At 34.5% G+C, this 72,089-nt stretch overlaps 4 protein-coding genes and 1 pseudogene across 14 annotated transcripts; 3 read left to right on the top strand and 2 right to left on the bottom strand.

Annotated features, from left to right (window-relative positions):
* Positions 1–8,952: 8,952 nt before the first annotated feature.
* On the top strand, positions 8,953–17,368 carry LOC110664927 (serine/threonine-protein kinase Nek2). 11 transcript variants are annotated; one of them, XM_058140569.1, is made up of 16 exons: positions 9,107–9,124; positions 9,698–9,999; positions 10,452–10,601; positions 10,819–10,885; positions 11,148–11,213; positions 11,477–11,523; positions 11,650–11,695; positions 11,815–11,895; positions 12,158–12,200; positions 12,340–12,389; positions 12,494–12,575; positions 12,676–12,725; positions 14,269–14,342; positions 15,225–15,276; positions 15,648–16,112; positions 16,583–17,368. In XM_058140569.1, exons 3-16 carry the CDS (start codon positions 10,516–10,518, stop codon positions 17,210–17,212), a joined length of 1,839 nt encoding a protein of 612 aa, XP_057996552.1. In that variant the 5' UTR covers positions 9,107–9,124; positions 9,698–9,999; positions 10,452–10,515; the 3' UTR covers positions 17,213–17,368. The 11 variants fall into 11 exon arrangements, with proteins under 11 accessions (XP_021680522.1, XP_057996552.1, XP_057996550.1 ...); XM_058140567.1 differs by lacking the exon at positions 9,107–9,124 and adding an exon at positions 9,173–9,387; XM_058140564.1 differs by lacking the exon at positions 9,107–9,124 and adding an exon at positions 9,173–9,387 and having other exon boundaries at positions 9,687–9,999.
* A 17,008-nt stretch (positions 17,369–34,376) lies between these two features.
* Positions 34,377–36,565, top strand: LOC110632595 (uncharacterized; annotated as a pseudogene).
* A 5,475-nt stretch (positions 36,566–42,040) lies between these two features.
* LOC110632584 (VAN3-binding protein) lies at positions 42,041–45,441 on the top strand. The gene is made up of 7 exons (XM_021780856.2): positions 42,041–42,514; positions 42,707–42,820; positions 43,883–44,315; positions 44,427–44,654; positions 44,746–44,795; positions 44,889–44,946; positions 45,055–45,441. The coding sequence occupies exons 1-7, from the start codon at positions 42,203–42,205 to the stop codon at positions 45,288–45,290; spliced, it is 1,431 nt and encodes a 476-aa protein (XP_021636548.1). The 5' UTR covers positions 42,041–42,202; the 3' UTR covers positions 45,291–45,441.
* Positions 45,384–47,473, bottom strand: LOC110632585 (protein LIFEGUARD 2-like). Its single transcript, XM_021780859.2, has 5 exons — positions 46,871–47,473; positions 46,669–46,782; positions 46,403–46,560; positions 45,653–45,870; positions 45,384–45,509 (listed from the first exon to the last, which is right to left on the bottom strand). The coding sequence occupies exons 1-4, from the start codon at positions 47,109–47,111 to the stop codon at positions 45,664–45,666; spliced, it is 720 nt and encodes a 239-aa protein (XP_021636551.1). The 5' UTR covers positions 47,112–47,473; the 3' UTR covers positions 45,384–45,509; positions 45,653–45,663.
* Positions 47,474–48,347: 874 nt separating this feature from the next.
* Positions 48,348–51,096, bottom strand: LOC110632602 (protein LIFEGUARD 2). The gene is made up of 4 exons (XM_021780879.2): positions 50,515–51,096; positions 50,301–50,414; positions 48,910–49,067; positions 48,348–48,780 (listed from the first exon to the last, which is right to left on the bottom strand). Exons 1-4 carry the CDS (start codon positions 50,762–50,764, stop codon positions 48,574–48,576), a joined length of 729 nt encoding a protein of 242 aa, XP_021636571.2. The 5' UTR covers positions 50,765–51,096; the 3' UTR covers positions 48,348–48,573.
* Positions 51,097–72,089: the final 20,993 nt, after the last annotated feature.

The raw sequence follows: 72,089 nt of genomic DNA, 5'->3' as shown, positions 1-72,089 counted from the left end.
AAGTATAGCACCAATTAATTAATGTATTGTATAATAAATCATGGAATTTGAAGTGCGAATATAATAATGTGAGATATATGGGTTAGCATATTTAATCAAAATTATCATAATTTTGATTATGAGTGTATCATGTCTCTGTCTCACGCATGTGTTAATCAGTTCCTATCAAAAAGAGACAAAGTCTAAGGAGTTACAGTGTGTGAATTGAATTTTATGATGTACTGTAGTGGTCTTAACACATCCCGCATCGCCTGATTAGTGTGTATGTGATATATGAGTTAATATATTTAATTAAAATTATCATAATTTTGATAAAGAATATGTTATATTCCTATTTTACGTATGTGTGATACATGAGTTAACATATTTAATCAAAATTGTCATGATTTTGATCAAGAATACGTCCTATTTCTGTTTTAGGTATGTGTTAATCAGTTTTTATAAAATAATAATAAGAAGAAGAAGAAGAAGAAGAAACGGAATTTTGTGGTAATGGCAGTATCACGGGGATAAGTTTGTTTCCCACAAGACAAAATAAGACAACCAATACCAAAAGCTCATAGCTCATACTCATGGTGTCTAATGGAATCCTCTTAGGGATATATTTGTCATTTTAGGTAAGCTACATCATCCTAGCTAATCGTGAATGAATAGGCTATCATTCTAAACAACCCTTTCAATTAAATTTGTCAAGAAATAAAATTTTTAAATTAGGTTTTATATTTGAAAATTATTTTCTATGAATTTAACACGTGTTTTAATGAATATTCATATATTTTTATGTGTTAAATATGGTTTAATTATTTCTTAATATCATATTTTATAAAACATAATTAAGTTGAATTAAAATATAAAATCGAAATTAATTTTAAAAAATAAAATTAGAGGGCTGATTTAGACATTTGTACTTTTGAATAATTGAAGCTTGGGATAATCCCAACCAGTAAACAAAAATGGTTTCAGATGTCCTTGTACATAATAAAGTATATATATATATAAATTCTCAATTTTGTATTTTCTTAGTTTTTTTAATTATTATGATATAGTCAACTGGTAATATTTAATAATTTGGCTAGAGGGTATCTTGATCCATCTGTGTCAAGAATTAGTATAATCCTATCTGGTCCTTGTAATTTTGTTTAATAAGCCAATAATTAATATTAGTAAAATTAAACAGAATGTCACTAATAAATATAATTTTGCAACTTGTGTTCTTGGGTTACCAAAAGAATATGTGTCAGTGAGGATTTTGGAAGCTCATTGTAATAGAGTACCCACAAATAAATAAATAGAAAATTAGGTAGTAAATAATTAATTTTTATTATATTATTATTATTATTATTTGTTAGTGACTCAATAATTTGAAGTTGAAGAAATCCGTGATCAATCTCATTTAGTTTGCTTTTTAACTTTAGGTTTGGACACCGGAATTGCCCCAATTAATTAAGATTAAAATAAATAAATAAATAAAATAAAATAAAAATTATTAGCTTATACCTTACACTGATTATAAAAAAAAAAAAAAAGATTGTGTCCAATATTAATTTACTGTATTCACATTTCATTATATTTAAGTTATATAAAATTTAAAATTTTTTTTACCCCTTTTATCTCATAATGTAATTCCATTCATGAGTTGTCTCATTTTTTTATAAAAATGCTTTTTATTAGGAAATTATATTTTATTAATTAAAACCACAATATAAATTATCATATTATTATAATGTTATATAAATAAAATCAACATAAATCACTTAAAATAAATAACATGATATATATCATTATTAATCATTTGATTCACATTTTTTAGTACAATAATTGATAGATATTTAAATAAGTAAATTAAAATATTTAGTTTACTTTTAAAAATAATTGATATCAACCATAGTAATCTACTGGCTATCAACTTTATTTTAAACTTATTTTTCTTTCATTGATAATTATTTTTATTTTATTTTTATTTACATTATATATTTTTTTTTAAATTATTACTTATAAAATTTATATTTTTAAAGGAAAAAAAATATAAAAAAATACTCTTAATATAAATAATAAAATTATACATGGACATTAGTGATATTGCCTATCCTAAAAATTGTGTGGGCTTCATTTGGTGCTTATCCTCAATCGTTTTCTTTTTTTTTTTTTTAAAGATAAAAATATATAGACAATTAGTAGTTAAGGGTCAAATTTATTTTTTATTTTTATTTTTTAAAAATTAAGATTTTCATAAGAAAATTTAGACTTTTTAATAACTGATTTTGACATCTTAAATCTTTTATTTGTTAACATTTTTTTTCATTTTAAGCTGATTTTAAATTTATAATTGTAATGAAGTCATGATTTTATGAGAATTTATATATAAAATAATAAATTAATATTATTTTGACATATAATTAACAAAAATTTAATAAATTTTAATAAAATTAATTTTTTTTATTTCTATGATTTAACAACTCTTTTTATTTTTCAATTAAATAATTTTATTTATTTATTATATTTTTTATAATAAATATAACTATAGTAGAAGTCCGAAATATGTCCAAGTGGAATGCTTTGACACGTCTCCTTTACACAACACCATACGGATCATGAGCAACACATGTTTATTTATATATTCTTTATTATTTATTTATTTTGAAATCATTTTTTATATCATAGTATACAATATATATAGAGGGTAGACTAATTGCAAATAAATATATATTATAGGAAATATTAATAATTAAAAAAAATTAAATTATATATTTGAGCTACGGAGGTTATATATACATAAACGTGACTTAATATTGATATTAATAATGAAATGGGTAGGGGAGGGATTTTAATTAATTAATTAATTAATTAATTAATTAATTAATTAATTAATTAATCATGACGAATGAAAAATTAAAATATGGTTAAAACTTAACAAAGATGAGCTGAGTGGTTGACTGTAAATCTTATTTTTTCAAGTGTTTCATTTCTTTAGCCTTCAATAATTTTGAACTGAGATTCTTGTTCTTTTATTTTCTATTTAAATTTTAATTTGGTCACGCTCAATAGTCTATTGCTAGCCATCGGATAATCATATAATAAAACTTAGCTAGCTTTGGTCTTATTTCTTGATCAAATTAATGGGGTAGGCTGCAAATTATCTTTTCTCCTGACATCCTAAACTTAGTCAAATTCTACAGCTTGATTCGAAAGGCAGATAACTCTTAACAAACTGAGGTTTGAATCTCACTTTCTTAATTTCGTAAAAAAAAAAAAGAGTATGCGAGAAAACGTCAGTGCTTAGCAAGCTTAATAAGTGAATGACAACGTAATTAAAGACTCCATAATGACATGTTTATAAAATTTAAAAAGTGTTGTATGTGGGTAATGATGCATGCATGGAAATTTGGCATGGCCTTCTTTGACTCTAATTGAGGAGACAGTCCTAAATGGTCGGTTTGAATTTGAATCAAATTAAACTAATAAAATTAAAAATTAAGAATTTTAAAAATTAAAATAAATCAATTATTAAAGATAATTAAATCGAACCAAATTGATAAATATTCGTTTGATTCGATTTTAAATTGATCTAACAAAATTTTATAAGATTTCATATTTTCAACATTAAATCTCAATAATAAAAATATAAAAAAATATAAAAATCAGAACTCAAAAATTTTAAGGTTTCCTTGATATAATTTATGTTCAGTTTGGTTTTTTTTATTTTTTATGAAAATAATCGAACCAAACCGATTAAGTGAATTATGAAAATTTACAAATCAAACCAAATTAATTAAACTGAATTGATCCGATTTAGTTTTATTTTTCAATTTATATCGAAATCTGCTCACCCCTACTAATGGGTCTCTCTTTCATTTCTCTCTATTTCAAAAAGTGTGGATTACACATTAAATTAATTATTTTTCATAGTTAATATGTGTAATTATCAATTTAAAAATTTTTATTTAAATTCAATTTATCATAAATATAAAATATAAATATTTAAAATTTATATATTTAATAAATAAATTTTATTATCTATTTTGTATCTTAAATTTATGATAAATCAGATTTATATGAGAAAAATCTCATTAACTACTCTCTCCCCGTGGCAAGAAGACGTTAATGACACCCTTTTTGAGAGGCAAAACATAACTAAAGAAAAAAAAGATAATTGATTTTTTTTTTTAATAATATAAATAAATAATTTATTGCTGTGCATAATTTCTACCCTCACTTTGGGAAAAAGTCTCCCACTTACGTACTGTAGGAAATGCAAGTTAAAAGAATTTTGTGGTATGTATAAATAAAAACAAAATGAGTCCAAGTTCGATGGACGCTCTTGAAAAAGTATTATAAAGTTGTATAAAAGCGAAACAATTATTGAAAAAAAAAAAAGAGCTTCCACAAAATGAAACCCACTATCTTTTTTAAAAAAATATCTTCTGCTATGATGGGTGAATAATTTCAATGCAAATTGCTATTAATTACCACATTTAAAAAAAGAAAAATCATTCTATTTTTCTGTTCGCGTGGGATTTGTTCGCAAATGTCAGTGATTTCGTCACTTTTCACTTGTTAAATATCTCTATTATGTGAGTTTTGTACAATTAATCTGATTTTTGGGTAGAATACTTTTAGTTATTATTATCCTAAAGTAGATCTTTGACTTAATTTCTTCACGTTCCACTTCCATTACATTTATAAACGAATTTTAAAATAGTGTCTATAAATTTGACATTTTTTTAGAATTTATTATTTAATTTTTAAATTTTGATTGATATTATAATTTTATCTCTATATTTTAAAAATTAAACGATTTAATTTTTTATTTATATTTTCATAAAAATTATATACAATTTCGTCTAATATTACTATTAATTTAAGTGAAAAGATAAATCTATCATTTATTTAATTAAGAAAAATTTATTATTTAGTCTCTAAATTTTGATAAATATTTTAATTTAGTCTCTATATTTTAAAAATTGAATGATTTAATCTCTGTATTTGTATTTAATAATTATTGAAATTTTTAGAAATTTTTTTTTCTTATTAACTTTGTTCTTATCAAATTTTTTTTCTTGAATTCTTTTTATAGAATAGAAAAAATTAATTTATTTGATACCAACTAATTTTAATTGAAGAAAACATAAATGAGTGACTAAATCGTTCAATTTTCAAATAAATAAATATCAAATCATAATATTAGTCAAACTTCAAATGCCAAATAGTAAATTTTTCTTAATTGAATTAAGTGTATATTTATCTTTTTATTTAAACTAACAGTAATATTGAATGGAATTACTTATAATTTTAACAAAAGTATAAGTGAGGGACTAAAATCATTTAATTTCTAAAATATAAGGATCAAATTATAATATTGATCAAAATTCAAAGGCAAAATAGTAAATTTTCTTTTCTATTTAAGAAGTGAATTATATCATAATAATATGTATTATAATAAATTTTCTATAAATTTATTTATTATAAAAACACATTTAAAAATAAATGAGTTTTACATTTATTTAATTACAAATATTAACAAAAATAAATAACAAAATTATTATTAAAATTGGATGAAAAAATAATCACAAGGATTAACTATCTATAATTTTGATTTTAATTTTCGTATAATAAATATTTAGTGTAGCCCAATATTTCCTAATATAAAGAGTATAAAAGCAATCATATCACTAGCTTAAAAATTAATGTAGATGTCAATTTCATGAGATGTATATCTTTCTCAATGTGTATAGTCTAATGCACAAAGGAGATTTAAAAATCTTATGTGTTTGGATACTAACATTTGAAATAAAAATGGATTTGAATTTAATTTTAGTATAAGTTATTACTAAACTTTAAATTTTAAATATAATATAATTTTACTTGTTAAGAATTTTTTTAAAGTTCATTTTTTTAAATAGACGCAGCTGAGGCTCATCGAGGAAAGAAAAGGGCAAGAGAAGAGAGGTCCACAAAAGGTTCATATGGTCACTAAGCTATTAAATGAAATCACAGACTCGGCAAAAAGAAAGGAAGAGGACATGAAATTGAAATATCAGATGGGATCGTTGAGGGAGAGTCACAAAGAGTTGAAGTACATGTATATATATATAAATAAAAGAAGAATGAATGGTGATAAACTCAACAAATGCAATAATTTCAGAAATTGAGGAAGCAGAAGAACTGTATATGGTGCGAATGGCCGAATGCTATTCTTCATTATGGAATAGACGTCTCATCAAGGTCAAAACCTCAATGGAATTCGTACTACGGTCCCATATACATGTGGTCGGTCGGCTTCGGCTGGTGTCGCACTTGTCGTCGGGTAAGAAATATCCGGGTCGGCCCACTAACGCTCCCAATGGGTATTTCGCTTGACTTTGTGTCAAAGAATAGGGTGTCGGATCATCTATACTAAACACCCATTAGTATACAATGGGAGTTTTATTTTTATGTCATAAGTAATGAAGAAATATAATTGTCAACAAATTTTATAAAAAAAATAAATTAAATTTAATTCAATTCTAAAAATTAATTTAAAAAAAAAAATTATTTAAATTCTTATATTTAACCTCATTTTCTGAGAATTAATCGGTATAGTATAACAAATTTCAAGTCACTCTTATCTACTAATATATGCTAGAATTTTTCTAAATTTTAACCAATCTCATTCTAAATATGGTCTCTTGAATTGATGTATTGAATTTTCCTAATCACATGCAATGTAAGCATCCCCCTTCCCCTTCTCTTAGCTACTAGAAAGATGCCTAATCTGCGGAAAACTTTTCCAAATCCTGCTTTAAGCTTCAGGCCATTATATCTTTAGCTCTTTCTTTGTGGTCTCAACCTCTCATGTGTCGGATTCCGGCTGACCCACAGTATGTGATAAGTGATCATCAATGGAGGGAAAGCTAATAAAGATGGCAATGTGGGTTGCGTAAATATACACATTAATTGGTGGTCCAAGGATGAAAACTACGCTAGTGGATCTTCTATAAAGAGAGTATCTATTTATTCCACTCTCCCAACTCCATCTTCTTTAGCAGCAACATTTACCTATTCAATCTTTTAGACCCTACCCCAATTTCGATATCTTCACTTCTCATATGCCATTGTTGGCAGGCGCATGCCAATGGTCCCAATTCGATCCGTATCTATTTCAAGGTGTATATAATTTATCACTTGTATGCTAATTATTTAGTTCTTTTTTCTATGATGTGTCTATTATGTGCTATCTTTTTTCTTCTTTTTATTTTTAAAAAGTTAGTTAGAATTAAAATATTGAGAATTAAATCCAACAAAATCAAAGTATTAAAGAATTAAATTGAAATCATTCCAAAATTTTAATTTTTAAATAGATGTTGCGTCAAAATCGCAACCTCTATTTACAATCGATGAAACTTAACGCGCAAATGTGGGATTCCATGAACACAAATTAAGAGCTTAGGAAAGTTAGGTAGGCGGACGTTGAAGGAAAAAGAAGAGCTGATTGAGTGCTTATTTGGCACTGCATTTAGAGGGTCAAAAATATTTTTCTAAATAAAAATATTATTTTAGATATTATTGAAAAAAACAGTTTAAAAAAAATATTTTATTATTTTTGTATTATTATGACTAAAATTTATTAAATTTAATTTTAAATTAATTTTTAACATTTTCTAAAGGGTACATATAAAAAAACAATTTTCTCGATAGCAGTTATAACAGCAATGTCAAATAAGTTCTAAGGGTTTGCTTAGATGAGAGTGAGATATGGGTAAATAAAGGTAATGGGGGATAAATAATTATTTTACTATCGTTTGGGAATATGTGAGTTAATTGAGGGTAAAAGTAAGTAAGAGTAAGCATTACCTTTATTTACCCCTCAAATTTCAATTTTTTTTACACCCTAAGGTTCTGTTTGGATAGGGTGAGAGAATAATAATTAACGGAAGGGTAAGGAAGGGGAAGGGTGATGAGGGTTACAATAAAAAAAATATCATGTTAAAAAAAAGGTGAATTAATGAAAAAGTAAGGAGAGGTAATGTGTATTCTTTGTGTTTGGAAAGAGGTGAAAGAAGGATAAATAATTATTAGAAGTACAAAAATAACATTTTCTATTAGATAATTTATTAAATGGTAAATTCATTATGATAAATCTTAAATTTACAAATAATAATGGTCCACTATAAATAAATCACAAAATTAATAAATTAAAACAATAATGTACGAATCTAATAAAGATTAAATAAAGAATGGATTATTTAAAAAAAATGATAATTGAAGCATAATAATTGAAGCAATTATTGAAATAATAAATAAAAAAATAATAATTAAAGTATAATAATTACAGCAAACTATTTAAAAAATAAATGATTGAGAGCGGATAAAATACATATAACCACTTAAGAGAGAAGACATTTATTTATAGTGGTACACTAGATTTATTTTTAATGGGTATAATTACATTTTTAATAAAAAATTAATGATAAAATAAGAAAATAAAAAATAAAGTAATTTTTGCTCTCACCTCTACCCTAACTTGGGGTGTAAGAAAAATTGAGATTTGAGGGGTAAGAGAGAGTAAGCATTATCCTTACTTACTTTTATTATTTACTAACTCACATCTTTCCAAACATGGTTATAATAATTACTTACACTTCCCTACCCTTATTTACTCTTCTCTCACTCTCACCCGAATAGAGTGTAAATAAGTGTAAGGAGGGGTAATGATGAAAAAAGTATAGTTATGGATATTTTTATTTCTATACCCTTTAATTTTATACATCTTTCACCTCTTTTCAAATATAAATAATATATATTATCTCTCATTACTTTTTTCCTTCCTTATCCTTTTTTATATTTTTATTATTTATCATTCCCTCACCTCATTCAAACAGACCTTAAGAGAAGAAGAGAGAACAAAAAAAGAATGAAATGAGGGCTACTATAGAAATTGAATGGAGTTGATTTAAAATAATTAATTTATTAGAGCAATTTTCAATTTCATGCGCAGCGTTTTTATATGTAGTTGGGATTCATAACAGGGAAGTGCCAAGCCCAATTAAATGCTTACGGAAAAGGCTCAATACCAGAGTCAAGATCACTCGGCCTTGAATTCGGCTCGGATCGAGAAGGTTTTTGCCCGCAAGCGGCGTCGTTTCAGGTGAGGAGAGATGCAACCTCAGTCGCTTTCAACAAAAGAATCCCAATGATATGAGCGAAAGCGCCCATCTCTCTGTCTTTTCGAATTTTAAATTCGTCTCTTCTGCTTTTGCTTTCCCTTGCCGCTCTCTGTATCTGTACACATTAATAATATTATAATTAGGTAAAGTTGTCATCTCTTCTCTATCTATGCGTTACTTTCATATCATTCTTCGCGAATCGCAATTTCAAATACATTTCGGGTACTTGCCGCCTACATTTCGGGTACTTGCCGCTCCCTCCTGTTTGCCTTTGATTTTTCCAGGAATAATTCATTTTCTTTTGCATGTAATTTTTGAGTTCCGTTCCTTGTCTTTTGGCTTTATTATTTCACTTTACTTTATTGTTTGTTTATCTTTTTTCATAATTTGTTTTGTCGTGTTTGCAACTTTGCATTCAGTTTCTTCAATAGTTCTCCTGTTTGCTTATGAATTCTTAATGCTGTTATCCGGTTTTCTTGTTCGAATTTGAAGTGCAAGAAATCATTTCCAAATTGTTTACTCTTTCTTTCATTAACTATTTAGTTTTTGGATAGTGTGGCCTTCTTGGTTAACCGGGTGGATTCTTGGAGACTTCGCTTGTGGTTTGTGCAATTTCTGCTTCTTATGGGATGTGATCATGTGGAACCCTTCAATGGATATTTGTCTCGTATATTTGGAAGGGAAAAAAGTTGGTTTATTTGGGACTTAATCACGTGGACTTGCATTTTTGGGTTTTGGACTGGACAATCGACAATTTGTCCTGTAACCATTTAGTCATTCGCACTGATTATGAAACTATCTGTTGTGAGCTCTACGTGCATTTCTCTCTCAGTTTTGGGAATTCTACATCCATGATGTGAGCTCTACATGCTATTTTTGGATGTTTATTATCTGCTATGTATAATGCAAATTTTTTTAATGGTGCATAGTATCTTTATGGCTTAGTTGATTTGAGTTGAGTTTAGTATGCCAGTATTGATCTTCCAAGTATCCTATTGTAAACTACTTTTCCCATATTGAGAATATCCCTAGTAGAATTTTACCATAATTCAATTTAATTAAATTTTTTTTTTGTCAATTCTCATGTTTCGAATAAAAGAATTCAAATCTTTTTAATTTTAAAAAATTCATTTTAAAAGAAATAGAAATCAAGCATGATTTTGTGAGAATTCAGTTGATTTTTTTTCTTATAAATAATTTATTCCAAAGGAAGCCATTATGATTTATTCTTTTATCTTGCTTTTGTTTTTGTGGAGGTATCATTTCCTATGCCTAATTTTGTTTTGTTAATGCTTGGTGTCTTGGTAGGGGTAGGAGTTTAAAATTCTTTTGAAGGTCCAAAGGAAGGGGGAGGGGGTTCATAAAACTGACAATGGAGCAATATGAAATTCTAGAGCAGATAGGCAAAGGTTCCTTTGGTTCAGCTCTTCTTGTGAGGCAAAGACATGAAAAGAAGAAGTGAGCATGCTTTCAACATTCATTCATATATATATATATATATATATATATATATATACACACACACCTGCATGTGTGAGCTTGCCATGTCTGTGTTTCAGCAATTGGATATATTTCTTTCTAGTTTCTTGCAGTGTTTAGTTTAAGTGATATGATCTGAGAGGTGAATATCATCATTACCATACAGTACTTTTATATATTTTTGTTCTCATTCTAGGTACGTAATGAAAAAGATCCGTTTGGCTCGTCAGACTGATAGAGCCCGCAGGTCTGCCCACCAGGAGGTTATTGGATTGAGCTTTATCTTCATTTAGGATTTAGAAAAAAAATTGATATTGAATAATTGTCCTTTTGCAAGAAATATAAAGGTTGAGAACAGTAGACATCATTGGAAAGGGAAGTGATGCTTAACACTATTTACTTGCTCAACTTTGTTTGCAGTTATCATGATTAAATATCAAAACACTGATTTGCTTGATGTTGTATCTATTGATACCTAAATTTTTATCTTTATAATTTAAGATGCTATTGGGTTCTTTACTGCAGATGGAACTTATTTCAAAAGTAAGAAATCCTTTCATTGTGGAGTACAAGGATTCATGGGTAGAAAAGGTGGGCACATGTACTCATGTCAAGCTGTGTTACTTGAATCATCTTTATGTTATTGATGAATGGGTTTCCCCTTTATACATGTCTCATATTCTGTAGTATTTGCTGATAGTTTAATACTTGTTCAGCATTTGCTTGGACTCTGTTTAATCCAGTGTGATGTTTATTTGTTTATCTGATCCTCTTTTCCTTTTGTTGATGAATTTGCATGTGCTATTGTTGTTGTACAAATGAAAATTTTATGTACTGGCTGTATTTATTTTCAGGGATGCTATGTCTGCATTATCATAGGGTACTGTGAAGGTGGAGATATGTAAGTTTTGATTCTTACATATCTCTTGTGAAATGTTTGTCTCTGCTGGTTCATGGCTTGCTTTGTAATTTGTACTATCTTATTTATCTTGGAATTTTACCATTTCTTTCTTTTTTTCTTTTGCAGGGCAGAAGCTATAAAAAAGGCTAATGGTGTTCATTTTCCTGAGGAGGTAGTTACTTTTGTGGGCATTTTTTGAGCTTTCAACTAATTAATGGTTCCATTTTGCTGTTTGGACATTGATATTGTGCTTTGGGCCATTTATGCTTCTCACTCTAAAAACTTGTGCAGAGACTTTGCAAGTGGCTTGTTCAACTACTAATGGCACTGGATTACTTGCATGCCAACCATATACTTCATCGTGATGTCAAAGTAAGTGGCTCTTTATTTGGGTAATTATTGTAAATTTTAGTTAATATTTACAACTCAACTCAATTCAATTCAACTAAGCCTTTATCCTAAAAATTTAGGGTCGGCTATATGGATTCTCTTTCTCTACTCTAAACGATTTTAGGTTAAATCCTCGGAAACGTCTAATGCTTCTAAGTCATGTTGTACTTTCCTGAATAAATTTAGTTAATATTTACATCTGAATAAATTATATTTTTCTGATTGTACTATCAAATTGCTTCAGTGTTCAAATATATTTTTGACAAGAGATCAAGACATACGCCTAGGTAATTAATCCTCCTATTATAAATGTCATTGCTGATTGGCTAAATTTGTTTATACATAATAAACCAGTTTTTTTGGTTTCTACTTTCTATTGTTTATCTTAATAAGTCAAAACTGCTCACATATAGATGTTGGTTGCAGGTGATTTTGGTCTTGCTAAAATGTTAACTTCTGATGACTTTGCTTCTTCTGTGAGTAATCTGCCTGCAATTAATGGATTTATTTCTGATTCTGAGTCTCTGACTTTGATCGCCTGCTCTATTTAATTATAATTGCATTTATGCTTTTAATATAGGTTGTTGGAACCCCCAGTTACATGTGCCCTGAGCTTCTTGCTGATATACCTTATGGTTCCAAGTCAGATATTTGGTCTTTGGGTAGGCTACTTTGTTCTTTGAAATATGAAGGTTATCTAAGGTTAACAGATGTGATCTGTTCTCATATTTTGGTCAATATCTAACATCACATTCTTTTCAGGATGCTGCATGTATGAAATGGCTAATCACAAGCCAGCATTTAAAGCTTTTGTGAGTTGCTGATTTTCTGTTTTTAGAAACACTATAGTCTTGCTTATCTATAATTTATCAATCTATGTATCTAAAATATACATAAAAGCATGAATAAGTGGGCAAACTTTTGAGTTGACTGAAAAGTACAAGATTAAATTTACGTTTTTATAGAAAAACACATAATTAAAAAATTGTTCATTTATTTATAAACAGCTTCATATAATGCTTTATAAGTATTTAGACTTAACATTATAATCTTACATAGAATCCCATCTATATTAAAGACTTCAAAAGGTATTTAATAGAAAAAATATAAAAAAGCTAATCGTAAAGTCATTACTCTAATGGCTAATTTAGTATGAAACTTAAAGTGATGAAGTCCCAAAATCTGATGCATATGCACAACTCTATCTTTTTCGTGTTTAATCCAAGTTTTTTTGGGTTTTGCTTTTGATAAATTGTCCCAAAATGAGTTATCCTCTGAGTAAACAAGTTAGAAGTGAGTCAACGCTGTTGTTATTTTAAAACTCAGGTTATTCTTGATGCTTTAATAATGTTTTCTTTTATTTAAATTATTCATTTTTCTTAGATATTGATAAATGATCATGCCAAATTATATATAATTTAAATTTTATAAACACAAAATATTTTTTTGTCTTTTAAATTTTATTAGTTATTTTTTTCTGAGGTTAATATATGTCAATTCATATAAAAGAACACAATAATAAATAAATATATTTGATTACTTCAATAATTTAACTTGAATAAAACCTGAAAGTATATATGCAGTACTAAGTTATGATACTTAAAAGAGGTTGCACAAAACCTTACACCAATTGTAAGAGACAAGTAATATAATATAATACAATTTATTTAAAAGTTTCACATAATAATGCAATACCTCATTTGGCGCTTCAACTAATATCACCACATCTAAAATGTCATTTAATGAAATAATTTTAGAGAAAGAAAAGGCAAACAAACCTTATTAAGTTTCTTTGATATAAATCCTTATTTAGTAGCAAAAAAAAATTTAAGTTGTTACTCATATAAGATATCATTGTCAAAGAAATGAGAATTATTACATCTTAAAAAATTTTTATAATAGAATTTTATGTCATAATAAATTTATAAAGACTATAAATTAAAATTTTACATTAATAAATTTATTTTTCACTTTTGATTTGAAAAACATAGCATGAATATTCATATTCATATTTTAATTTTTAATATTATTATATTTCCTATGCTATTAGTTTTTCATAGAGGATATTAACTTTTAATTTTATTTTATTATACTTATTTTTATAATTTTTAGTTAGATTATAAATTTATAAAAAGTAAATAATATATTTTATTATTTATAACTCACAATCATCATAAAGATTTTTCTAAGAATCTGATTTTGATTTTTAATTTAGATGCACATGCAATGTGTGTGCTTCGAAAACTAGTTATACTAAAACTATATATATAACTTTTTTTTCCTCCTTGAGTTTTCCTACATGTTGGTTATATAGACCTTGATAGATTTGCTTTTTTGTCTGTCCTTTCTGAGCAGGATATGCAAGCATTGATAAACAAAATAAATAAGTCTATAGTAACTCCTCTTCCTACTGTGTACTCTGGAGCACTGTGAGTCTACTTCATGTTTACATATGATAAAATATATCAACAGAGTTTAAGTTTCTAAAATTTTATTTCACTTAGTAAAGTAACTTAAACATCTTTTCAAGCAATTCATCATTAAACTCAACTCAACTCAACAACTCTCATCTAAAATCCCAAAAAAAAAAAATATATGGATATTTTTTTTTTTTTTTTTCCATTTTTTTTTTAAAAATCAAATATGAAATGTAAATCTTCTAAGTCATGTACTACTACTCTCTCTCCCAATTTTAGGGTCTACCCCTTTTTTTCTTTCTATCCTCTAGCCTAATGTGCTCTACTTGTCTAACTGGAGCCTCCGTAATTCATCATTCTTGAAGAAAAAAACCTTTTCCTACTCTTGCACTTCAGCAAGAAGTTTTTAAAACAAGGCTAACTGCTCTTATGATCCTCATGCCATGTTTGGAAAGGTGGAAAATAAAAGAGGAAAATAGGGCAGAAAAGAAAATAACTTTTTTCTACTCTTTTTTTTTTTTGGAAAGAAAAAAAAAAGTAGAGGTAACTGGTAAGGAAAAATAAAAGAGTGGAAAATAAGTGGTAGGGCGTACCATTCATTTTCTTTCCAATTTAGGTAGGAAAGTGAGAAAATATTATTAACTTGCAATTTTATGCTTCTACAATTTTATTCTTTTTGAAAAGGCAAAGGGTAAATTAATAATGTTACTATTTGTAAAACAACTTTCTTTCCATTGTTTCTCCCCCTGAACATAATAAATGAATACTATTTCCTCTTCTTTATTATTTTCGTCATGTTCTCCTTCCATTATCTTCTTTCCCAAACTTAGATGGTCATAAGGTTTTATGGTTCTGCTGATCTGTTTTCTTTTCTCTGTTTCTTTAATTTTTCAGCCGAGGGATTATTAAAAGCATGCTGCGGAAGAATCCAGAAGTTAGACCAAGTGTATGTTTTCTTCTTCCTGCTCTCTTGTATTATTATTATCATTATTAATGAGCATGTGGATGGACTATTACTGTCAAGGAAAAGGATGGTTCCCAAAATTGTTAGTTTACCTCGTTGTCTTTTGGTGCTCCAAGTTTATCTTTAAGAGGCAGATATTAGCACTTCCTAATATATCTAGAAGTGGAAGTAACAAAGCTTGCCGCATTCTTTCTTTATGTGTGTTTGTGTGTGTATCTGACTTTTGTGTGTGTATCTGACTAGCTAAAATGATAGGTAGATGAAAGGAGTATTAAGCATCAGCTTGTGGACAGTGTGGTAGAAATGGATGTTCAGTGGATCTAAGCGTCTTTATAATAACTGTTCTGTGCCAGGCTGCAGAGTTGCTCAGTCATCCTCATCTTCAACCTCATGTTCTCAAGATTCATCTAAAATTGAATAGCGCCAGGCAGAATACTTTCCCTGTCCATTGTGTTGAATCCAACTTTGTCGAGAAAACTAGATTCATAGAGTCAGAAGCTGTCCCCATTGTTACTGACAGAGAGAAAAGGCGATCATTCAGCAATGACTGCACCTTGAATCCTAGTATATCTGAAACTGAGCTAAACTCTGCAGATTCTTCACAAAGAGCAGAGCAATTTCCAAGCTATTTGAATCAACAGTATAAAGAAATATCTGTTGGTGTTGTCCGTGAAGAGATTAATATTAACAAAGCAGTTCCCTCGAAATTTTCAGTGGCTGTCAAAACCCCAAGAGTGACACCAGCTAAAGTTTCTGGTACTCCAAAGAGAATAACCCTACCATTAAAGATACCCCATATTGGTTCCAAACGTGATTCGGTAAGTCCGTACAGAAGTATAGAAACGAAGGATGCTTTTTCTTTTTGGCTTTTGTGGACATCTTCTATATGTTTTCTGTTGCTTTTATTAGCTTCTGAAATATGGATGACTTGAGTATGTTACCTTATTTTTGGTTGGTTAGTTTGTGAATAGTGGTCTAAAAATGCTGAAGTTGTTCATTTTATTGGCGTCTGGGTTGCTAATATTTCTCATAGTCGACTCTTATGCTCAGTATAGCTGTGTTATTGTTGTTGGCCAGTTAAATACTTTTGGGTCCTATTGTTTATTTAGGGTTTTGGTGCTGTTGATGGCTTGATGCTTTTCTAGTATAGCTTATTTGGTCTGTTGTGTATGGACTTCAGCTGCCATTCTTGGGAAGCCTGCTCCAGTTTTGTGTATCAGAGCAAAACTCACTTGATTCTGACAACTTTTCCAGTGATAGCATTGTGATTATTATTTTGAATTTGCAGCTTCCAGCGTCATGTACTCCAGGAAGCAAATCTTCTCATCCTACACGCAGAGCATCTCTTCCATTCCCAATGAAAGCTCCAAACTTAGCTACCCCTTATAGGGCTAACATTGGCCTTCTGCCTAATGTGGTGTCTCCAGATGTTTCTGTTAATGCTCCAAGAATTGACAAGATTGCTGAATTCCCATTGGCTTCTTCTGAGGATCCTTGCATTCCCATCCTTGGAACATCATCAACTTCAGCACAATGCTCTTCATCTCCAGGCAGTGCTGACTGTTCAATCACGAAAGACAAGTGTACAGTCCAGGTTTTGGACAGAGCTGTTACCAAGATTCATTTAACTGATACCAGCCTTGAAGTTGCACAAACTGGAAGTGAATGCTCAGAGCATAATCCAACTACTGCTGTTTCAAGCCGATCTTCAGAGTCACGACACCGCCGGTTTGACACCTCGTCGTACCAACAGCGTGCAGAAGCATTAGAAGGTTTGCTCGAGTTTAGTGCACAGCTCTTGCAACAGAAACGGTTCGAAGAGCTTGGAGTGCTGTTGAAGCCATTTGGACCTGAGAATGTTTCTCCTAGAGAAACTGCCATTTGGCTGGCAAAGAGCTTCAAAGAGACTTCAGTCTAGAATGCCTATCACATGGTTGTTGCTGCTTGTACATTGACAAATAAATTTTTCTAGGAGAAAATTAGGGCGTGTCTTCACACTCGAAGACACTTAGAGGTTGTATTCTGAGAGGCTGTTTCAACTTGAAAAGTTATATGAAATGGAAATTTCCTGGAAGCCATCTGATTATGTTTCAGCTATAAGAAGTCCTGATGTTGCACCCTTTTCTTTTAACTTTTTTGTTTTGTTTTCTAAAATTTAGCTGAACCTTTTAATTTTACTCTTTAACACATGTAACCAATTTAGCTAACATGCATGGATTTATATGTGAATAAATAATTAAGGGTTAGTTAATTCAATGTATACAAATGTAAAATGTAAAATCATATTGCCTTCCCCATCAAATCATATTGCCTCACTATCGCCACCAGAAGAACTAGCAAGTCTGCAAACCACAGGACCTAGGCCCTCTTGTCGTCCACGACCGCTGCAAATGGATGAGAGCTTAATGGCATGATCTTATTTTCTTTTATTTGGTTATCTAAGCAACAAATATGGAACTGTATATAGAAGTGTTTCCTTTGTTGCATATGGCTGGTGAATGGATTTTCGTTATTCTAGTGCATAGTGGCCCAAGCAAATCGGCTCGTGGGTATCACTTTTCTTTTTAGGCATTAAATGGATGAGAGCGATGTGACCTAACCGTAAGTGCACGAATCGCACAAGTAATATAGATAAGATATTATTCTCTCAAAAAGTTGTGTTAATGATTGAATTTTTATATAAAATTTACTAATTTTAGCTAAATTTAAACTAAAAAGTAATTGAAGGAAGAGATTAGGAAATAAGGGGTATAATAGCAAATTCAACTGAGAAATAACCTAAATGGAAAATTTAAGTAAAATCGTAGGAAATAGACTCAATTTAACACCCCAAAATTTTAAATTTTATTATTTTATGAGTATTATTGATATTTTAATTTTATTTAAATTTTAAGAAATTATTTGAGATTTTTCAGATTTTAAAAATCAGGTTCGATTTTCCAAAAATATAAACTTTGATAATTTTTAAAAATTAATTTAAAGACCACGTGGCAAAACTAAAAATATATTTGGAGTCTACGAATTTTTCTGAGTTTTTTGAAATTTTTTTTGAAATTTTTGGACGTCGTTTTCGGTCCCGAGGCAGAGTAAAAATTCAAAATTTTGTATCCTGAATCGAACCGGCCGAATCAAACCGGACCGAATCGGACCGTTCGAATCGGACCGGTCTTCTTCTTTTTCTTCCCCCTCCCCGCGCGCGTCCGACCCTTCTCCCTTTCTCTCTCTTTTTCTATCTCCTCCCTCCTCCCTTGGCGCCACGCCTCCTGCCACCCCCGGCTCGCACCGCCTCACCCCTCCCCACGAGCCGCGCCGAACGCCGAAAACGGCACTGGCGGAGCGCGCGCGGGACCGTTCGTCTTCCCGGCCAAAATCCGGCCGATCCGGCCACCAATCGGACCGGGTCTTATATCTAAACTCATCTACTCGTCGAGAGCTTTCCATAGACACCAAGAACACCGAAATCCATCGAGTGGTTTGTCCAATTTTTGCCCGGGAAGTTTTAGCCCATTTTGACTTTCGGGCTAGATTTCTCGCAAACCGTGAATCCCACGAGAAAACAGAGAGTACCAGAGCGCTCCACTCGTCGAGAGCTTCGCAGTGACATAAATTTTAAAATTTTCCGACACCGTTTTTCAGTGGGTCCCACGGAACTTCGCAGTATTTTTCCGAGCATTAAATGAGCTTAGAAAATTCCAAAAATTTATGTACTAACCCCCGTGTTGTGGGCTTCGTGTAGGTATCCTCAATTCGCGGAAATTCGACAGTTGTCCAGGTTTGTGAATTTCCGGCCAGACAGACTTGCTACCGGAAAAGTCTCCGAATTGGATCGAGATTTTGGCTACCACACCATTGTCAGACATCCCGAGCGCGATCCCGAAGTCGGAATCGGAAAAGGTAAATTCAAATCTTGCTTTTTCGTAATTTTCTAGTGCTTAAATAAGATTAAAAATCCATAAAATATTCTTGGTAGCTTAGAAAATTATGATTCTTTTTGCAATAGCCTAGTAATATTGCTAAGGACCGCGGGGCAAAGTTTTAGAATTTTTAGAGCTTGTTTGGGTAGTTTTTGCAAAAATGATCAATTATAATGACTAAATTGAAATTTTACATATTGTGATGGATGACTGATTTGATGGGCCCAGGAGGGGCTGTGTGATGTGATTGAATTGTGGATATATGAGTTGTGAATATAGAAGTGTGTTTTGAGCTCTTTTGCAGGTTGGGTAGGTCCTAGGTATAGGGGAGACTCTGTCGGATTTTCGGCATGACTTATGACGTATTTGGTCTTTTCATGATTTGTATTGAGTCAATTGTGTTAAATAATTTTAATGTAATTGTCAGGTGAGCCGATGACCTTCTTCCTCCGCTTCACCTTGATGACCGTTGTCAAGTCTGTGAGTAAAATATTAATTTTAATTGTAATTTCACTATTATTATATGTTCAAGCATGCCCATGCATCACTTATATGCATATATCTATGTAGATAAACTTTAGGCACGATTTATGTTGCATTCATAACTGTGAAAGTGCCATGTATGTTGTTGTGGTAATTTAGAGCAGTGTGCGTGCGTTGGCGTTCGTGTGATGTGGTGTGGACTATGGATAGGACGGGTAGACACGGCTTGAGATCTTCGCTGGGACCCGGTCCTTCGGGGTAGTCACGGCTTGAGTTCTTCGCTGGGACCCCGATTTGGATTATTAAGCGACGGCTTGAGTTCTTCGCTGGCACCAGGTTGGATTTAAGAAAGCTGTATAGGGGATCAGCTCCCATATATTATGATTGATATTATTGGGTGTGTGAGTGCTCCAAATTACCTTTTTGCTGTTATGATGTGAATTTATTGCTGATGTTGCATTTCACTTTACAGGATGCATTAGTTTTAGATAGTTATAGAGATTATGGTTAAAATTGATATTTTACTCTCTGAGTCGAATGCTCACTCCTGTTCAATATTTTTTCAGGCTACAGGAGGATTTTATTGTGATTAACCTGCTTTTCTCCTTCGCAGGTTGTTTATCAATATTTGTGTAATTTTATTGACTCCTATAATTTCTGCATGTGTTAAAAGTATTTATTTGATTTTGGTCTGTAACATTATTACCATGTTGGACCTGTAAATGTATAATGATATGCATGTTTAATGGACTGGATGAGGGAGCTGAGCTCCCATATGTTTTTATGATGATATGAGTATGTGGAGGGTGAGCTGAGCTCCCCAATTGAGTATTTACTGTGTTTACAGGTCGGGTGAGTCAAAAACTTCCCGTTGGTAGGTCCATTTTATGGCCGGACTCTGTCCAGTTGATTTCTTGAAATTGGGCCCAAATGGTTAGAGTTGGGTTAATGAATAGTTAGGCTTACTACGGACCTCGGGGGCTTTAGGCTGGCCCAGGTCCTAGTACCGGTCCGGCCCATAGGTTGGGTCGTGACAAATGTGGTATCAGAGCTTAGGCTCCAGATTCTTAGAGAATGCTTGTCTAAAATGTTGGGAAGAGTCTAATAGGAGTCACATGCGGAAAATAGGGTCCACATTCGTCTTGCATTGTCATCTTTGCTTCTAGTTTCTGCTTCATATAATTATGTATAAATATGAGTCTATAGAGCTGTGTAACATGTTGTTTTGAATTTTGTGGGCTAATGCTGCTGAATTTCAGGAAAATGCGTAGAAGCAAGAGAGCTGCCACTGCACCAGAACCAGATGTGCCTGACGAGGTGTCAGCACAAGATGAGGCGCCTGCCCCGAGGAGGCGGGGTAGGAGGCCTAGAGCTATTCAAGTAGAAGAGCAGCTGCTAACAGTTCGGGATCAGTCTTTCATGGCACAGGGTCCCATGGACCCCATGGCAGCTACTCTAGCTGGTTTGTAGAGGACCATCGATATGATGGCGCAATATATGGTCCACCCTCCACAGCAGCAGCAGTCCACCGCATCAAGAGGGGAACCTTACAAACAGATCATAAATTTCAAGAAGTTGGTGCCTGGTACTTATGATGTGTCAGATGATGCATATCAATTTTTGGATTCCTGCAGACAGGCAGGAACAGAATTGCAATTGACTGATAGAAGACTAATAGAGTGTATGCAGCATGTCATGGGACCTATGCCTAGACAGTAGATGAGTGACTACATATTACCTCAGATGGAGGGTTTGTCGTGGACTCAGTTTGTGGAACTGTTCATCAATCGGTTTGTGTCAGAAAGCTTCAGGGATCAAAAGCAGTGGCCCTTTGAGGCCTTAAGACAGAATGGCAGGTCTGTAGATGAATATGCTACAGAATTTCTGGAACTGAGCAGGTATGCCCCTACAGCTGTATCTACAGAAACTATGAAGGTGAAGAGATTCCTAAAGGGGCTGGACAGGAGGTATGCAAACCTGGCCATAATGTCTGATCAGTCTTTTGATGTAGTAGTTGATCGAGCCAGATAGATAGAGATTAGCTATGCTGTGGATGACAGCGGAAGGGCAAAGAAAAACAGAGCAGAGGGTTCTTCAGGTGTTCCCCACATGGGTACTACGGATATTGGTGGCCAGACTACTTACAGAGGAAGAAGCAGGAATAAGAGGAGTGGTTTTAGAGACAAATCTCGAGGGTTCAGACCAGGGTACGGATCTAGCAGTGGTCACATTCGGGGTACAGCAGTTCTGGGTCTGGTTCAAGATCCTCCTTGGCACCTTGTGCACAGTGTGAAAGAGGACATTCAAGACCTTGTATGATGGGTTCAGGAGTATGCTTCAGGTGTGGCCAGCCAGGTCACTTTGCTTGGGAATGCCCCGTGTTCAGCGAGCCACAGATGGGGTCACAAGGTTCTGTTGCAAATGTTCCTCGTCAGTTGTATCCGGGTGCTTCCAGCATGGCAGGCAGTCAGTTCAATGGCCAACAGGGCCGAGGACAAAGGGGATGGGGATTTGGAGGCAGATCAGGAGGTAGAAGTCAATATCAGGGTTCTGCCACTCAGGGTAGGGGTCAAGCTCGGGTTTTCACCCTGACCCATCAGGATGCTCAGACTTCAAATGCAGTTGTTGCAGGTATTCTTCTGGTCTGTTCCTATGAGGCTCCTGTTTTAATAGATCTGGGTGCTACGCACTTATTTGTCTCCCCTGTGTTTGCCATGAGATTGGGTAGACACCCTACAACCTTAGAATGTCCTTTGTCGATAGCTACCCCACTTAGTGACAACATAGATGTAGATATGGTTTTTCCGGGTAGCCCAGTAGTAGTGGATGGAAAGATTCTCCCGGCAGACTTGGTTCCTCTACCAGTAATGGATTTCGATGTAATCTTGGGGATGGATTGGTTGGCAACTCATTATGCCACTTTAGACTGCAGGAACAAAAAGGTGTATTTCCACATAGAGTTTAGATTTGATGGTGACAGGAGCGTGGCTCCATATAACTTGGTGTCAGCAATTAGTGCTAGAAAAATGTTAAGGCGTGAATGCCAAGGGTATTTGGCATTGGTGAGAGATACATCTGTAGAAGGTGTCAACATGGAAAATGTTCCTGTTGTCAGAGAATTCATGGATGTCTTCCCTGAAGAGCTTCCAGGGTTGCCACCAGAAAGGGGAATAGAGTTCTGCATTGATGTTGTTCCAGTTACAAACCCCATATCAATGCCACCTTACAGGATGGCCCCAGCAGAATTGAAAGAGTTAAAGGAGCAACTACAGGAGCTTTTGGACAAGGGTTTCATACGTCCGAGCACTTTACCCTGGGGTGCTCCTGTGCTATTTGTAAGAAAGAAAGATGGGTCATTGAGGTTGTGTATTGACTACAGACAACTGACCAAGGTGACTGTGAAGAACAAGTATCCACTTCCTCAGATCGATGATTTGTTTGATCAGCTCTAAGGGGCTAGATTCTTTTCCAAGATAGACCTGCGATCAGGCTACCATCAGTTGAGAATCAGGAATGAGGATGTAACACCCTAGGCAAATCCCACATCGACAAAACATGGGAGAGATGCTGGGTTTATAAGTTGATGGTTCGTAACTCCTAGTGACGCATTTTAAAACCGTGAGGGCTTCCACCCAGAGCGGACAATATCACTAGTGGGCCGGGCCATTATATTTGTGGTATCAGAGCTGCTTCGCGTGCAACCTTGAACGATGGTGGGGCAAACCTCAGCGAGGACGCTGAGTCCCATAAGGGGGGTGGATTGTAACACCCTAGGCAAATCCCACATCGGCAAAACATGGGAGAGATACTGGGTTTATAAGTTGATGGTTTGTAACCCCTATTGACGCGTTTTAAAACCGTGAGGGCTTCAGCCCAGAGCGGACAATATCACTAGTGGGCCGGGCCGTTACATTTGTGGTATCAGAGCCACTCCGCGTGCAACCTTGAATGATGGTGGGGCAAACCCAGCATCTCTCCCGTGTTTTGCCGATGTGGGTAATGGCCCGGCCTACTAGTGATATTGTACGCTCTGGGTTGAAACCTCACGGTTTTAAAACGCGTTACTAGGGGTTACGAACCACCAACTTATAAACCCAGCATCTCTCCCGTGTTTTGCCGATGTAGGATTTGCCTAGGGTGTTACAATCCACCCCCCTTTCGGGACTCAGCGTCCTCGCTGAGGTTTGCTTTCAAGGTTGCACGCGGAGTGGCTCTGATACCACAAATATAATGGCCCGGCTCACTAGTGATATTGTCCGCTCTGGGTGGAAGCCCTCACGGTTTTAAAACGCGTCACTAGGAGTTACGAACCATCAACTTATAAACCCAGCATCTCTCCCGTGTTTTGTCGATGTGGAATTTGCCTAGGGTGTTACAATCCACCCCCCTTATGGGACTCAGCGTCCTCGCTGAGGTTTGCCCCAACATCGTTCAAGGTTGCACGCGGAGCAGCTCTGATACCACAAATGTAATGGCCCGGCCCACTAGTGATATTGTCCGCTCTGGGCCGAAGCCCTCACGATTTTAAAACGCGTCACTAGGGGTTACAAACCATCAACTTATAAACCCAGCATCTCTCCCGTGTTTTTCCGATGTGGGATTTGCCTAGGGTGTTACAATCCACCCCCCTTATGGGACTCAGCGTCCTCGCTGAGGTTTGCCCCACCATCGTTCAAGGTTGCACGCGGAGCAACTCTGATACCACAAATGTAACGGCCCGGCCCACTAGTGATATTGTCCGCTCTGGGCTGAATCCCTCACGGTTTTAAAATGCGTCACTAGGAGTTACGAACCATTCAACTTATAAACCCAGCATCTCTCCCGTGTTTTGCCGATGTGGGATTTGCCTAGGGTGTTACAATCCACCCCCTTATGGGACTCAGCGTCCTCGCTGAGGTTTGCCCCACCATCGTTCAAGGTTGCACGCGGAGCAGCTCTGATGCCACAAATGTAATGGCCCGGCCCACTAGTGATATTGTCCGCTCTGGGCGGAGAGATGCTGGGTTTATAAAATGCGTCAATAGGGGTTACGAACCATCAACTTATAAACCCAGCATCTCTCCACTCAGAGCGGACAATATCACTAGTGGGCCGGGCCATTACATTTGCAAATGTACATTTGCAAATGTAATGGCCCGGCCCACTAGTGATATTGTCCGCTCTGGGCCGAAGCGCTCACGGTTTTAAAACGCGTCAATAGGGGTTACGAACCACTAACTTATAAACCCAGCATCTCTCCCGTGTTTTGCCGATGTGGGATTTGCCTAGGGTGTTACAATCCACCCCCCTTATGGGACTCAGCGTCCTCGCTGAGGTTTGCCCCACCATCGTTCAAGGTTGCACGCGGAGCAGCTCTGATACCATAAATGTAACGGCCCGGCCCACTAGTGATATTGTCCGCTCTGGGCTAAAGCCCTCACGGTTTTAAAACGCGTCAATAGGGGTTACAAACCATCAACTTATAAACCCAGCATCTCTCCCGTGTTTTGCCGATGTGGGATTTGCCTAGGGTGTTATAATCCACCCCCCTTATAGGACTCAGCGTCCTCGCTGAGGTTTGCCCCACCATCGTTCAAGGTTGCACGCGGAGCAGCTCTGATACCACAAATGTAATGACCCGGCCCACTAGTGATATTATCCGCTCTGGGCTGAAGCCCTCACAGTTTTAAAACGCGTCACTACTGCATTAGATGCTTGAGCATCCTGCTGAGTCAAAGCAAAAACTCTAGCTTGACCTCTACCACCAGATGTCTGTCCCTGAGTTTGAGCAAATCCTCTACCACCAGAACCTCTACCACCCTGTCCACGACCACCAAAACCCTGGCTTCTACCACTATCTTGTGAACCGGTTGAACCCGAGAGGGAGCAGAATGTGTTGCTTGACCAAAGACCTCGAGTTGTCTCACTAGTAGGGCGATCCTGTCTCACGTGTCCCAGCTGTCCACAACCAAAGCATGCTCCAGTGACCCAATGACAAGTGCCCTTATGTGGCTTACCACAATGATGACAAAGAGTGGTAATAGGCTCAGTGTTAATCTGGTTATACCGGGCATTCCCTGCATGTGTCCTCTGCTCACGTCCCTGACCAACTCCAGATTGATGTGCTCTATTGCCAACTGTAGACCGAGAACCCTGCTTATTATCCTGATAAGAACCCTGATGACTTTGTCCTCTGTTAAATTGATTACCTTGACTATCTTTCTTAAATCGCTTGCGCTGCTCACGAGCCCAACGTTCATCATCATACATCTCCATCTGTCTAGCCCGATCAACCACCTCCTCATATTTAGGTAGTCGTAAAGGAGCTACACGATCAATTAGCCTGTCTCGTAAGCCCCTTTCAAACCTGCGAGCCTTCTTCTCCTCATTTGGAATCAAGTGTTTACCAAAACGGGATAATTTGGTAAACTTCATCTCATACTCTGTAACTGTCATTTTACCTTGCTTCAAGGTTTCAAACTCCAAAGCCTTAGCCTCTTGAACACTAAGAGGGAGAAATCGCTCCAAGAAGAGAGAGTGAAACTCAAAGCGAGGATAGAACCTTGATTCGCCCATTCTTCTTAGAGATATACCACTCACGAGCAACTCCCTTGCCGATTTCCGCCAACATCACCATCCTAGCACTACTGCAACCCATAGTGTCATAACACCTCTCCATGTCATCTAGAAAATCTAAGGGATCAACTAATGCATCCTCTCCGGTGAACTCCTTTGGTTTTAGCTTGAGAAAGTCTCAGAGAGTCAAGGAATCGAGCCCTATCCCGAAATGGTCTTGAAGTAGAGCCAACCACTGGTTGCTGTGGTTGAGTTGTAAGGTACTCAGCTATAGTATTAACAGCACGATTTACTGCATGCAATCCCGCTGCCAGATCTGCCACAGTAACTTGACCAGCCTAGGTGCTTGAGCTGCAGTAGCTAATTGGAATGGTTGTGCCCCAGTCTTAGCCATAGGCATCTATTCAGATATCTGATTAATAGTTTGAGGTGGTACCTCCCCTGTTGGATCAAGGTTTGCACCATTAAGACCCTTGGCCTTAGTTCTCCTCTTACGTCTAACAGACCCAGGCACCTATTCATTTTAATAAACAAGCATTAAATTTGAAAATGTGAGCCAAATTAAGAAAGGCAAAAAAAGTACGAAGGACGCAGATATCTGAAGCAATGATAAGCTGAAAAGACGTTAAGGATCCTATACTCTGCAAGTTTACTAGACCTCAACTGAGCTCTGATACCAAATTGTAACAACCCGATCCTTCTCCAGTTAGTATTGTCTGCTTTGGCCCATGGGCCTCACGGATTTGCCCCTTGGGAGGTTTCATTCCCAAAAGCGCTCTAACCAGGTGAGGAAGGCTCCCACATATATGGCCCAAATCTTTTCTTCCCGTTTCTGATGTGGGACACGAAGTTTCCACCCCAGTGCGTAGCTGGTTGAACAAGCATGTCCCAACCCCATCCCTGGGTCGTGACAAGCCCACCAGCTTCTGCTTGGTGCGTCCTCGCACCACACATCATACTAGAGGGAGTCCAGGTTTGATACCACAAATGTAATGGTCCAGCCCACTAGTGATATTGTCCACTCTGGGCCGAAGCCCTCACGGTTTTAAAACGCGTCAATAGGGGTTACGAACCACCAACTTATAAACCCAGCATCTCTCCAGTGTTTTGTCGATGTGGGATTTGCCTAGGGTGTTACAATCCACCCCCCTTATGGGACTCAGCGTCCTCGCTGAGGTTTGCCCCACCATCGTTCAAGGTTGCACGCGGAGCGACTCTGATACCACAAATGTAATGGCCCAGCCCACTAGTAATATTGTCCGCTCTGGGCCGAAACCCTCACGGTTTTAAAACGCGTCACTAGGGGTTATGAACCACCAACTTATAAACCCAGCATCTCTCTCGTGTTTTGCCGATGTGGGATTTGCCTAGGGTGTTACAGAGGACGTGTCCAAAACGGCATTCAGGACAATATATGGTCATTATGAGTTCTTGGTGATGTCTTTTGGACTCACTAATGCACCAGCAGCCTTTATGGACTTGATGAATAGGGTGTTCAAGCCGTTTTTGGACCGTTTTGTCATCGTATTCATAGATGATATTTTGGTATACTCTCGGACCGAGGAGGAACATGTGTGGCACTTGAGAATGGTGTTGCAGACTTTGAGGGAGCACCAACTATATGCCAAATTTTCAAAATGTGAATTTTGGCTAGAAAGCATCTCATTCTTGGGACACGTGGTTTCTAGTGACAGCATTCAAGTGGATCCCAAGAAAATTGAAGCTGTAACTGATTGGCTTAGGCCTACAACAGTAACTGAGGTGCAAAGTTTTCTGGGTCTAGCTGGCTACTATAGGCGTTTTGTGCAAGATTTTTCCAAGATAGCGGCTCCCCTAACTAAGTTAACTCGGAAGAATGTTCCATTCATTTGGACAGATGACTGTGAGAAGAGCTTCCAGAAGCTTAAGGAGTGTCTAACCACCGCCCATGTGTTGACACTAACTATGAGTGGTAAAGGATACATTGTGTACTGTGACGCCTCCAGAGTTGGCCTAGGGTGTGTTTTGATACAGAATGGAAAAGTAGTGGCTTATGCTTCAAGACATGAAGAGGCATGAGCAGAACTACCCCACCCATGATTTGAAAATGGCGGCTATAGTCTTTGCACTAAAATCTGGAGACACTATCTGTATGGTGAAGTGTGCGAGATATACACCGACCATAAGAGTTTGAAGTACATCTTCCAACAGAGGGATTTAAACTTGAGACAGAGAAGATGGATGGAGCTTCTGAAAGACTATGATTGCACCATCGGTACCACCACAGGAAGGCCAATGTAGTAGCAGTGCTTTAAGCGTAAAAATCTTACGCGCTTTGGCACACATTTCAGCAGAGAAAAGACCGTTGATTCAGGAAATACATGAGTTGATGGATCAAGGTTTAATCCTAGATCTTTCAGATAAGGGGGTATTGTTGGCTCATTTTTCAGTGAGGCCAGACTTGCGGGACAGAGTTAGAGTTTCCCAACACAGAGACCAACAATTGATGAAGATCATAGAAAGAGTACAGCAAGGTGAAGGTGGTGAGTTTGGATTTGCTAATGATGGCACCCTAGTGCAAGGTTCTAGGATATGTGTGCCCGATGTGGACAATCTCAGAAATGAAATCATGCAAGAGGCACACTATACACTGTACAATGTCCACCCAGGCTCCACCAAGATGTACCATGATGTGAAGGATAGCTATTGGTGGAATGGCATGAAGAGAGACATAGCAGACTTTGTGTCCAAGTGCTTGACTTTTTAGAAGGTGAAGTTTGAACACCAGAGACCGTCAGGGAAGCTACAAGAGCTCCCTATCCCAGAATGGAAGTGGTAAATGATTACCATGGATTTTGTGACTGGGTTGCCTCATACCACGCGATGGTATGATTCGATATGGGTAATTGTAGACCGTCTAACCAAATCAACTCACTTCTTGCCTGTGAAGACTACATATTCAGTGGCACAGTACGCCCGACTCTACATTCGAGAAATAGTCAGATTGCATGGAATTCCTGCTTCCATAATATCTGATAGAGGGCCCCAGTTCACTTCTCGGTTTTAGAGAAAGTTGCAGGAGGCACTTGGAACACAGTTGAACTTTAGTACTGCTTTCCACCTTCAAACAGACAGACAGTCTGAAAGGACAATCCAAACACTGGAAGACATGCTTCGCATGAGTGTTTTGGATTTTGGAGGTCAATGGGATGATCAGCTAGCTTTGGTGGAGTTTGCCTACAACAACAGTTACCATTCCAGCATAGGAGTAGCACCCTATGAGGCACTACATGGAAGAAAGTGTAGGTCTCCTCTGTGTTGGACGGAAATGGGAGAAGCGAAGGTGCATGAGGTAGATCTAGTGCAGTACACTTCAGAGGTAGTTCCTTTAATCAGGGAACGACTGAAAATAGCTTTCAGTAGGCAGAAGAGTTATGCAGACCCCAGACGGAGGGATGTAGAGTTTGCAGTAGGCGACTATGTATTCCTGAAGGTTTCTCCAATGAAGAGAGTCATGAGATTTGGAAAGAAGGGCAAGTTGGCACCTCGGTATATCGGACCTTTTGAGGTTACTGATAGAGTTGGAGCAGTTGCCTACCGGTTGGAGCTCCCACCCAACCTTTCTCATGTTCATCCTGTGTTTCACATCTCCATGCTCAGGAAATACATTCCAGATCCTTCTCATGTACTACATCCGGATGTAATAGAGCTAAAAGAGAACTTGACATTTGAGGAGCAACCTGTAGTCATAGTGGACTACCAAGTGAGATAGCTAAGATCAAAATAGATCCCTATGGTTAAGGTTTTGTGGAGGAGTCAGTCGGTGGAAGAGTGTACCTGGGAGTCAGAACGGGACATGCGTAGCAAGTACCCTTATCTATTCAATGTGTAATCTTATACTTTATTCTGCCTTGTGTAAAATTCGAGGACAAATTTTCTGTAAGGGGGAAGAATGTAACACCCCAAAATTTTAAATTTTATTATTTTATGAGTATTATTGATATTTAAATTTTATTTAAATTTTAAGAAATTATTTGAGATTTTTCGGATTTTAAAAATCGGGCTCGATTTTCCGAAAATATAAACTTTGATGATTTTTAAAAATTAATTTAAAGACCACGTGGCAAAACTAAAAATATACTTGGAGTCTACGAATTTTTCTGAGTTTTCTGGAATCTTTTTTGAAATTTTTGGACCTCGTTTTCGGTCCCGAGGCAGAGTAAAAATTCAAAATTTTGTATCCTGAATCGAACAGGCCGAATCAAACCAGACCGGATCGGACCGGTCGAATTGGACTGGTCTTCTTCTTTTTCTTCCCCCTCCCCGCCGGCGTCCGACCCTTCTCCCTTTCTCTCTCTTTTTCTCTCTCCTCCCTCCTCCCCTTGCCGCGCCGCCGCCTCCCCTGCCACCCCAGCTCGCCGGCGCGCCGCCTCACCCCTCCCCCACAGCCGGCTGCCACCTGGAACGCTGGAAAACAGCGCCCGAAGTGGAGCGACGCGCGCGCGCGACCGTTTGTCTTCCCGGCCAAAATCCGGCCGATCCGGCCACCAATCGGACCGGGTCTTGTGTCTAAACTCATCTACTCGTCAAGAGCTTTCCATAGACACCAAGAACACCGAAATCCATCGAGCGGTTTGTCCAATTTTTGCCCGGAAAGTTTTAGCCCATTTTGACTTTCGGGCTAGATTTCTCGCAAACCGTGAATCCCACGAGAAAACTGAGTGTACCAGAGCGCTCCACTCGTCGAGAGCTTCGCAGAGACATAAATTTTAAAATTTTCCGACCCCGTTTTTCGGTGGGTCCCACGGAACTTCGCAATATTTTTTCGAGCATTAAATGAGCTTTGAAAATTCTGAAAAATTTATGTACTAACCCCCGTGTTGTGGGCTTCGTGTAGGTATCCTCAATTCGTGGAAATTCGACGATTGTCCGGTGCGTGAATTTCCGGCCAGCATGCACTCGCCAGGAAAAGTCTCGAATTGGATCGAGGTTTTGGCTACCCCACCATTGTCGACATCCCAGCGTTGCCTCAAGTCGAATCGGCAAAGGTAAATTCGAACCTTGCTTTTTCGTAATTTTCTAGTGCTTAAATAAGATTAAAAATCCATAAAATATTCTTGGTAGCTCAACAAATTATGATTCTTTTTGCAATAGCCTAGTAATATTGCTAAGGACCGCGGGGCAAAGTTTTAGAATTTTTAGAGCTTGTTTGGGTAGTTTTTGCAAAAATGATCAATTATAATGACTAAATTGAAATTTTACATATTGTGATGGATGACTGATTTGATGGGCCCAGGAGGGGCTGTGTGATGTGATTGAATTGTGGATATATGAGTTGTGAATATAGAAGTGTGTTTTGAGCTCTTTTGCAGGTTGGGTAGGTCCTAGGTATAGGGGAGACTCTGCCAGATTTTCGGCACGACTTATGACGTATTTGGTCTTTTCATGATTTGTATTGAGTCAATTGTGTTAAATAATTGTAATGTAATTGTCAGGTGAGCCGGGACAGCCTTCTTCCTCCGCCCAGCCGCCCCAGTGACCGTTGTCAAGTCTGTGAGTAAAATATTAATTTTAATTGTAATTTCACTATTATTATATGTTCAAGTATGCCATGCATCACTTATATGCATATATCTATGTAGATAAACTTTAGGCACGATTTATGTTGCATTCATAACTGTGAAAGTGCCATGTATGTTATTGTGGTAATTTGGAGCAGTGTGCGTGCGTTGGCGTTCGTGTGATGTGGTGTGGACTATGGATAGGACGGGTAGATACGACTTGAGATCTTCGCTGGAACCCGGTCCTTCGGGGTAGTCACGGCTTGAGTTCTTCGCTGGGACCCCGATTTGGATTATTAAGCGAAAGTCCGGCTTGAGTTCTTCGCTGGCACCAGGTTGGATTTAAGAAAGCTGTATAGGGGATCAGCTCCCATATATTATGATTGATATTATTGGGTGTGTGAGTGCTCCAAATTACCTTTTTGCTGTTATGATGTGAATTTATTGCTGATGTTGCATTTCACTTTACAGGATGCATTAGTTTTAGATAGTTATAGAGATTATGGTTAAAATTGATATTTTACTCTCTGAGTCGAACGCTCACTCCTGTTCAATTTTTTTTCAGGCTACAGGAGGATTTTATTGTGGTTAACCTGCTTTTCTCCTTCGCAGGTTGTTTATCAATATTTGTGTAATTTTATTTACTCCTAGAATTTCCGCATGTGTTAGAAGTATTTATTTGATTTTGGTCTGTAACATTATTACCATGTTGGACCTGTAAACGTATAATGATATGCATGTTTGATGGACTGGATGAGGGAGCTGAGCTCCCATATGTTTTTATGATGATATGAGTATGTGGAGGGTGAGCTGAGCTCCCCAATTGAGCATTTACTGTGTTTACAGGTCGGGTGAGTCAAAAATTTCCCGTTGGTAGGTCCATTTTATGGCCGGACTCTATTCGGTTGATTTCTTGAAATTAGGCCCAAATGGGCTTTAGAGTTGGGTTAATGAATAGTTAGGCTTACTACGGGCCTTGGGGGCTTTAGGCTGGCCTAGGTCCTAGTGCCGGTCCGGCCCATAGGTTGGGTCGTGACACTCAACTAATGAAATAAGGCAAGAATTAAAGTATTAATCAATTAAAATTTACTAATAACCGACAATAATGATAAAATGATTCCGGAGTTTAGGGGTTCATATTCAAGTTATTTTGGGATTTTAAATTAGTTATCCAAACACATGAAAATAAGGGTGAGCATTATTCGGTTCAAACCAAATAAACCGAACCGAACTTCCTTAATTTGGTAATTCGATTCAGTTTTTAAAATAATTCAGTTCGGTTAAAATTTATATTATAAAAATTTCGGTTATTTAGGTTTAATTCGATTTTGAAGAGAAAAAATAGGTTAAATCGAACCGAATAGTAATTTTATATATTCAAATTGAACCAAATTGAACCAAATCGATTTTTGAATTGATTTATTTTTATGAGAAATTTATGAATTATATTTAATTATATATATATAAATTGTTTAATTTCATTGATTAATGGTTATTAGGTTTAAACCAAAGTCAAAATTAGACCAATTAACTTAAAAATCAAGTCTAAATTAAAAATTAATAAAAAATAAAACTGATTAGTTTGAACCGAACCGAACTGAAATAGAGCTATTCGGTTAGATTCGATTTTTATCCATTTCGGTTTGATTCGATTTCTAAAATATGTTATTCAGTTTTCATGATTTAATTCGATTCGGTTCGGTTTGAACCGAATGCTCACCCCTACATGAAAATTATGGGTTTCAAGGAGATTAATTCTTAAATCCTTTGGATATCCTTTCGAGTGAGACAAAGAGTGTCTTAACGATTAACTCAATCCTACTTTCGTGGTGTAATGCCTCTACTCCAATCACTAGAAGAATTGTTCGCTTTCGCCAACCCCATCCTGAGTCTCACGATTTTGTCCCATAGGCGGAATGGAGAACTTCCCAGGAGGTCACCCATCCTAGGATTTCTCTCAAGCAAGCACACTTAACCCCGAAGTTCTTCCAACTCTCCAGGCCATTCCACCAAAAAGCGCCTCTAGTGATTAGTTTCCCCAATTTCAATGTATGATTCAGTTTATTCTTACCCCCTGCCCTGGACTTCAAGCAACGCCCAGCCCTTTTACCACAGCGTTCTCCACGTGGCCACTGCCATTCCGAAGAGGCGGGTTATTATACATGTAGTTAAAATTAACTAAAACCCATTAGGTTCTTTAATCAATCTGTTAATCCTCTTATTCCTTAGTTTATTTCTAGATCTAAGTTAATTAAGTTCAATTTATTGATTATCTATCTCAAGGTTTTCTCCTTTTGGTGCTTTAACAAAGGATTATGAATAATACTTAATGGGATCCTACACTAGTATGTCCTTTTACACACAAAAAATGAATAAAACCTCATAAAAACCATAAAATATGGATTACCCAATTAAAATCCATAAAATATCTTAAATATTACATACCCAAACTCCAGAATCTTAGAAAAACTACTCACTATCCATATTTAATGTAAAAGGTTAGGTAATAAATCTGGAAAATAAACTAAGAAGTAAGAAACCCAGTAGAAGAAATCTAGAAAATGGTAAAGAAAAGAAGAAGTTTCCAAATATGGGCAAGGAACAGAAGATTGTCGGCTGCTGCCTGCTTCCTTTTCTTTTCTCTATCTTTCTCCTCTTTCTTCTTACCCCAAATGAGGTAAAAAGTCTCTATTTATATTCTCTGACAAAAGCCTTAATATGAGGTGTGTAAGGTAATGATTTATGTGGGAGAATCTCCTTTCTAGCTCATTTATGAAGATGTGCACAAGTTGTGTAAGATCTTGTGTAAATCTGACAGTTTCCAGAGGATTCCTGTGAGGTTGCACAAGCTATGCGGGTTTCTTATGCAATTGTCTGCATGTTTTGAAGTCTTTCGTGAAAGTGCATAACTGAGCTGCACAGGTTATATGGCAAGTTGTGCAAGTTTCGGCCAGTTGAAATTCCTTCAGTGAAATTGCATAGGGGGTTGCATAAGTTATACAGCCAGTTGTGCAAGTTTTGACCATTTGAAATTCCTTTCGTGAAATTGCATGGGGGGAGGGGGGGGGGGGGGCGCGTTGAAAGTGCACAAGCTATGCGGCACATTGTGCACTTTTCGATAAGTTCACAATTTCTTTTGATTCCTATGCAAAAACTGCACAGCTTATGCAACAAGTTTTGCAGATTTCAGCCACTTCATATTCTTCAATTTCTAAGTTTTGTTTTAACACTTTTGGATCTGGAAATCACTTCTTACTTGTATAATTACTTTTTAGTCCCTCAAAAATACCATTTCATCTATAAAACAAAAGCAAAAGTTATAAATTAGTCCAAAAATTGATAATTATGAAAAATTAACCAAATGACTAATAAAATTAATTAAAAATGATTAACAAATCAATAAAATGACTATGCAATTTAACCTAAATGACTATATAAAATGCATGTATCAGAAAGCTTAGTGGCATGAGCAAAATAATGGCTAGGTTGATTGTGGGGATTGTATTGGATGTGTATTAAACAGATAATGCTCATCCCTTTTCATTTGTGGGTTTAATAATCATTATTTACCTTCTTCTTTCACCTTTTGGTGTTTTTGTTGCAGACATGAGCATTATTATTTCTAGTTTCAACGGTCTTATTTTGTTACTTTATTTTCTTAATGTACAGTGGCACAACTTGGGAAGTGATGTTCCTCTGAAGAATCCTGATAGAAATGTGTCCTCTTTTGCAATGCAGCTCTAATGTGCAGAAGCTCTGGAATCTGCTCCTACTAGAATGAGCGCTCGAATTTAGAATCAACTCATCTGGATGTTGATAAGGTGAGAAAATTTCAGGAAGATGATTTTAAAAATCTTGGATATGCCTTGAAAGAGTTATGATTTTGCATGATGGAACTAGGACTCCATCTTGCTCGAATATGTGATGAGTTTATTGGTGGCCAACAGTTGGAACAAAGCTTTTTATTAGAATCTGGCAAAGCAAAAGGTCACCTTATACATTAATTATCATTCAATTCTAGATAAACATTTTATGAGGGAAGTTGGGAGAAGGGATCCACCAAAAAACAAGTTAATTCCAAAAGGACCAAGAATACTATTTAAGAAGTGAGAAAAAAACAATTACAAGGTTCAAACTTGATTTTGGATAGCAATAAGGTTGGATCATGTGGAAATGAGATGGATTTATGGCAGCAGTGCTATTATGATTATGGCCTCTTCATTGTTTTGATGGCACCTATGTTTCTTCTGCCCTCATGTTTATCAGAAAATATGGTGACAGATCAATCTTCACTATCATGTGATCAAGAATGCCCTTGTAATGGCTACTGGCCATTCGTATTTGCAAATCTTTGATCCCAACATGAATAATGTCCTCATGGTAAAGATTTCTTCAGAAAGTTTTGTCATTCAAATTGAGGAATCAGCTCATATTTGATCAAAAGGAAAGATTCGATCAAGCCTATACTGTATATGCAGACTGGTGAAGTTGGAAAATGTAAGCAGAGAGAGCTTTGTAGTGTTTTTGCAACCTACTTAGACAAAACCTTATCGATATCAGATTACACTATAGAACACAGTGTGTCCCTTCGTAGTTTATCTGATAGCGGAAATGGCATCGTATTATAGAACCTGTCTTAAATGAATTTACTCATGATATGATATTCATAAAATTATCCTGCTGCTTTCATCATGGTTGAAGGATGAAATGACTTTTGCAGAATTCTCTCGTGAAACTATGAAGCAGTACTAGGGTGGCAGAATGCAATCCAATAGATAGCTCCTGAGGTTCTTATATGATGCATAATGCAATTTTGGTGAGGCTTCTTCTGATATTTATTTTGAATCACATTGCTTGATGGTTTTGTTGTGGTAGCGATTTGCATTAATGACCACTAAAAAATGCTTTCAACCAAACCGTGTTTAAAAAATTTGGCCTAGATGCACTAGTAACTCATTGGAGTGCATCTTGTTTCTTGATCTTTATGGCAGCATGTCAAGAGAAAGACCACAATTTTATGGGCATGTTATCTACGGTTGTATATAATTTTTTCCTGTAGCAATGTGCCATACATAGCAATAGGCAACTAGGCACTTTAATTTTGATTTTGTGAGTTCCAAGTCTCCCTCTCAACTAAAAAAGTCGAGGCCCCTCAGTCATGAGATTCGATTGGTATAGAAGCCTTGGCAAGTCAGCCCTTTATAGGAGCCTAGTTGGCGACAATGAAGCATGAAAACGGCACTGGGTCACGTTTCCTAGTGTTGAAAATGTTTCCGATGAGGAAACGACCTAACACGGGTGGGAAACATTTCCGAGCCGTTTCTGAAAATATTGGAAATTGGAAACGCGTTTTCGACAACGGAAACACATTTTTTCAAAGAAAATTAAAAAAAAAAAAAGAAAATGGGTAGTTTAAAATCGATCACTTCACAACATTCACCATCAAGATCAACAGAAAAGGAAGAAGAAGAAAAAGAAGAAGAAAGGGAGTATCAAACCTTCAACGGCAGCATCGCAGGTAAGGATCGCAACATCCTTTCTCTTCTTTTCTCTCTAGTCTGCCATATTCACTCTCTGATGTGCCCTCTCCATCCTTACCAACAAAAGAAGAAGAAGAAGAAGAAGCAGCAGAAGGGAGGAACGACAAGTAAATCATAGGTAACGATGGCCTTTCTTCTTTCTGGTTCCCGATTGTGCAGTATTAGGTTTATATAGGGATTTGATTAATTTATTATTATTTAATTTATTATTTTCCTTTTTTAATTTCTTTGAGAAACAATTTTATTAAGCAACTTTCATTAATTAATTACAATTTTACTCCATTAATTAATCATAAATTTATCACATTTAATATCAATTTTTTTTCTCTAAATGTATATTCCATAATTAGATTTTTCTCAAACCAAATTTGAGGAGTTATCATAAATATTTTTTTTTAAAAAAAAGAAAGATAAAAAAAATTTCTCCCAAATTCACTAAAAATTTTCAAGATTTGCCATATTTTTACAATCAACATTTTGAAGGAAATTAAGACAAATGTAAATATATTTTTAAAGTTATTTTTAAAATTATAAAATTTCAAGTTTAAATTCTAATTAATGATAAATAAAATAAATTCCAACATTCAAATTTTGTATTTTATATTAATATATTTTATATTTTTGTAATAATTTATATATAATGTGTTTAATATAATTTGTTTTAATGTATCATTATATTATATATTAAATTTTTTCATAATAATTTTTATAGTCAATTTATTCAATTCTATTATTTAATTCTTTAATCTTTTAATATATAATTTGCATTGTGCTTTAATCCTTAGTATATAATTTGTTTAAATAATTTGTAAATTATATAAAATTGCATTTTCTTTTTGTCATTTTGATAGGAAAATATTTGAATGGATTTCTTCGAACTCTAATTCTACCTAAGCAAATAGCACTAGTGCCACTTCTTCAAAAACTAGGGAGGAAGAATTTAATCCTTTGTGGAGATATGTAACTAAACTTGAGAAAACTGGAGAAGGAGGGGGTAATTGTAAATGGATATGTAATTTTTGTGGACAAAAAAAGTAAGGGACTTATACTAGAGTGAGGGCTCATTTATTGAAAATCACTGGAAAAGGGATTGGTGTGTGTAAAAAAGTGATGAATGATAGTATTTCTGAAATAAGGAAACAGGAGGATGAGGCAACAAACAGAATTACCAGTTTACAATCTAGGCGAGTTTCTTTGCCTATTAGTATAACTTCTGTTCCTTCATTGAATATAACTGAACCAAGTATTTCAGTAGCTTTGAAGAAAAGAAGAGTTAATGATTCTCCTCTTGGTAAAGCTTTTGACTTACAAACTAGAGCTCAATTAGATGCAAAGATTGCTAGAATGTTCTACACTGGGATTCTACCTTTTAATTTTGCTAGAAATCCTTATTATATGAGTTCTTATTCTTTTACTGCTAATCATGCTTTGGGTGGTTATGTGCCGCCTGGTTATAACAAATTGAGAACCACATTACTTCAGCAAGAAAAAGCAAATGTAGAGAGGTTGCTTGAACCAATTAAAAGCACTTGGTTAGAAAAGGGTGTTAGTATTGTGAGTGATGGATGGAGTGATTCCTAGAGGAGGCCTTTGATTAATTTTATGGTTGTTTTTTAGTCTGACCCCATGTTTATCAAATCTGTAGATTGTTCTAGTGAAGTGAAAGATAAGCAATCTATTGCTAATTTGCTAAAAGAAGTAATTGATGAGGTGGGTCATCAAAAAGTGGTACAAGTCATTACTAATAATGCTTCAAATTGTAAAGGTGCTGGAGAAATCATTGAGGAAATGTTTTCACATATTTATTGGACTCCTTGTGTTGTGCACACTCTTAATCTTACTTTGAAGAATATATGTGCAGCAAAAAATTTAGAAACTAATCAAGAAACTTATGATGTGTGTCACTAGATCACTGAAATCCATGGGGATGCTTTGCAAATAAAAAATTTTATAATGAATCATTCTATGAGGCTTGCAATTTATAATCGGTTTAGCCCTTTGAAATTGCTTTCAGTTGCTGACACTCGTTTTGCTTATATTGTTGTGATGCTTAAAAGATTTAAACTTATTAGGCGTGCTTTAGAAGCAATGGTTATGAATGATCAATGGGCACAATACCGAGAAGATGACCAAGGCAAAGCTAGATTTATTCGTGATAAAGTGGTAGATGAGGATTGGTGGGAAAAGGTTGATTACATCCTTGCTTTTACTGGGCCCATTTATGACATGATCAGAGTTTGTGATGCAGACAAACCATGTCTTCATTTGGTTTATGAGTTGTGGGATTCTATGATTGAAAAGGTAAAGCAAGTTATTTTTTATCATGAAGGAAAGTAAGCCGATGAATTTTCTCCTTTCTATTATGTGGTTCATCGAATTCTTGTTGATCGTTGGGCAAAGAGCAACACTCTCCTTCATTGTTTGGCTCATTTATTAAATCCAAGGTAAATTTCTAACTTACATACTCATCTTCTTGTTATAATTTTTTTATTATTTTCTAAATTTATTTTCTTATTTTTGAAGATTTTATAGTGAAAAATGGCTTCAAGAGGGAAAAGGTAGAGTACCTCCTCATATGGATGGAGAAGTATCAACTGAAAGAATTAAATGCTTTAGGATGATTTTTTCTAATGAAGATGAGCGAATTAGAGCAAATAATGAATTTGTAAATTTTTCTTTGAAAAGTGTACATTTTGCTGATCCTGATTCTATTGGAAGTATGTATGTTACAGATCCTTGAAAATGGTGGGCATGTTTTGGTTCTAATGCACCTTTACTTCAAAGGTTGGCTTTTAAAGTGCTTGGACAACCTACTTCTTCCTGTTGTTGTAAAAGAAATTGGATTATTTATTCCTTTATTCATTCATGTAGAAGGAATAAATTAATTCCAAAACGTGCAGAGGACTTGGTTTTTATCCATAATAATTTTCATCTTCTGTCAAGAAACTCCTTCCAATATTATAGAAGACAAAATTGTGGGATGTTGGTGTTGATCAATTTGGAAGTATGAAAGATGTGGGAGTTCTTGAATTTGTCAACCTTTCATTGGATGAACCAGAGTTCGAGTATGTTTTATTTGATGAAAATGCAACTACAAGTATGGAGAAGGAAAAAGACAGTGAAGTTGAGGAAATGTCATAAATTTCATTATCTTTTCTTTTTTAACATTTGAATGTGTTGTAATTATTATTTATTTCTTATAAGTATGAAACTTCTAAATATGTATTTTTATGGTTGAATTTGAATGTTGATTTGGACTTTATTTATTATTAAACATCTTTCATGATATATATATATATATATATATATATCATGAAAGATGTTTAATATATACTTATAAATATATCCTAATATTTTTTATATTTACACGCTTCCCCATATTTTTATTTTTTATATTTTTTAAAATGCCTTTTTTTCATATCCATTTACGCGTTTTTCCGTGTCCGCATTTTTCATGTCCGCATTTTCATTTCCGTGCTACATAGGTCCGCGATGCAAATGTTTTCAGGCAAATAAAGTTTCTTCATCTTCAATCAATTCCTTTGGTGCATGCAAGGATTGCCTGTGGAGGCCATAGGGTACGGAAATTGCAATTTATGTATCCAATAATTTCAGATAAATGATTCTTTCTTTAAAACGAAAAAAATAATGTTGAATGCTTGACTGGATAATTTTAATGGAAAGAAACATATCTATAAAGGGTGGCCGTAGTGTCACCGATTGAAAGTAGCAGAAGGAATAAAGGCCCTCTCTTTAGCCAGTGGTCACCATGCAAGAATCAGAAAAAGATTTTTATAAAAGAAGAAAAAGCAGGTTTTGCTTTCTCGCTGTGATTTGGACTTCTGATCAGGAGGGAGAGTTTAAAAAAAAAAAAAAAAGACTTTGTAAGAAGGGAAGATGGAAAAAGAAAAAAGATGATGACGTATAGAGGCACGCGTATTTTAGCATAAGGTCTGGTGGTGAAGGAGCAGCTTTGTGTCTAAAACTGTAGAGGCAAAATAGAGCAGCCAGATTTGTTTGGACGTCCAAGCTTGTCGGCCTTGGACGTTGCCAACACCTTAGACAGGCAAGAAACAAAATCAACTTGGTCACCACCTTTGGTTTTCTTGGTCCTCCCCCTCCCTGCCATTTTCAGAACTGTAGAGAGTGCCGTGTACCCATCTCTCTTTTTAGTTATCTATTTATTCATTGATTTGTCACTTGTAATGCTTTAAGCTAACTCAAAAATAAATAAATAAATAAATCCAATTGGATTGTCTAACTAGAAATCCAATCATGATTCAAATGGTAGTTTAAATTAGGGCCATGCACCTAATTGGAGATGTTTTCATTGAGAAGTTCGAGATCACATACAAAAGTATCTCCAAATATCTTGCACTCTGTTGGAGGTTCAGCAACCACTCATAATGTTCATCTAATTCAGTTTATATATATATATATATATATATATATATATATATCATAGTAATTTTAGACTTTAAAAACGTTTACTTTATTGATATACTTTTTAATCTCTGCTCTTAGTACATATCATTAAGCGTTGAAGTAGTTACACAGTCAAAATACATCACAGCATCATGTGTGTATATATATACACACAAATCGGGCTTAACCAATCATAAGACTCAAAAAGTGGCCGCCAATGATGGCGCCACGAGGCGCAACATGGTACATGACCGCATGCCTCCTATACTAACCCCAGCCCGACCCACTTTGTTCAGTGTTGTTTATTGTTTAACCACTGCTTTGACAAAGCACAGACCGATAAATGTACAAAAAAGGACTAGACGAGCCTATGGGTATAAAGTAATCCTAAAGCCCTACTTTCCTTCGCTAAAATTTCAAATCCAGCTCGTTTCCTGGATCATCCTCGCCCATGGAAGAGATCCCTCTCATCACCCCTCGCAAGCTGGAGCACAACTCTGCCTGCTCCATGCAACTGCCTGAAAGCCCAAAAGTTCCCATGGAGTTCCTCTCAAGGTCTTGGAGTGTCTCAGCTCTTGAAGTTTCCAAAGCTCTCTCTTGCATGGCTTCCAACAAGTCGACTAATAGTAACTCCAGTTGCACCACCACTTCTATACTCGAAGATGTTTCTGCTGAGAATGAGGACTGTGTTTCTGCCAACCAGTTCTCTTTCACTTCTTCTGCTACTTCCCAGCTAGTCCTCGAGCGTATCATGTCACAATCTGTGAGTGCATGAGTATTGGCTTTAGAATTTATCTTCGGTTTAGATTTGAATTTAAAGAATATGCGAGAGAGGGATGTTAGAAATTAATTCCTGAACTGATCTGCTGTATTACTTGATTATTGTTGTTCTTGATTTCATATTTAGAGGACTTCTTTTTGGTTTGGTTTTCATGGTCTTAGTTACAATTTGCAGGAAGTGTCACCATTGACATCAGGGAGGCTCTCTCACAGCAGTGGACCTTTGAACTTGGGAGAATTGGACAGCCCCCCAATTTCACCTTCTGAAGAATTTGACGATGTGGTTAAGGTCTAGTATAACTCTCATTTTATGGCAAGAAAGTCCTTGTAATTGTGGTTACAATTACTATATATTCTCTTTACCAGTTTTTGGTAGGGCATAGAGGACAGTATATCAATGTCATCACAGCTTTATCCGTCTTTCTCCACTATCCACACACCACCTCTGTTGCTATTAGTTATTTTCAAGGCCAGAATTGGAATCACTTCTGCTTCAGTCAATCTTTGTGCACTAGTGCTTTTATTATATAGAATTATATTACAGAAGTTGCAGATGGATGCTTTTGTCTTCTTACAATAAAACCTTTATCTCCCCTAAGATCTTTTTGTGGTGTCTTGTCTACTAAGTTTAATGTTCTCAATCTAGTCTCCACTCTTCAATACAGAAGTAATCCAGAAGAGAAAACGAAAGGCTGCCACTTGAGCTGAGCTGTGGCTCATTCAATAGCAGTCAGGACCATGAGTCTACATTACTTTTGATCCAATGTTAATTTACATTAATATATATGCATTTCAAAAATTAGTTCATTTTAACCCTTATGGTTACACTAACAAATTATCATCCTCTGGAAAATCTTTTCACTTCTTCACATGGATATAAACTATAGTACGAGTAAACAAAACTGATGGTGAAGTTTTCCAGGTGAAATAGAATAGTTTTTTTTGGTGAAAGGACCGATGGAGTGAAAGAGTGAGGTAAGCTACCCAAATGGTGAGCTGGAAAAAGTCTTGTCATGTCTCCAAGTAAACTTTGCTTGCCTCGGTCATTTGAAGCAAACCGCGACTTTTTTTGTTTTTAGATCCTAGTAAAATCTTTTCCCCTTCCAAATCACATCCTCTCCTTACCCTGCAGCTCTTGAAAGTTGAAAACTGGTGATCTCTGATTTTGCGTGCATCTATTGCAATTTGTAACCAACGCAGCCTCGTTTTGATGACCCAGTTGCTTCCTTTTTTACCATTTACAGATTACCCATTATTCGGATATACAATAAATGAACAGTGTTAGCCCGTTTATAACTAGTAAAAGTTTGAACTTTGTACAAGCTAATGAATCATTGCATTGTCCATGCAGTATTTCAATTCACAGGACACCATAAACACCCTATTCCATGGAGGCCGCGCCAGCGCCGGCAACGGCGGTAGTACCGCTGCCAATGGGACGAAAACTGTTGGGAGGTGGTTGAAGGAGAGGAAAGAGAAGAAGAAAGAAGAAACCAGAGCCCACAATGCGCAGCTTCATGCTGCGGTTTCGGTAGCTGCGGTGGCCGCTGCTGTAGCAGCCATAGCATCAGCCACGGCTTCTTCTTCAGCAGCAGGAAGAAACGAGCAGCTGGCCAAGACTGACATGGCTGTCGCATCTGCGGCAACGTTGGTGGCTGCACAGTGTGTGGAGGCTGCTGAGACTATGGGGGCTGAGCGCGACCATCTCGCTTCAGTGGTGAGCTCTGCTGTGAATGTTCGTTCTTATGATGATATCACCACTCTTACAGCGGCCGCAGCAACTGGTAATGACAGTAATCTTCACAGCAAGTGAGAAATTTTTGGAAATATTGCCTGCAACATGTCAATCATAAATCCAAATTCAAGTTAATGGTGAAATTTCCGTTCTTGTGCAGCTCTTCGTGGGGCGGCAACGCTGAAGGCAAGAGCTTTGAAAGATGTTCTGAACGTTGCAGCAGTTATACCAACGGAAAGAGGTCTGGGAATTTGTGGTGCGGGAAATAATAATGGATATCATAGTCGAAACTATAGCGGCGAGGTGGTCTATGGGGAGAACTTTCTGGGTGCCTGTAATCTGGAGTTCCTTGCCAGGGGCAGTGAACTTCTCAAACGCACCCGCAAAGGCATTGTTTTATTTTATTCCCTTCCCTCCCTTTGCTGGAGACGAACAACATGAAACTGTTAAATTTAATTAATGTCAATTTGGTTCTGCAGGTGATCTGCACTGGAAAATTGTCTCTGTTTACATTCACCGATCGGGTCAGGTGGGGAATTTTTTATTTTATTTTTCCCATTGAAATATCTTGGTTTTGAGCAGGATCTCTCTGTAATTGATTGACACTGAAATCTGTTTGTAGGTGATGCTGAAGACCAAGAGCAGACATGTTGCAGGGACCATTACCAAAAAGAAAAAGAGTTAGTTATTAACTTGATAAATATGAATCAGGGGCTGTAATTCTGTTTCTTTATATTACAATGAACAGCCAAGATAGGGCTTAATGATTCCTGTTGGTTGAACTGCAGATGTGGTGTTGGAGGTTTGCAGGGATATGCGAGCATGGCCAGGAAGACACTTGTTCGACGGAGGAGATGAGCGTCGATACTTTGGATTGAAAACAGCTACGAGAGGGATTGTAGAGTTCGAGTGCAAGAACCAGAGAGAACATGATATGTGGACTGATGGGATTTCCAAGCTTCTATCCATTGTCTCCCAATGGAAGAAGAGCAGTGGGCAATTCAGAACCAAGACAATTACGTAGGCTTGTGATTCTATTGAACCAATGAGTTGTTAATTTGTTCCTGTGAGTAATACCGCAGTAGGCCATAGCCATTCTGCAGAATTATATCATTTAGCTAAAATGAATTAGAAATTTAGAATTCATCTATAAATGAATTCCTGTATTTTGTCCATCCTGGAGCCCTGAACCGTCAGTATTTTAATAAGCCTACATGAAGCTAGAAATCTGCAGTTGCTAGGCCTGATCACATGCCATGAAAAATAATTCAACTTGAGATTTTCTTTTCTTTTTTACAGGAAAACAACTTTATATAAAATAATTCAAAAATTCAATTTCTAAAACTGAAATGCATAATGAAGAAACAGAAAACCCAGTAATGATACCTCTTCTTTAGCTATCCTTCCTGGGCACTGCAAAAAGTTAAGAGAGAGAGGAAGAGATTGATGATGTCCATATACAAAGAAACTGCAGCCCAAATGTACTCATCATAAGCATAACGTTTAATCAAGTTGTCCGTGTCGTATATTATGTATCCACAAAATAAGATTGATGCCAGGCACCCATAGATCATCACAGAGATCTTGCCCAGGGGGAAGAAAATCTGCATTTTTTTTAAAGGAAAAAAAAACCCATGATATAGAAAAAAATCTGCATTTTTTAAAGGAAAAAAAAAAACTCATGATATAGAACAAACAGTGTACTTAAGGGTCTGTTTGGACGAGGATAAGGGAGAGGTAATAATTAAATAATTAATTATTTTATCTTTGTTTGGAAAGAGATGAGTTAATGGGGTAAGGGTAACCTTACCCTCTCTTGCCCCTCAAATATCAATTTTTTTTACGCTGGAGTGTAAGGGGATAAGGAAGAAGAGAATATAGTTACGAATATTTCTATTTTAACACTCCCTTAATTTTATCTCTCATTCACTTCTTTCCAAACATAAAGAATATACATTACCTCCCCTTAACTTTCCATTAATTCACTCCTTTCTAAACATGAGATTTTTTTTTTTTTTATTGTAACTCTCTTTACTCTTCCTATTCCTTACCCTTTTTTTATTTATCTTTTCCTCACCTCATCCAAACATACCCTTATAGAAGCATGAAAGAAAAAAGATAGAAATTTTTATATACCTGAATCAGAGCAAACAGCAGAACAGCAATGAAGGCACCAAACAAGAAGGGCCCAAGGAAACTGAAATCATGGCCTCTCCTTGCTGCCCAGAACGTGTACAGGGTGAGACTTACCACAGCTACAGCGGTAAGAGTTGCAGATTCCAGGATAACTTTTCCTGATATCAAATCAAGTAAGTTATCAAGAAGAGAAGCTCACCATTTGTTATCGAATACGGATATCAAAATTTCAATTGTAAAAAGAAATTTCTTGGTATATCTATTACCGCTGGTGAATGCACAGGTGAGTCCAACCACAAATCCGAGTGCAATAGTAAACACCCCAAGGAGAATATAATTTACAGGACGCAGCTGGTAATAGTAGTATAATGGACATAGAACTGCATTGATAATTTTGCAACCATGAACTAACCAAAAACTATGCATAAAAGGATGAAGATAAAGCACATTAGCCTAAAATTGCAGTACCAATGAAGGGAATAAAGATGATGACAATGTAGAGAGCCAACCCGGCCTTAGTATGCACAAGAAAGTGTGTGACAGGACCAACGAAATTAACTGTAGCTGCCACGGCAACCGTCACAAGCACTTGTATGGCTATAATTGAATAAACTTTACGAATGAAGAACCAGAGCTGCTCTGGACTTTCCAACGCCATTGGAATTGGTCTAAGACCTCCTGCCTCCATGTCACTCTTCTTAGGCCACATTATTCAAGATTGTCAAGTTTAGTGGTTAGGAGCATGGTTGAAGTTTGATGAAGGAGGGTAAGTATAGGTTTTTGTTCCTTGTTTAGCCATTTGGGAAATGAAAAGTAGTCAGAATTTCGAAAGGAAGCAACCTCCGGCAAGTTTATATTAGTTGTGAAATCAGAACAATCTAGCAAAGCATATGCTAGAGAAAAGGTTTTCCTTTCAAGCATTAGCTTATTCTCATTCCTTTCTTTGGACATTCTCCTTTGTGCATCACATGTATGTTTTTGCTATAGCTTGTTTTATATGAGAAATCAAATGCATGTGTCATATTCAAACTCTCTGAATAAAAAGATGATTTGGATCCATAATTACAATTGACAAAATGTTTCAATTTTGAAAAAATGTTAGCCAAATTTGGAAATCATTTTGGGGGAGAAATCATTTTGCTGTTGAGAATTTTGTAAAACAAGATCCAAGAGTTTTTTGCAACGCAGTCCTAAACACATGACCCAAGGTGATACTGAAGTTCGAGGCAATTGATTCAAACATTTGAGCTGGTTGTCTCAGACCAAGAAATGGAATGCCAAGTGAGCTTAGGATTGGGAAGTGAAAAACGGGTTCGCTCTACACTTGCTTCTCCACAACAAACAAGTTCATACTCGATGAAAATGGGAAACAATTTGCTTTTTCAAGGACGAAGAAAGGGGATCAATTCAAATGCAAGGTGGGTTGCATTTTCCTTTTGACTACTATTGCAAATTTTTTGAGCTAGAGATATCGAGAGAGAGGTTAAGAGAAGGTAGTTGCAACGGTGTGACTGCACTTGTAAGTTCTAGTTTTCTATTTATTCTAATGAATTGAAGGAACGTTTTTTATACATTAACGATAAATTAAATCCAATTTTAATACAATAACCAATATATTGACGGAAATTAAATTCAAAGATCAAATTATTATTTCTTATAAAATGAACAGAAATTGATCTGTGAATATTAATACACTTCAGATTCTTAGTTATTCAAAAAGTGATAAATAAATTACTTATAATAGGTAAAAGAGAGTTAAAAATTATTTAATTAAAGTTAAATAAAATTTACATTATAAATTTCTTATTATTATAGGCCCTAAATTCAGATACCCCAAACATGCCATAAACTCCACAGGCTGACCCAACAACAATCAACCAATCTCCAATATCCAATTTTACATGGGCCGAGTTTCGCTCGGACATTTTTTCCCAGAGAGCAGTCCTTTACTACTCCAATGCCATTCATTTCTCTTCCTGGAATCAGCAACAATGAGTCTGGTAAGACAACAATAGCTAGAATTGTAAAATGTAATCAACTACTTATCAGTATTAACATCGTTTCTCGGAATATTAGGTAGGGCCGCAGAACTGAACAACTTGGTCGCATTTACATATTGATAACTATCTCATCTAATCCATTAACAAACAAGATGCACAAATCTTGATCAATTAGCTATCAGCAGCCCTGAAGACAGTGAGCAGCGAGAGGAAGAGATTAATAACATCCAGATAGAGAGAGACAGCAGCCCATATGTATTCGTCATATGTGTGACGCTTGATTAAGTTGTCGGTGTCGTATATAATGTATCCACAGAATATGATTGAAGCCAGACACCCATAGATCATGACAGAGATTCTGCCCAATGGAAAGAGAATCTGCAGCCAGAAACAAGAATTAATTCCCAATCAACCATTAGAAATTCAAAACAAAAATATCACATTCCAAGGAGTTCTGAGATCATGTTCAACCAGCCAAAAGGAAAGAATGTTAAAGGATGATTATACCTGGATTAAAGCAAACACCATAAGAACAAGGACAGCACCAAACAAAAAGGGACCAAGAAAGTTGAAATCATGGCCTCTCCTTGCCGCCCAGAATGTGTACAGAGTTAGACTCAAGACCACTACAGTTGTCAAAATCACTGATTCCAGAATAACCTTCCCTGTTGCCAAATGAAACAGCATTAAACTACACAAAATTGGAAAGAAGATGTTATAGCCAATGAATTATGATAATGTTTCCCAAAAAGATGCACAAAGTTGTGAGAATATATATTATAGAATAAAAATCATGTGAGCAAAAGTAGTGAGGAAGTTTCTACCAACTTGGACGTGGAAAAAAAAAAAAAAAAAAGACGTACATATATATTGCCAATGTAGTGTTCTTAATTAAATTGACATGCTGGATTACAAATTAAGCACAGCAGAACTTTGGAACCTTGTCACATACAAGAATCAAATATTGAATATGGCAGAGTTTTGAGATTATTGCAGGATATTGCAGTCAAATGGAAATATCACTCATGAAACTATCTCAATTGTGAAAAATCCAAGGAAAGGCTCACAATTTTCTAGCTGCCAGTTAATAAATACCATGGCCATGGGCCACGCCCTCTGGGTTCAACCAAGGATAGTATAATTGATGCCCCCCACTCAACATTGGGAAGTTCTATGACTAAAACGTCTTTCTTGGCAGTTGGCTTCATATCGTAGGTGTGGCTGTGGTGGGGGGTGTAGAGAACTCCTTACCCGTGTTTTTCTAAGCATAACCTGTGACCTTGTCACCTGACTGCTTAATAAACTTAAATACTACAAGGGTAAGTATGAACTGTGTCCTTCCCTGCATGATAACTTCAAAAATTTTGACAGTATTGGGGGAAAGAGAGGCCAACCATAAATAATCATTCATCCCATGATGCACATCACTGCATGTCACCAATCTATTATATTGTTTTATGCCAATGTTATATATGGCCAAGAAAAAACCCACAAAAGTAGACCACCTGTTGTGGAAACAACATCAACAAGTAAGCTTTAACATAATTAAATGAGTGAGAGACGTTTTGAAGTGTGATGCATAAGGCTTGCAGACCTTGGTTACATGCATTATCCAAAAATTAGCAATAAACAGGAAAAAAAAAAAAAAAGAATTCTAACAATCGGATGTATATGCTTGAAAAATCTCTCCCACATTGAATAGCTATAATTCGAAACTCGATATTCTTATTCTTTCTTCAATAAGAAATTCTTTCGATCCTTGGTACCAAATAAAGGATGAAAAAAGAAGAATTATTTTCACCAATACCTGAAATGCTTCTACATCACGAATTATCAAATCCAACCACAATGAAAAGAAAAAAAAAAAACACAAAGAGCAAAGTGAAAATTAATCTTACCGCTGGTGAACGCACAAGTTAATCCAACGGCAAAAGAAAGAGAAATGGTAAAAATCCCAAGAAGAAGGTAATTCACCGGATGCTTCTGGTGGTAGTAATACAAGGGGCATAGAACTGCAAAAATTGCCAAAGCAAAATAAACGTGAAAACAGAGCAGGAAAAAAGCCAAAAAATTGAGAACAAACATCAAAAATTCAGAAAAGCGAAATTGTACCAATAAAGGGCATAATAATGAGGACTATATAAAGTGCAAGCCCAGCCCCAGTACTAACAAAGAAATTCGCAATCGGATGGACAGAAACCACGACGGACGCCACCGCAATTGTCGCCAGCAACTGAAAAGATAGGATTGAATAGACTTTCCTTATGAAGGCCCATCGGAGCTCCGGTCTCTCCAGCATCATCGGATAGAGAGGTCTGGCGCCGGCCTCCACATCACTCTTTCGGTACGGTTGGCCCCACATCTTGCTTACTTGCGAAGAAACACCGAAAGGAATCTCAAGACTTTGATGTGTTCTTAAGAGTGATGGGAAAATGAGGGAATGGCTAGGGTTTTGATTAGGGTTCGGGGATGAAGGAGGCTAACGGAAGTTAAGCGGTTTCGATTCAACGAGTAAGCATTGAAGATGCGTCGCGAATATATAGCGAGAGGAAAGGATGTTAAGCGAAGTGTGGAAGGTTCGGTAGGCGCAAGTAGATAATCGGAAAACGTGGAGCGGGGAGGTTTTTTTGGCTTAGCTGTTAAGAGTGTCAAGCAAAGTTAATTGAGGTTTAATTTTAGCAAAGGTTAGTTTTTGAGTTCTGTTTCCATTGATTAATGAATTATGATTATATTTTTATGTACATGAATTAAAATTATAATTATAATTATTTTATTATTCTAAATATTTAATTGATTATATTTAAAATTTTTTATTTTAAATAATTTAAATATAATTTTTAAATTAAAAAAAATTTATTTAAAAATTAAAAATTAATTTTGAATTTGATGAATTTTAGATTAAATTTTGTTAATTTTAAATATTAAATAAAAATTCTTCAATTTAAAAATTATATTGTTCAAAACGCAAAGATTTTGAATTAATTAGTCAATAAACCTTTTAGTTAATTAGTTATTGAATGCTTGTATTTTTCTAAAAAAATTAGTTTCTATTGTAAGAGAAATCTGGAAAATTCTATTTAAAAAAAAAACTCTGGAAAATTCCTTACTTTGTAAGAAAAATAGTCACATTTATTTATTTATAAGTGATCACAGGTCAGAAAGGTGGTTTGCTGATGTGGGCACATCCTTTGCCAGCAAGAAAAGACTGCCAATATCTTTTCATATGGTCGCTTTAACTTTTGAAGACTTCACTGGATGTTGCAAAAGCATACAATTATTACTAAGGGAAAATTATTGTTTAATTTTTATATTTTAATAAAATTAATATATTTAATTTTTATATTTTAAAAAAATATAATATTTAATTTTAATATTTTAATTGTATTAAGTTATTTTTTTAATTAAATTTTTTATTGGTAAAATTTTTTTAATTTTAATTAAATTATTATTTAATTTCTCTATTTTAATAAAATTAATTCGTTAATCTTTAAATTTTAAAATATATTATTTAATTCTTATAATTTAATTTTATTAATTTTTTATTTTTTTTATTATTCTCATTATCCTGACTCTTCTTCTTATTTCTCTTTCTTGATAATTTTTTTTCTTTACACTCACACATTTTTCTTTCTTAGTCTCTCTATCTTTCATCTTTTGATATAAATTTATATAAGTTATATGCATAAAAAGTTTAATCAATTTCTTTAAATCTTTAAGTATTCGTGTTATTCTAAGAAAATTATTCCAAAAGGAAAAATTTAGAAATGATGCCAAATAAATTGAACGAAAATACTTAAATCATTTAAAAAATTAAAATTTATATTTAATTTCAATACAATGAAATTTTTATTTTTATCCATAAATATATTTTTTAAAATATAATGACTAATTAATTATATTTATTAAAATAAATAAACTACATAATAGTAATTTTTAAAATATAAAAATTAATTAATTAATTTCACTAAAATAGAGGGGCTAACGAAAAATTTGATAGACATTGACTAACATAAAATTTAATGAAAGAACTACATAGTTTAACGTAAGCAAAATATAAGGACTAAATAGTTAGTTTTATTAAAATGTATATATTAAATAGTAATTTTTACTTTTTATTGGAAGAAATTATTATTTAATATATGTATTTTGATAATTTAATCTTTCTATTTTAAAATTATATTATCTACTCTCTGTATTTAGTTTTATTTAAAGTCTTTAGTCATTTCGTTAAATTTTTTACTAGTTAATAAATTTTAATAACGTTTAAACTACTATTTGATCATTCTATTTTAGTAAAACTAATTAATTGATCCACATATTTTACAAAACACTATTACTTAGACTGTTTAATTTAATAAAAATAATTATTTAATTTATATATTTTAAAAGATATAATATTCTGAAAAATATATTCCTATATAGAGATTACATTTGAATTTACATTTCTTTTAAATTATTTAAGTATTTTCTATTTTAGTAAAACTAATTAATTGATTCACATATTTTACAAAACACTATTACTTAGACTGTTTAATTTAATAAAAATAATTATTTAATTTATATATTTTAAAAAATACAATATTCTGAAAAATATATTCCTATATAGAGATTACATTTGAATTTATATTTTTTTAAAATTATTTAAGTATTTTCATTCAAGCATTATTTTTATATTTTTTTTATAAATAAATAATTTTCTTATATTATCGCTTTGAGTACTTAGAGATACAGGGAATTGATCAATATTTTTGTATGAATAATTTATATCATTTTTTATTAAAAAAATGAAAAATAAAGAGATAATAATTACGGTGAAGAAGGGTTTTGGTGTAAAAGTGAAGTATGGGGGAGAAAAAAAAAAGAGAAGGTAAGAAAAAAATAAAGAGAAAATAATCAAGAAGTTTTAATATAAAAAAATAAATACATTAAATAATTAATGAAATCAAATTATATAAATTAAATAGTAATATTTTTAAAATATAAAAATTAATTAATTGATTTTATTAAAATAGAAGAATAAATAATTAACAGAAAAATAGTAGTTTTACTTGTACTAAAATTTATTGGCTAAGGAAAACAAAAAATTACATAATTTAAAAGATTAAAAATAAGAGAATTAAATAATATATATTTTAAAATAGTATATTAAATAATTAATTTCATTAAAATATAAAAATTAAAAATAGTAGTTTTCTTTTTATCATTAGCTTAATATACTTTCATTAATAATTATGTAAATATTATTTTTGATGTTTAAAAAAAATTATATTTTTAAAAGTATAGGAGCATTAATACGATTATATTCTAAAATTTACCAACAATTTTTTGCATGGACGCCCGTCCCATGAAAAGTTGGTAAAAGAAAACAAACAAACTAGGCCCATTTGATTTAGTGGCTGAGAATTGAGATTAGTATTTAGCAATTGAAGTTCCAAATATTAAATTTGGAAAATTGTCTTAAATAGCCGTTAAGAATTAACCATTAATTCTTGATGGTTGTACCCAAATGAAAATTGATAAAGAGTTTGAAATTTCTATTTTGGAACATGGCTAAACTCAAAAGACTGCGCCTTTGGGCTCAGCTGGGACAAGGTAACAAAATGAGAGGCCGAGGCCCGGGTCACGGGATTAGGTCTCACGGGAAGAACAATGGGTCGTCGGATCCATCTGGCACTAAACCAAGTTTAATGGGATTGAACTTTTAAGGGTAAATTGTAATTTAAGTCTTAAAATTTAGTGAAATTTATAAATTAATTCTTATATTTTTCTTAAACTCACTTTTCGAGTTTTTGACATTTTAATAACTTACAGATTAATTTCTATAGTTAAAATATAATTAAATCTTCGTTAACGGGAGAGGAAAAGATGAAAAATGCTCTTATTTCCTCTACTCTAAAGAAAAAGACAAATTTGTCCTCTCTCTCATTATTGTTCTCTCTCTTTCCCCCACCCTCTCACACTGGCAATTTGCCTCTTTCCTGCAACGTTGGACCAAAGTGGTTGGCAAGGTCTCTCCTTATTGGGAAAAGATGATTCGTAGTAGTGGGAACACGAAATGGCACCAGAATAATCGAAATTAGTTCTTCCTCTGCGTGTTTCACATTTTTGGTGGGTTTTTTGCTCATCATTAACCACTGAACTCGCTGCAAGTATCTACGTGTTCGTTGGAAGGAGTAAGGGCAACAAAGGCCCTGTCGGGTGGTTTCTTTGGCCAAAGTTTTGGAGGTAAATGCAAGGAGCGAGGCTCGTTTATGATTCGTAGTGCCTTGGGATCTATTAATTAATAGATATTTTGTAAAATTAATTATGTTAAAAATTTTGACATGTGATTTATAAATTTTTAATTTATAAAATTAAAAAATTTAAAATTTTAATTTTTCTACATCAATTACTATTTAGTTAGTAAATATAAAACACAAGGATGATTTTGTTTCGTATTGAAATTTATAATAGAAGGACATTTTAATTATTGTTATTAAAATTAATAGTGATTTTGATAGAAAATTGAATGGAGAAATTAATTTATAAATTTATTAAAATATTAATAACTCAATAATTTAGTTTTAAAAATAAATGAACTAATTTATAGGTTTTACTAAATTTTATATATTAAATTATAATTTATTTTGATATTAATTTTTTTTATGGATGCCACGAAATTAATTTTTTTTAAGTTAAATTCATTTTTGTAAAAATTTATATTAAATTAAAATAAAAAGAAATTAAATCAATTTAAATCTGATATAGCAAGAAATGTGATGCTTTTACAAGCAGCCAAATAAGGTAAAGGAGAACAAAATTAATAAATCAAATTCTCAATTTAAAATAAGAAAAGCCCTGTATCAATAAATCCCTAATTAAAGAATATACTCCCATTTAAAAATACATCAAAAAATATGTTACTTTATCTACTCTCCCATATTATCATTAGATTCTCTCTTCTCCCTCTTTACACTTTCTTCCTCTCTTAGCTCTCCATCATTTTTTTCTCTCTTACTAAAAATATATTAACTCTAACTTGAGTGTTGAAAGATTTTACTACAAATATTCTTGATAGGCTTTTATCGTATTTATTTTTTATTTTACAAGTCTCTAGACCCATATTAATTAAACTCAACAATATAATCAAATAGAGAGGAAAAAAAAAATCATCAAAGTTATAAGTCCAACAGAAAAGACCCAATTGTTAATAACAATCAATTCAACTTATTGATATGAAAATATTTATATATATATATATATATATATGAAATAAATATATATAATTAATTTAATATTTTAATTAAATAATAAAAATATTTTTATATATAAATTATTTTTTAAAACATAAAAAATTTAAATATGATATTATTCGTCTAACAGCAGAAAAAAATGGAGAGAAGCTCAATTGGATATACATGAATTAATATGAAGGGTAACGAGAAAGAATAATATTCGATTCATACCTATTACAGTGATAAAATTAAAAAGAGATTGAGAAACATTCTAATATCTAATGCTTGAATTATTAATTGTTAAAATGTCATATTTCATGAGTATAATTAAATTGATAAATTTAAAAAAAATTAAAATTTATTAATATTTTTATATAATTTAATTAATAATAAAAATGACTTATTTATAAATATAGCCTTATATTGAAAAAAAAATTACGAAAATATTATTAGGATATTGATTTGAAGTTTTGGCAGGTTGTTTGATCAAATTTGGCTTTGCTTGTACATGCAACACACGATTCCATGCATTGAATGATTATAGTACAAATTTCAGTGCCATTTTTCTGCTATTCACATGAAAGAATTTTAGTTAATTAATTCTAGCTATCGAGAATTAGTGACAAAAACTTAAGTAATATTAAAATAATTTATTCTTAAATTTCATATCGAATATCGGTAGCGTAGATAATTTATATGAATTAATATATTTTAATAAAATTATAATTTTATTAAAAAATATATTTTATTATTAAATCACCTAAATTTTTAAAATAAATTAAATTGATTTATTTAATTTTAAGTTTCTTGATTCAATTTAATATGTCGTAAATTTTAATTTATTTAATCTTTTAATTTTTCAAACAGAATAAATTAAATCGTCGAATGCTTACCCTTTCAGTCTGAAGAGCAAGACACATTAGATTATTGACATGCAATACAAAGGCATCAGTTATTGCTATTAGACCAGATACGGTCCGATTCAGAACTAAAATCAATACGCAATAAACCAAAACAAACTGAATTCAAGTGGTTCAATCAAAATACCTGTATATCTAAAAGTAAAGAAAATATATAATTTTGTTTAAATTTAAAATTAATATTTTAAATTTATAATTAAATTAAAATAACTTAAATCTAAATCGTTTAATTTAATTTTAAATCAAAATTAATTTTTTTAACAAAATAAACTATTATATTATATAATTTAATTAAAATTAAATTATATTAAATTGGAATTAAAATAAAATTCTGTAATTTGATATAATTTTTCTTAGTAATTAAATTAAAATTATAAATTTCAACCCAAACAGCGACCGAACATGAGCAATGACTTCTTTCTTTTACGTCGCTACTATCGTTTATCGTTATTTGGAGCTTCCCGATTCAAGGTTGCACTGCTCCCACCTATTAGCTCACTAGGGACCCATGGGTTTATTTCTATCTCATGAATATCGGCATCATCTGATAAGTTGAAACTTGATATTTATATTATAGGTAAATGTGTCATGCAGCCACTTAATTTTATAATTATTTTTATAAAAATTATTAAATTTTAATTTTTTTTTTATAAAATTTATAAAATTTTAATTTAATTTTATAAAAATTATTATAAAAAAATTTAAAAATTTTAAATTAACACGTTAATTTATCAATTATTTTATAAATAAAATTATCTTATTTTATTATTATTATTTTTAAATTCAGTTACTTCTCTAGTTGTTAATTTCCTCTCATTTTTTTTATTTTTTTCTCCATCATCAACTTATTAGTTAGGTAATTTTATTTATAAAATAATTAACACATTAATAAGTTAATTTGAAAGCTTTTAATTTTCAGTACAATAATTTTTATAAAATCAAATTAAAATTTAAAAAATTTTATGAAATAAATTAAAATTTAATAATTTTTATAAAAATATTTATATATATATGAAATAAATATATATAATTAATTTAATATTTTTATTAAATAATAAAAAATATTTTTACATAAATATTATTTTTTAAAACAAACGAAACCTAAATATGATATTATTCGTCTAACAGCAGAAAAATAATGGAGAGAAGTTCAATTGGATATATATGAATTAATATGAAGCGTGATGAGAAAAATTGATATTCGATTCATACCTATTACAGTGACAAGATTAGAAAGGGATCGAGAGACTTTCTAATGTCCAATGCCTGAATCATGAATTGTTAAAATGTCGTCTTTTATGAGTGTAATTAAATTGATAAATTTAAAAAAAATATAAAATAAAATTTATTAATATTTTTATATAATTTAATTAAAAGTGAAAATGACTTATTTAAAAATATAATTTTATATTGAAAAAATAAATAAATAAATTACGTAAATATTATTAGGGTATTGATTTGAAGTTTTGGCAGGTTGTTTGATCAAATTTGGCTTTGCTTGTACATGCAACACACGATTTCATGCATTGAATGATTATAGTACAAATTTCGGTGCCATTTTTCTGCTATTCACATGAAAGGATTTTAGTTAATTAATTCTAGCTATCGAGAATTAGTGACAAAAAAAACTAAGTAATATTAAAATAATTTATTCTTAAATTTCGTATCGAATACGGTAGCAGCATAGATAATTTATATGAATTATTATATTTTAATAAAATCATAATTTTATTAAAAGATGTATTTTATTATTAAATCATTTGAATCTTAAAAAAAAAAAATCTTAGATAGGGAGATTATATTTGTGATACCCCTTATTTATCTACAGTGTAGCCGAATAATATATGTCACACAGTGTGCCGGAACACAATATCTTATTTCATAACAAGTTGTCCTTCTTAATTTATTTATTATTCACCAAGTGCTAAATTTTACCAATTATAATATTTATTTACAACTTTGATTTATCTGAATTTTCCATAAATTTCTATAAAAAATCCGGTAGAGTGCCGGCTGTAAACTGAAAAAATAGTTCTTCTGAACCTATTAAAAACACTTCCAATATGGTTTTCAAATCCAGAACTCCAATATACATACATATCAACTCAATCTCCAATTCTCATCATAAATTTCAAAATTTTTGTTCACATCACAATTTGAATTAATTTCATGAATAACTCCTCAACATTTTATTTTTAAACAAAATATATTGATAATTACAATAGCATGAAATTTCATATATTTACATTATCATATGATTTCATGAGTTTGTAATTAGAACAAAAAACTGATACAAAATGCAAAGTACAAAATACAACCCAAAATCCTAATATCCTACCAAGTGCACTGCAGATATGAGGTGACTCTGGACTCTGTGCAAATCTGACAAATCACCCGGTCTGAGGTCTGCTGGACTCCCCAGCTATGTCTCCAGTACCTGCGCGTGGCAAAAACGACGCGCTAAGCAATTATGCTTAGTGATGCCAATATAAAATAAAATAGTTAAAATAAAATGGATATGCAGAATGTATATTGACATTTTATGTAGACTAAGTTCTTAGCAATTATTGTAGTATTATTTGATTAAAATTTAGTAAAATTTATTTTGATTGCCCAAGTAACCTATACTAGTCGACTGGACTGGATATACGGGTAAACTGACACTGGGTACCAAGTAACTGGGGCCATCACACCATCGGTCACATTGTGTCTCCCGGTGTGCAACAGAACAGCTAATAAGCTGTAGTAAACATTGGGCACAAGGCCAAGTATCACACTGATATCAGAATGGCTAAAAGCCATAAAATCACAGAATGGTATAATGCCATGTACAGTACTGCTAACTGAACCCTATTGGCATGCCAATCTATCCAAATCAATCATTCTAGGCATACTAGGGCATTTTACACAGTTAATGATTCAATTATTTATTTTTATAATGTAGAGGTCACTATTCACTTTACTAATTTCACTCAAAGGTTGACTTTTTAATTTATAATAGATTTGTTGAACCTAAGTTCACCAAGATACCACATTTTGATTTACAAAAGTGTTGGCATTAGTTGTCAAACAATACTTAAAACCAATGGAGAATAATTCAGAAATTTCAATTTTGAGTGTTAGAGTTCACTGTTCTATTAGGTCATTCTACAATGAGAATTTGGCCAAATGTTCTTCATCAAAATTATTCCTTATTGTGTCTAATATCTATTTTTTTGAATCACTCCATTTGGAGTTTTGTAGCTCAAGTTATGGCCTAAAAACCATAACTGGCCGGATTGCAATTTTTCCAAAATTTCTGGGCAGAATCAATTCTGCAGTTTTTGTACACTGACTGCAGGTCAATTTTTGGATATGTTATGGTCAAAATTTAGGTTTATTTTCTTCATAAAAGTTGTAGGGATATGTCTCAGCTTTCTACTGGTAAAAATTCAGGTCAATTGAACTTTTCTACACTGAGTTAGGATCATTTGAACAAACACTGTTCATTTTGTCATTTTCTAGGGACAACATGTTGGTCACCCGGATTAGGGTAGTTTTTAGGTCAACTTGGGTTGGTTTTCTAGGTAGGGTTTCTTCACCAAAGTTGTGCCATTATGGGTCTAGTTTCATGTCCAATTAGCCTTGCACCAATTGCATCTACACCTTTCAAGTTACAGCTGCCCAAACCTACTGGACTCACACCCAGCCCTACAGGTCACCAAGGGTAGCATACCTAACCTCAATTCCATTGTCCTAAATCACTTCAATTCCTCATCTCATATAGTTAAATGGTCACTAATTGACTATTACGATGTTCATATACCATTGCATGAGCAAACCCTAATTTTGTTCAAGTCTCTAAGTTCTCAAAGTTCAATTTATGCATTAAACTTACAATTTCAACTTATATCATGTCCTTAAACATGAATGGAGTGAGAGAGAGAATAAATTGGGCACTAACCTTGAATCGAGTCAATTCCAAGCTTATAAAAGCTCTTTCTTTTTACTTCTTTTTGCTCCCAAAAGCTTCACTAAGATGAAAGATTAAGGTTTTGTGTTGGGAACATAGGGTTTGGTTGAAGAAAAACCAAGGAACTAAGCTTTGGAAAACTTGGCAATGGAGAAGAGGGATGAGGAAACAATTTCGACATGAAGAGGAAGAGGGTGGTTGCTGGCTTTTTCTAGAGTTTTTTTACTTCTTTTCTTTCTTTTAATGTATTATAAGTGATTTTATTGCATTTTGATTGGCCCAAAAATTTTAAATGACCTCATGCTTACCTCATGCTTACCTAATAAAGCAATATTATTTTTATTTCTTTTCTTCTCTTTATTACTCACTTTTAATTTCATTTTTAGTAATGTTTATTCATATTTGATATCATATAATTTATATACTTAATTGGACAAGTTGGCCAAAAATCATCTCTGAAGACGAAATGATCAAAATGCCCTCCGTTTGGCTTAACGAGCTAAAATTGTGTGTACCGATTGATTAAATTTTTCTTGTATTTTCTTAGCATTTTATTATCATTGAAACCCCAATAATCCTTCCCTGAGGTCCCAAAAATTATTTCATGAAGTTTTCCCCAGGTCTAGGGTTACTAACGGCCTTCGCCGTCACTTTCCGTTAGGGTCACTCATCACTGGGGCTACGGCTCATTTAACCTTAGTGCATTTTATTTCTAAAAAATTTCCTTAATTTTTCTGATTATTATTTGGTTTATTTATAACTCCTCACTCTAGTCTAATTATAATTCTAGATATTCCAGCTGCCCGGATCGATATTGGTCACCGGAACAGTAGAACATACGGACTAACTAAAGTGAGGATGTTACAGCTCTTCCCCTCTAATAAAAATTTTGTCCTCGAAATTTACCTGATGCAAACAGTTGTGGGAACTATTGCCTCATCGTTTCTTCACTTTCCCAAGTTGCCTCCTTGGTATTATGGTGCCTCCAAAGTGCTTTCACCAGTGGAATATGTTTATTTCTCAGTTCCTTCACTTCCCGAGCCAGTATCCGTATGGGTTCTTCTGTATATGTCAAGTCCGGTTGAATTTCAATCTCTTCCATGGAGATGACATGTGAAGCGTCTGAGCGGTATCTTCTTAGCATAGAAACATGGAATAGATTATGGATCTTATCCAGTTCTGGTGGTAAAGCTAGCCGATAGGCCACTGGTCCCACACGTTCAATGACTTCATATGGGCCAATGAACCTAGGGCTTAACTTACCCTTTCTTCCAAACCTTAGTACCTTCTTCCACAGTGAGACTTTGAGAAACACTTTATCGCCAACTGTATACTCTATCTCTTTTCTCTTCAAGTCGGCATAAGATTTTTGTCTATCTGAGGCAACCTTCAAATTAGCTTTGATTAACTTTACTTTTTTCTCAGTCTGTTTCACCAGGTTTGGTCCTACCAGCTTATCTTCGCCCAATTCAGTCCAACATACTGGGGTTCTACACTTCCTCCCATACAGTGCTTCCTACGGGGCCATTTGAATGCTAGCTTGGCAGCTATTGTTTTATGCAAATTCTGCCAGTGGGAGATATCTATCCCAACTCCCCTCAAACTCAATGACACAACTCCTCAGTATATCCTCCTCAAGGATCTATCACATAATTCACATTGTTACTATCATTTTAATTTATTATTTGTAAAAATTCAATTAACTTTTAGATTTACCTGAATTACTCGTTCCGACTGTCCATCCGTCTGAGGATGAAAAGCCATGCTAGAGTGGAGTTGTGTGCCCAAGGCTTCTTGCAACTTTTTCCAAAATCTTGATGTAAACCTTGGGTCTCGATCAGATATTATGGAAAGTGGAATTCCGTGCAGTCTAACTATCTCACTGATATACAACTCTGCTAACTTCTCCAGTGAGTAGTCAGTCTTAACTGGCAGAAAATGTGCTGACTTCGTCAATCTATCCACTATCACTCACACTACATCATGCTTCTTCTGGGTGAAAGGTAGACCACTGACAAAATCCATAGTGACCCGGTCCCATTTCCATTCAAGTATGCTAATAGGCTGTAGCAATCCTGATAGAAATTGATGTTCTGCTTTAACTTGCTGACATGTCAAGCACTTAGTAACATAGTCAGCTATATCCTTCTTCATACCAAACCACCAATAATGAAGCTTCAAATCATTATACATTTTTGTGCTTCCCAGATGCATAGCATAAACACTAGTGTGTGCCTCTTTCAGAATACTAGTCTTCAATTTCCCATCATCTGGTGTACACACTCTCCCTTATAGTACAGACACCCATCTGCGTTCACCTCATAATCAGTTTCCTTTCCCTCTGAGATTTTTCCCATAATACATTAATTTTTCATCTGCCTTCTGCCCATATTGTATCTGTTGTAGCAGGTTTGGCCTCACTTGTAACTCGGCCAAAATAGCTCCATCTTGAGCTAGAGACAGACGGGCATTTAGTGATCTTAAAGCTGTGATGGACTTTCTGCTCAAGGCATCAGCAACTACATTTGTCTTCCCAAGGTGATAATCTATCACACAATCATAGTCCTTTAGGAACTCAATCCATTGCCTCTGTCTAAGGTTGAGCTCCTTTTGGGTTGGCAAATATTTTAGACTTTTGTGGTTTGTATAGATGTAACACTTTTCACCATACAAATAATGCCTCCATATCTTCAATGCGAAGATAATTGCTGCTAACTCCAGATCATGAGTAGGGTAGTTCTGTTCATGTGGCCTTAACTGCCTGGAAGCATAGGCGACCTGTAACACCCTCCCTGTAGCAACTCCATACATTCTACTGTTCCGGTGACCGATGTCAGTCCGGACAGCTAGAACGTCTGGAAAAATATTTAAACTAAAGTGAGGAACCATAATTAACTCAAATATTACTAAGAAAAATTTAGAAAAAATTTTAGAAATAAAATACAACAAAGTTAAATGAGCTGGTGCCCTAGCGATGGGTAATCCAGTGGAAAATTGCGGTTCTCACAACTATGAGCCCTAGACCAGGGAGAAAATTCATAAAATAATTTTTGAGACTCCAGAGAAGAGTCATTGAGAGTTGTATGGCATTATAATGCTAAGAAAAGGCTTAGAAAAAATTTTCAATCGGTACAGACAATTTTGGTCTGTTAAGCCAAACGGAGGGCATTTTGGTCATTTCGCCTTCAGAGGTGATTTTTGGCCGACTTGTCTAGTTAAGTAAATAATTATTATGACATAAAATGTGAATAAATATTGCTAAAAATTAAATTGAAAATGAATAGAAAAGAAAAGGAAAGAAAATGAAAGAAATTGGAATTTTGACATCATTTTGATGTCATTAAAATCCTCCCACCCAATCAAATTATGACACTTACCAATAACTGATTTAAAATGAGTAAATGGGCAGAAATTAAAGAAAAACAATTAGATTTCTTTATCTCTTCCCTTTGGCCGAACCAGCACCTTTCTTCCTCTTCCACCATTAAAGCTTTACCAAGCTTTGGGTTCACCCTCTAAACCACCTCAAAACCCTAGCCTCCCTTCACAAAAACTCATCCTCACACTTAGAGCAAGCTTTGGACAACAAAAAGAAAGGAAGAAAGTGAAGTTTTGAAGCCTTAAAAAGTGCCTAAGTCAAGGTTAGTGCCAATTTCTTCTAAAAATTTTGTGTATGGCTGCCATTGAACATGATTTTGGTGTTGTAAACCATGGATTATATGTGTATGAAAATTTTAGTTATTGGAGTTAGGGTTTGAGGCACAAAACTTGGATTTTGTTCATGTGTTGGTGAATGAAAGTTTAAATGGTCAATTAGTGACCATTTAACTGTGTATGATGAGGAAATGAAGAGAGTTGTGGCTTGGTATTTGAGATTTGGTATGCTGCCCTTGGTGACCTGTTGGATTGGGTGTGAGTCTAGCAGGTTTGGGTAGCTATAAATGGAGTTGTAGAGGTTCAATTGGTGCAAAGCCAATTGAACATGAAACTAGACACATAATGGCACAACTTTGGTGAAGAAACCCTGCCCAGAAAACCAAACCAAGTTGACCAAAAAATTGCCCTAATCCGGGTGACTTGCATTCTACCTGGGCAAAATGGCCAAATGAATCTATTCATTTGGTCATAACTCTGTGTAGAAAGGTCCAATCGACCTAAAATTTTACCAATAGAAAGTTGAGATATAGAGCTACAACTTTCATGAAGAAACCTAACCCAAATTTTGATCATAACATGTTCAAAAATTGACCTGCAGTCAGTGCACAAAACACTGTAGATTTGGTTCAATCCAGAAAATCTGGAAAGTTTGCAATCTGGCCAATTATGGTGTTTAGGCCATAACTTGAGCTACAAAACTCCAAATGGAGTGATTCGAAAAAGGAAATGTAACTAGACACAATAAGGAACAACTTTCATGTAGACTACTTCGCCAAATTTCTACTGTGAAAACAACCAATAGAACAGTAAACACAATGCTTGAAATCTGAAAATTTTGAATAACTAACACTAAGCTTAGAAATGGTATTGGCAACCAATACCAACAACTTTAGAATTCAAAATGTGGTATGTTGGGAGGATTAGAACCAATGTACCTATTGGCTATGCAAAAGTCAATATTTTAGTTGACTAATAAAATAAATAGTAACACCTAAACTTAAATTTCAAGAATAGTAAAATGTAAAAGTGTAACATGCCCTAGTACACCTAGCAAGATTGGTTTGGATAGGTTGGCATACCAACAGGATTCAGTTAACAGTACTGCACATGGCATTATACCATTCTGTGATTTTATGGCTTTTAGCCATTCTGACATTGTGTTGATACTTGGCCTTGTGCCAAATATTATTACAGCTTATTAGCTGTTCTGTTGCACATCGGGAGATACATATGTGACTGATGGTGTGACGGCCCGAGGTACTTGATACCCAGTGTCAGTTTACCCGTTTATCCAGTCCAGTCATCTAGTATAGGTTACTTGGGCAATCAACAAAAATGAAAGTGGATAAATTTAATGAAACAATGAACATAACAAGTACAAAATCAATAGGACTATAAATAATTATCGAAAATTTATCTGCATAAGACATCAATACATTCACTGCATATTTATTTTTTATTATTTCTTTTATTTCTATTATTGGCACCACTAAGCATTATTGCTTAGCGCATTGCTTTTTGTCACGCGTAGGTTCTGGAGAGACCGATAGAGAGCCCAGTAGACCACAGACTTGGTGAGACCATCTGCAGCTCTGCATAGTATCCGTGTCACCTCACCGTCTTCAGTGAATTGGTAGGACACTAGGTTTCATTTTGGTATTTTGTAATTAACTTTTATTTCCTCATGTGTAATTAAGACTTATGTAATGTATTTTGGTATTAATGTAAATATTGGAAATTGTGTTTGTGAGCGAAAAATTGAGTATTTATTGATGACTTGTATATGAATATCATGTGAAATGAATGAATGAGAAATGAAAATATTGTTGAAAAATATTGAGACTTTGTTGATGAAATGGAGTTTGGGATTGATTGAAAACATATTGGAAATGTTTTTCACAGGTTTCGAAGAACTGTTTTCTCCGTTTTTAACCGGTGCTCTGCCGGATTTTCTATAAAATTTGCGGAACCTCAAATAAATTGATGTTTTCCATAAATGACTTAAATAAATTATACCTCACCAATTGTACTTCATAACTATGATAAAAATAAAAAATGAAGGATAAAAATGAATAAAATAAAATATGGTTTTTCGGTACACTGTGTGGCATATCTTACTCGGCTACACTGTAGACGGATAAGGGGTGTCACACAACCACTTTCCCCTCTTGCATCAATACACACCCTAACCCATTATGCGAGGCATCACTGTAGACCACAAAGTCCTTTCCCGTTACTGACTGTGTTAACACTGGTGCCTCTGTCAACATAGCCTTCAGCCTCTCAAAACTGGCTTGGCACTTGTCGTTCCAGCCAAATTTCACATTCTTGTGTAATAACTTGGTCATTGGAGCAGCTATAAGAGAGAACCCCTTCACAAATCTTCTGTAATGCCCAGCTAGCCCCAAGAAACTTCTGACCTCAGTTGTATTTCTGGGAGGCTTCCATTCCATCACTGCTTCTATCTTCTTGGGATCCACTCTAATCCCCTCAGCTGATACTATATGTCCAAGGAAGGAGATCTCACTCATCCAAAAGTCACACTTGGACAACTTAGCATACAGCTTCTTTTCTCGTAGGGTTTGCAGAACAATCCTCAAATGTTCATCGTGTTCTTCCCTGGTATTAGAATACACCAAAATATCATTAATAAAGACCACTACAAACCGATCTAAATATGGATGGAAGATACGGTTCATAAGGTCCATGAATATTACTGGTGCATTTGTTAACCCAAACGGCATCACTAGGAATTCATAATGCCCATACCGGGTTCTGAATGCAGTTTTTAACACATCTGCATCCTTTACCCTTAGCTAATGATACCCTGATCTGAGATCAATTTTTGAAAATACACCGGCTCTCTTTAACTGATCAAACAGAATATCAATTCTAGGCAACGGATATTTATTCTTCACAGTTACTTTATTCAACTGTCGGTAATCAATGCACAATCTTAAGGTACCATCCTTCTTCTTCACAAACAACACCGGAGCTCCCCATGGTGACACACTGGGGCGTATGAACCCCTTATCTGGTAACTCCTGCAACGGGATTTTCAGCTCCTTCAATTCAGTGGGTGCCATCCTATAAGGAGCAATAGAAATTGGTGCTGTACCCGGCATTACCTCAATAGCAAATTCGACTTCCCTTTCTGGTGGTAAACCAGGTAATTCTTCAGGAAACATATCTGGGAAGTCTCTTACTGTGGGTATATCACACAGGTTTGGCTTAGCCTACCTAGTATCAATAACATGTGCTAGGTAGGCTTCACAGCCTTTTCTCATCAATCTTCTTGCAACTGTGGTTGAGATGACATTGGACAAAAAATCTGTCCTTTCACCCACAACTGAAATCTCATTACCCTCAGGAGTTTTCAGAGAAATCCTCTTCAATTTACAATCAACTATTGCCTGATGACGTGATAACCAGTCCATTCCCAAAATCACGTCAAACTCGTGGAAGGGTAATTCAATTAGGTCTGCCGAGAATTCATACCCCTGAATCCTCAACGGGCAACCTTTATACACCTTATTCACTACTACACTGTGGCCTAGCAGATTTGTGACTAGAATGTCTTGGTCACTCTCCTCTACAGAAACTCCCTTATCTACGGGTAGTTTGATGCAGATATATGAATGGGTAGATCCTGGATCCACCAATGCATGCACAGGTAAAGTGTAGAGGAAGAACGTACCCCTGATAACATATGGGGCCTCTTGCTCCTCCTGGGCTCTAATGGCATAAGCTCTGGCTGGTACTTTGGCCTCTGGCCTCTCGGCTGACTCAGATGCAGGCCTCAGTGATGGACCAGCTGCCTCAGATTTACCAAACTTGTCACACCCTACTCCTCCGTAAGATGTAACATGATCCTGTAGTACACCTAAAGAATTACCGTACTTCGCCTACCGGTAACCCATTAAATATACTACAAGGGATTTTAAATCAGTTTTCGTGAAATTTAAATCATCGATTAAAATCTGGTGTTATAAAAATTTTTCAAAATTTCGGCAGAGTGCCAGCTGTATTTTGAGAAAACAGTTCTTCAAACTTGAAAAAGAAAACACTCCCAATATGTTTTCTCAAATACAACTCCAAGAAACTTCATTTCATCTCACTATTCAATCTTAATAATCAATCATTTAATTTTCAAACCAACCTCATCATAAAAGAAATATTTCATTGATTACAAGACTCAAAAATTAATATTACAAAACTATTCAGGTAAATGAAATCTCAAATTTACATTTACAATAATTTACATTTAATTACATACCAAAATATTTTACAAGAGTTTTTATACAACTGCTCAAATAATTTACGTACATATTATTACATGCATGCATCAAAACCTATGTACATGGGTATACCTATGATATACCTGGAACTGATCTGAATGTGTCTTCAAAGAAGCTTACTCAATTGCTGTATGCTCTTTTCACCTGCGACAGCATACAAAGCTATCGCTGAGTGGTGAACTCAATGGTGCACAACTATAACTTAAAACATAGTTCAATATACCTTAGCAAAATTACAGCAAATAATTTGGAAATCAGGATACTCATCAAATTCCAAAAATCAAATCATTCATTGCCAATAACATAAATCATTTGTATGAAATGACTTTTATCACGAAATTCAATTTATCAAATCACAACCAAACATTTAAGGTAATTCCAACAAAATCAATTATATATAAATCATAATTGAAATCATAATTCTTTATTATCTCAAAAGTCATTCTTTATCTCAAAAGCCATTCTTTATCTCAAAAGTCATTCTTTATCTCAAAAGCCATTCTTTATCTCAAAAGCCATTCTTTATCTCACTAACTATGCAAGACTCATCCGAAAGAGCCATCTTCGGGGTGATTCTAACTCCCTATGGTCGGGGACGTCGAATCGGATTCTAACTTCCTATGGTCTGGGAGGTCGAATCATCGTGCACAGTACACACCACAATAATGAATCTTCAGAAAGGGCCATAACATAAAAAACTTAGATCTAACCTCTAATAAGAGGAGAATCTAAGCCTGTGCACGTACCATGGTAATCAAAACACAACTAACTCCATTGTCTTCTCAACAAATGAGAGAGACGGATAATAACTTAGTCAAGCATCTATAGTGAGATACAAAATAATATCACAATCCTTTTAGTGAGCATAAATCACAATATAATTCGATTCAAAGTTAATTCCAATATTCAATAATTTTTATGCTCATCACAATACAAATCATAAATTTGCATTTTTCCATGCAAATTGCCCATCACAATTCAAAACATGTTCTATCACAATTTTTCAAAACATAATTTATTCAATTTACAATAATGCTTAATACTTGTGGAAATACCTTTTCACAAAGCTAAATTCATACATACTATAACAATTTCAATAATCATTGAATTAAATCCAATGCTTGTTAAACATAATACATAAGAAAAATATATCATTTGATCATATGAAATATTCAGAACAAAATCAGTTAAAAACTAGTTGCACAAACCTGATTTGAGTCGCTCGTAGGCCTTGAGTCAATGTTCCTTATGCTTTCCAATATCCTTTTCAACTGAAACACACAATTTAAAGTGTTTCAGTACTCAATTAAATTGTTTCTAACCATAAAATCTAATATCTAAATTTTGTTGATAATATTGACCCTTGATGCACTCTAAGTGAGTCAATTCCAATGTTACCAATATATCACATTTTATAGCCCTTTAGTATTGGTATATGTTACCAAATTCATTTTCAAGTGTATTGCATTTATTGCAATTTACCGAATTTCCAAACTACAAACTTGTAGTTCTATGTCTTATTGCACGCGGGGCAAAATTTCAGGTCATTCTGAGTTGTGTAAACCAAGATATGGTCAATTTACCAATGCTGGACAGAATGCACTAAAATGGTAGGCTTAGGTCATTTTTAGTTCACTTTTGGTTCGGCCAGTTTTGGTACCTGAACTTGTGCAAGCTATTTGGCTTGGTTCTGGCCATTTCTGGGCTTTGGTGTCCTCATAAGAATTGTAGATCTATGTCTAAACTATTCATGGTAAAAATTTCAGGTCAATTGGACCTGTTTTGAGTAAGCTATGGTCAAAACACTAACTGCTGCCCAAATGGTCAATTTTCAGGCTTTCAAGTCACTAATTTGGATTTGGTCATTTTTAAGGTCAGTTTTAGGCAGAATTTTGACAACATTTCTACATGAAAGTTGGCCTATTTGGTGTCTAGTTTCACCCCCCATTAGTCTCATACCAATTGGGTTCACAGTTTTGCACTTATGACCTAATTTAGGTGCTACCAACATACACAACCTACACAAGACAATTACACTTCCAATTTGACATTCCTCCTCCTCCTCATGACTTCATTATTTATTCATAGCACTTCTACAAATACTAAACACAATTCCAGCAAGCATATTGGGCAGAACACTCAAGTGCTCAATGCACACAATTCACCATTAAAGTTCACCATTCACTTTCACCAAAATTCAACATACCTCAATATCAATATTACACATACACTTCCATATACTCATACCTCAATATCAACTACACATGCTCTGCTTGAGCTGGCGGAGCAGATTCTCTCATGCCCCCAGTCTCAGCTGCTGCAGGTGGAGCATGACTCTCCACTTCCTCCTCAACGGCTCTTTGAGATGAAGGGTCCATATCCTATTCAAAATAAGAAAGATAAACAGATCTGCATTAGTGTCACCTCGACTCTTATAAATGCAATGCATGGTATGGACTCAATCTAGGCCCAGAAACGCCTAAACTGTGCTCTGATACCACTAAATGTGACACCCCTTACCCGACTACAGTGTAGCCGAGCAAGTTATGCCACTCAGTGTGCCGAACACTCTATTTTATCTTAATTCATTTTTATTCTTCCTTTTGAATATAACTTGTGAAATATAATTTATTTAAACCATTTATCAAAAGTATTATTCATTTAAGGTTCCGAAAATTTTTAAGAAAATCCGGCGGAGTACCGGCTAAAAATGGAGAAAACCGTTCTTCGGAACCTGTTAAAAACACTTCCAATATTCACATTCAATCATTTCCAAACTCCAATATCAAAATCTCATCAATATTTCTCAATTTCGGTTCTCAACATTTGTCAACCATTCATTTCTCAATCATTCATCCATCTCATATGATACCATGCATATATCATAGATAAACATTCACTTTTCCATTTACAACCACACTTTACATTATTTACATGAATATCAAAATATATTACATAAGTTCAAATACATATGAGAAAATAAAATCAATTACAAAATACCAAAATGACATCTAGCGTCCTACCAATGCACTGCTGACAGTGAGGTGACACAGACACTATGCAGAACTGTGAACTGTCTTACCGAATCTGTGGTCTACTAGCCCTCTGTCCAATCTTCAGTACCTACGCGTTGCAAAAGCGACGCGCTAAGCATAAAGTTTAGTGGTGCAAATAATAAAATAGAAAGAAATAATATGCAAATAAAAATCATAATTTCTTAGCCATTGTGTTCATAAGAACTGAATAATTACCAACTTAATGTTTAGTCGAGGGCTAATTACGTTTTATGATATTAACTTCTTCATGCATTTTGTTTATTTATTTTCTTCATGATCTTGAGTTTCTTTGTATTCTATCGTAATCATTTCTGATATTTAATTTTCGTATTTTCTTTAACAATCAGTTCAATTACAGTTATACTTTTTCATGCCCAAGTAACCTATACAAATTGACCGGACTGGATAAACGGGTAAACTAGCACTGGGTACTGTGTACTCGCCGTAACACCAGTGGTCACAATCTGTCTCCCTGTGTGCAAACAGAATGGCTAATAAGCCATATAAGCAATAAGGCATAAAGCCAAGTAAAACATCATAATCAGTATAGCCATAGGCTATCACATCACAGAATGGCAATGAAGCCATAT

This window comes from Hevea brasiliensis, chromosome 2 (genome assembly GCF_030052815.1).
Source record: "Hevea brasiliensis isolate MT/VB/25A 57/8 chromosome 2, ASM3005281v1, whole genome shotgun sequence".
Classification (NCBI taxonomy): domain Eukaryota; kingdom Viridiplantae; phylum Streptophyta; class Magnoliopsida; order Malpighiales; family Euphorbiaceae; genus Hevea; species Hevea brasiliensis.
Note: the sequence above shows the minus strand (reverse complement) of the source record. Positions and strands in the feature narration are given on the sequence as shown.

Coding starts and splice junctions, on each gene's coding strand:
- LOC110632585 (XM_021780859.2), bottom strand. CDS start 47,111: ATGTGGCCTAAGAAGAGTGACATGGAGGCAGGAGGTCTTAGACCAATT. Junction 46,783..46,870: donor CATCTTTATTCCCTTCATTG/GTACTGCAATTT, acceptor TTATCAATGCAG/TTCTATGTCCATTATACTAC. Junction 46,561..46,668: donor CACCTGTGCATTCACCAGCG/GTAATAGATATA, acceptor ATTTGATATCAG/GAAAAGTTATCCTGGAATCT.
- LOC110632584 (XM_021780856.2), top strand. CDS start 42,203: ATGGAAGAGATCCCTCTCATCACCCCTCGCAAGCTGGAGCACAACTCT. Junction 42,821..43,882: donor AATTTGACGATGTGGTTAAG/GTCTAGTATAAC, acceptor TTGTCCATGCAG/TATTTCAATTCACAGGACAC. Junction 44,316..44,426: donor TACAGCGGCCGCAGCAACTG/GTAATGACAGTA, acceptor GTTCTTGTGCAG/CTCTTCGTGGGGCGGCAACG.
- LOC110664927 (XM_021824830.2), top strand. CDS start 10,516: ATGGAGCAATATGAAATTCTAGAGCAGATAGGCAAAGGTTCCTTTGGT. Junction 10,886..11,147: donor GCAGGTCTGCCCACCAGGAG/GTTATTGGATTG, acceptor TCTTTACTGCAG/ATGGAACTTATTTCAAAAGT. Junction 12,201..12,339: donor AGATCAAGACATACGCCTAG/GTAATTAATCCT, acceptor TGTTGGTTGCAG/GTGATTTTGGTCTTGCTAAA.
- LOC110632602 (XM_021780879.2), bottom strand. CDS start 50,764: ATGTGGGGCCAACCGTACCGAAAGAGTGATGTGGAGGCCGGCGCCAGA. Junction 49,068..50,300: donor AACTTGTGCGTTCACCAGCG/GTAAGATTAATT, acceptor ATTTGGCAACAG/GGAAGGTTATTCTGGAATCA. Junction 48,781..48,909: donor TGGTGTTTGCTTTAATCCAG/GTATAATCATCC, acceptor TTCTGGCTGCAG/ATTCTCTTTCCATTGGGCAG.